Genomic DNA, 72,089 nt, shown 5'->3' on the forward strand with positions numbered 1-72,089 from the left:
TTCCGCTGCTATGTTCCTCTTTTATAAGTCTGCTGAGCCCCTCCATAGTGAGTAAAAAGAGTAAAGGGGAGAGAGGAAAACCTCGCCTGAGTGCTCTTTCGGAGTGCAAAAAGGGCGATGCCACCCCATTTACAAGGACACTAAAGGTGACATTAGTTATACAACACATAATCCATTTTACAAACTCATAAGGGAATCTTAAATGTGTTAGGAGCATTCTTATGTAGAGCCAACTTACTCTGTCAAATTCTTTTGATAGATCTACCTTTAGAATCATACATTTCATTTTCTTCATCTATGCAGGACTTCTTGTGTAGTCCCAATAGCCTCATGGATCTGTTGATCTTACAGGAATGCAAATTGTTCAGATGAAATATGGGTGGACAGGATTGGTCGAAGGCAGTTGGCTATGATTTTCGCTATGATTTTGTATATGCAGTTGCACAAGGAAATGGGGCGAAAGTCATCGAAAGTGGTAGGGTTTTCTAATTTAGGGATGAGTGCAATGAAGGTGGAGTTGAAGGCATCATACATCTTCCCATTGATCCGACAATATTCTATGAATTTTAGAAGATCTTCTCCAAGAGTGTCAAAGAAAGCCAAGTAGAATTCTACTGACCAGCCATCTGGTCCCGGGCTCTTGTCTCACTTGAACCATTTTAATGTGGCCTCAAGTTCCCCCAGTGTGACCTCCCTAATCAGGTCCAAAGCATCTTCCTGATCTTCGAATCTGGAGAATAGTTGTTCTATGTGCATGACTTCAGCTAGAGTAGCATTTGGGGTGCCTTATATATTTGCTTGAAGTGAGATGAGGCCATCGTTGTTAATTTTGGGAAGGTATTTACAGTGTGTCCCTGCTCATTTGTTAGCTGCCAGGTGGTGTTGATGGCTTTACCCCCATTTGCAAACTTGTGATAAAATTTCGTATTATCATCCCCTTCGGTTAACCAGATAGCTCTGCTTCTTAATCGCCAACTTTCTTCTCGATCTTTTAGAATTTTTCTTCTCCTGGATAGAAGCGCAGTAATCCTATCCTTATGCTCTTGAGAGGAGTAGATCCCTTCATGTTCATTTTCAGAAGCCACTATCTCTTCTTCTGTTGCTTTTAGGATTAAGTGTTCATGTACTCTCTTATTGTGTGCCCAGATTTTTGATATACTCTTTATTTCCCTCAGATTGTGTGCAAATCCTTCGACAATGTTCCCATTAGCAGCAAGGGGATGGGCCTTCCAGTATTCAGACACCAGTCGTGTGTATTCAGCATCTCGTAGCCAGGAGGAGTTGAATTTGAAGGCGGCTATTGGTTTATTCATTCCTCCTCTTATTTCAATGTATATCGGCCGGTGATTTGATAGGCTGCCAGATCCAACCCATTGTTGGTATCTTAGACCTAAATTCAGCAAACACTCCTTTATGAGGAAGTGATCAAGCCTTCTGGCAAGGCTGTCCGATCCAGTTCTGTTGTTCCTCTAGGTAGACTGAATTTTGGCTAAAGGGATATCAATAAAGTTGTGGTCCTCCAGGTTATTCTAAAAAATGCAGATAGAGGGTCCATTTGGGCATGTTGTCCCCAGGATTCCGCAAAACCAATGGAGAAATTTATATCCCCTCCCAGGATTATATTGTCCTATTGTAGAATATTAGAGTTTAGCAAACGATTCCAAAATTCTACTCGATTTTGTCAAGGTCCATATACATTAATGATCCTGATCTCAGTCCCATGTTCAAGTGAGTATATGTCTGCCCCCATGTGCCCAAATCTCCCCCAAATATTACAGGCTTTTACAGAGCGGGAATTAATACCCAGGGCCATTCCCCCTGATTGACCATTAATATCAAGATCTTGTATAATCCATCCAAGGAGCCATGATTTGAGCAAGTGGGTGACAACATTAGCAAGGCCAGAGTTTCTTGAAGGAAAAGGACATCGATCTGTTTAGAGTTCAAAAGTCTACGAAGGGCTAGTTTTTTCCCAGGGCTAGCTAACCCTCAACAATTGAAGGATATCATCTTCATGGGGGGGCATCTAGGGTGTTCAATGATCTAAGTGCCCATTTGATAGAGTGTTGTCTTCTTGTTGCTATCTCCTCCCCAGCCCGTAAAATAGCTTTAGACAAGGAGGAAGGTCGGCCTCAAGGCTGCTTCGGGTGGAGGGGAGGTGTCCAGTGCAATGCCCATGGCATTAGGGGCTTGTGAATGTACTCGGGATCAGAGGGGGTATCTGGGTGATGGGGGTTCGAGATCAAAGGCAGAGGGTTTAGCAAGGGCCTTCTCCGGAAAGGAAGGCGGGGTACTTGAGAGAGTGGGGGGAGGGGGATGAAGGGAGCATGTCAGGGTAATGGGAGACGATGAGAAGGAAGTGGAGGCCTGAGAATTAATCAAAGTAAAATCCAAACAATCAGATGAGGAAGAAATATGAACTGAGGAGGAGATAGAATCTAACATACTCGAGGACTGCGCAGCCCCAGCAGCCGCTCTTGCCTTGGTTAGAGGAGGAGAGGGGGGCCGGTATGGTTCTTTCCCTTGCTTCTTCACGACCTCTTTTGCAGGTGCTTTCCTTGCTGCAACTAGAACAATGTGGGTGTCAGCATCATTAGACGAGGGAGGATTCTCCTGGGCTTGAGGATCCTTAGAAGGTATGGATTTATCTTTCTCCCCTACTCGCGCCTTGCCGTTCAGAGGACAATCCTTAAATAGATGTCTTACCTTGTGGCATCTTCTGCAGCGGAAGGGTACCCCTTTGTAATCCAGGATCTACAGTCAGGAGAAGGTTTTCCATTGTAAGGTAATGTGCTCTCGTAGACCCCCTCTGGTGTCTAGGTGCACTAATATCCTCGCGTATGCCATTATACCTGTGGTTAGATATGAGTTGTTGTGCTCCAGGTATGTGCCTAAGGAGTTCCTGATGCACCGAAAGATGTCCTCGGACCAAAATTGTAGAGGAAGGCCTGGTAGACAGACCAGGATTGGCCCAACTCCTATCTATTCTAATTCCGGGTCAAAGAGGGGGTTCCATCTGCGTAGGAGGACTGGGGCTTGTTCAAAATGCTAGAACGAAGACATGACCCAATTCGTGTGCTCGACTCTAGCAAAATGTAGAGAGAACCAGCCTCTAACAAATGTTTGGACAAGGGGTAAATCGGTTAGGTGTTGTCCCCAAACCTCTGATGTCCATAGCTTCGATTGTGCCACTGTATAACTCCTTCCTCGAATCCTTCCAACCTGGACTCGGTCCGCTGTATCCATTGAGTCTCCCCACTGAATATCCTCTCCAAGTCGAATAATGACGTCCTCGGTCTTGGATTTGAAGCACTTGTATTTCTTGCTCGGACGATGACTTGCTTCTGTGGCGTCTTGCTAGCCGTTACTCAGGGTAGGGTTTGCTTGAGGGTGCTCAGGGGTTGGAGGCGGTTCGGAGGGGAAGGCTTCTGAGAGAGGAGGAATGTTGGTGTAGCTACTAGATAGGGGAGCGGATGAAGGAGGCGCTTGTGAAGGCTCTTGTTCAGAGTTCGAGAGGATATCGGGGAGAGGGTTACAGGAACCTACTGATGGGGGAGGAGGAGGATAACTCGAGGAAACGACCTCAAGATTAGGGTTAATGTAGCTGGTTGCAAAATTGAGTGAGGATGATGATGGGGGTGTGGTGGAGGTAGCCGACTAGGATGGGAGGGGCTTAGTTAAAGTCATTGTCGAATAGGAGGGCTCTGAGATCGAGGGTAGGGTAGTTATGGTGTCCAACAAGTCGCAGCAGTAGGGTAGCAGACCTTTCGAGGTCACATGTGGAGTCGCCCAAAAAGATACACCTTCCAAATGGGTCCTCCGAGTAGTCTACCATATCCAAATCCATAGGTGCTCCTGACGAAAACTCACTAGCTGCCTCCGAAAAATGAGAATAACTGTCGCAACGTACCAAGGGCAGATAGGGAAGGCAGGTGAAACCGAAGAACAGACTCACGGGGATAGGAAACAAAGCCGTTAACGAGGAGAATAGTGAAGGAAATCAACAACCAATACGGGAGCAGGTAGCCAGGTCAGGTTGACAGCATCAGGCGGGCTAAATCTGGCATGTCTACAGTAAAAAACCCTAACCCTTTTCGTGCAGGTTCCAAGATTTTGTTGCGACCTAAATGTCAAAAAGAAAAACAATTTAATTTAACGAAATTATAAATAATTTCAAAAAAATATTAAAAATTAATAAACATAAATAAAATTGATTGTTTTACGTTATTCTTATTCATCAAATTCCAAAATCACATGGGTTTAAATTTATGCGCTTATGAACTTTGCAGTCATATAAATTATTTTGAATGCGCTGGTTTTAAACCTGTGCGCTTATAGTCTTGTAAGCTCTTTATACTGATTTATAAATATAGAAAATAATCTGATTACAAAAACGATGTATTGTAACATACATAAAGCGGTTTTTCAATGCCATATATAATGACATATATATTTGAAAAACCAAAGAAGATAATAATTTTTAAAAATAATGAGAAACTAGTTAGTTATCATTATTTTTTTTAGAAAGAGTTATAGATGAATAATTTGTTTAAATACCATATATATTTGAAAAAAAAAAAAAAAAACATAATGAGAAACTAATGGGTTATCATTATTTTTTTAAAATAATTATAAATAAATAATTTATGCAATTAAATCCAAAAAATAATATCTAATATAGTCGAACTTTTGAACTCTTGTGAGAGAAAGACAACCGACAATGGTCACCAGACCATGACATTTGCTCAACGAGAAAAGTAGACATAAATTTATAAAACATTAGATATAATCTTTCTGGTGGTTCTCGTTCATGGCCATGCACATGGTTTTTTCTAGGGGATTTAAGCCAGCGAGGTTGTTGTTCTCAGTAGAACAAAAATACATAAAAATAGAGCAAAAATTGGTACGAAGCCGCTTTTCGGACGCAGGAGGGAAAGGCACTTTCACTCACAGATAAACTGACTGAACTAGAGTTCAAGACGCAATGGTGTGTATCGTATTATGCAGCGTCGTACCAAATAACAAGAAACAAGATTTCGGTACAAGGTTTGGATGTTTTTGGTTAATTTTATTTAAAATTGAGTAGGTTTTTTTTTTAATTATAAATTTGAAATATTAAGTGGTATTAAATAATGAGACATAAATGTTTTACAAATTTTTTAAAAGGGCTAAATTCCATTTATATGTTTAAAACTTTAAATAACTAAATTTTTTGTCACCACATAATAAAAAGGAATTAAAATTCTATCCCGTTTAAATATACTACAGCACACAGTTGTTAATAATATTAGCTTTGTGGACTTAAATAGCCTTGCACCGGCCTGGAATTTCAAATCTGTTAGGCCTGTCAAATCAAAATTGTAGGACTGTTATTTAGATAACTTTTTTTTTATTATATCATATGCAAAGTCTAGATAACAGCATTTGAGAAATTATGCTAAATAGAGCATATAACAGCATTTGAGAAATTATGCTAAATAGAGCATATAAAACTGATTCAATATAGTTTAGAGCACATAAAACTAATTCAATATAGTTTAGCGTTTACCAATTTCAAAACAAAACAATTATATTTTTAATAATAAAAAAATTAGGACCGGAAAATAATATTTTATATTGTAAAAGCTGAAGAGACAAACCATAAATAATTCATATATAAATATGATATTTACAATGAATACAGTGAAGGATATTTATCTTAAAATATCTTGACATGCAAGTTGCAACCACATGCAATCACACACTAAAAATCGTCTATCACTTAACTTACACTCAATAACTCAGTTAACTGACTCTCTTTATTTAGCCAACTCATCGAATAATCAACCATTAACTTTACATATTTACAAAACCACTAGAATTTGTGCCGGTTAACTTAAATCTCTGTATTTCACATCTACATTTCTTTTACTGGTCACCTTTTTGACTAATCTGCTCATGTCCCACAACAAGATCAGGTGGGAGGTGTCAAACGTCATCGTGATTCTTCTGCGCTGGTCAATTTTAATCATTTCCTGACAACTGGTGCAGACTAATTAAAAGCGCCGACTCCCAACCAAATCTGAGCCATGGATGAAGAAACGGGGAGGCGGTGCGCAGATCGCGTGAAGAAAAAGGGCGTGAGTGGGAACTGCATGCTACGGTGAGTGGGGTTTTAGATGAACTTTTCGTCCCCGTGACGAGGTGGGGTAAACTTTTCTGTCACATTTCCAAGTTTTCGAATCTATCTCGAAGGGTTTTGGGCCATTCTAAATTTATCCGAAGAGCCTAGAAAAATAAAGATAAATCCATTCAAATTTTGATTCTGATATGAACCTTAACCTTACCACCCACATTGATTTAAAAGTGAGATTCATCAAATTTCTGAAAAGTATAAAACTTATTGACAACATCGATTCAAAAACGACGTTGAAATCCCGATCTCTTTTTATCGATTAGGCGTCGAGACTAATGGATAAATTCTGTTATGATCAACTTTTATCATGACAGTCGACGAGTGATGCGATTGCTGTGTGGTGCAAGGTATTTTTATATTTTAAAAGTGGTGTAATTTTCTGGGAAGAAACACATATATTATATCATCATTATAATATTATTATATTATCGTAATAATATAGTTACGTCAATAGACAACAATATATCATATATATTTTGATTGGAATTGGGATGGAGAGATTATTAATGAACCATTCGGTACATAAGGTCATTTTTATATAGATTACAGATTTTAAGATATTTTTGGAATTTGACGGGTTATCAAAACATGTATTTGGATGAGATTAAGGTTTTTTAGCTTTTGATTCTGATTATTGCTCATCCTCTCATATCATTATATTCCAAAATATTTTTAAAATCTACAATTAAATTAAATTCCTAAATGAAAAACAATTAAATTAAATTCTGACACAAAAGACACCCTACCAGCCAGGACATGAATTAATCCATTCATACACAGACGTTCATTGCACTCGAAAGGGAAAGAACTTGAGCATCAATAACCGAGTTAGTAGAGTACCTACGCCTAACACAGACAAAGAAAACGTCCACCGACCTCCTCTTCCATTAAAGCAAATTCTCTGATTGACCCATATGGGCCATCGTTTCATTCCCCGATCTCTATATGTTTGGCAGAATGTGGAATACATATGATCTATACACCTCAACTCACTCTCCCTGCAACTCTAATCTGTGTGTGAAACTGACATCTGAGCATCAATAAAGGGGGCGGTGGAAAGGAATGGCTAAGAAATCATAGGGGACTTTCAGTGTGTCAATGCAGCAGGTATGGTATAGGACAAGAGAGAACCGCCTAAAAATCACTGAAACGTGTCAGCATGTAGTCACAGTTTCCCATAGGACGCAGTAACCAATACAGGCCTGGTCCTCATACAAAGTTCGATTAAAGGATTAGAGTTTACTTTAACCCGCGAGTAGCAATCCATACCTCACCACTCTATATTTGTTTTAAACAGAATTGCAATGCCATGCCGGTTTAACTTTGACCTCCAATAGCTTTAACATAATCATTAAGTAATGTACCATTTCCTTAATGCAACATAATTATTCAGTAGCTTTCCACATAAACATAACAGTTTTAGTAACTTTTCTAACATCAATGCGTGATGTTAAGTTGTAATGTGATTAAATTCAACATAGCTATGTGATGTTATGTTGTAATGTGATTAAATTTAAACATAGCTATGTGAATGTGATAAAGATAGGTTACAATACTCAATTATAGTTAATCACAATCAATATGTTTATTTATAGAAAGTTTGTTCATCCATGTTCAACTAAGTCAAATGAGATCAACATACTTCAATCATGATCAATACTTAATAGTCAGTTATAGTTAACCATAAAGAACTAAATTCAAACTTTGAAGACCATAGTTCTCCAAAATCTATCAAATTCAAACATAGTTACACATACTTAACCACAGGTAATGAAAGTAAAATATGGTCAAACATAGCTAACAAAAGTCAACTATGGTCAAACATAACCATATATGGTCAACCATATACATCCATGCATCCATGTCAAACCATGGTTTGACATGGTCATCTATGATCAATCATATTATATTGATTTCATTATTAATTATGTTGATATGGTCAACCATGGCCTTTATGGTCATTTCCGATCTACATGATCACGAGTTTCATATATATTTCATAATTAATTATATTGATATCTTAATTTACAAATCTACTCGTCTTTCCCATACAAGTTGATTGTCAACCAACACAATCAAATTAATTAAAAATGGTTAATATATGTGACATGGACACTATTTTCTACTTCTCAAAACTATTCACTAACAATATATTAACCATTTCCATTTTTATTAATATAATTATATTAATATATATAAATATAATTATTTTTAATCTTTAACTTCAAATTATTGGTTGATATTGAGTTTTATAAAAACAAAAGAAAAATACACAATTGAAGAGGGATTCTATTGTTTTTACATGTTAAATCCTCTCTAGTTGACACAAGAATCTTGCCACAATATACTAGAATATTAAATATATAGAAATATTATTAACTATATAAAAATATAAAGTTTAATTTAATTTCAACATAAACATTATTGAAAATTGGTTTTCAACATAAACATGTCTATGGGTTATGTCATGTTTATCTAGAGCTTCTATGGTTGTCCTCATCAACAGTGAGCCAACACAATTCTTCAAAATACAAAGGGAACTCAAACAAGGCTATGCCTTATCTCCCCTCCTTTTCATCCTTATCATGGATTCCATCAACAAAGGTATCAATTTCAAGTTCACGAAAGGAGCTATTTCGAGATGTGGGATCTCTAGAGGTTGCAATCTTACTCACCTCATGTTTGTGGATGATGTCCTGTGTGTCGGGGAGGCCAAAATTTCAGTGTGAGAATGCTTCTACATGATATTCGAAGATTTCGACGAGGCTTCAAGTCTATATATCAACAAAGATAACATAATTAATCACAAACAATGAGGAAGCACTATAAGTTCTTGAAATCACAACTCTCTTTGGGGTAAAAATATGTTCTATGTCCGAAGGCTTTAAATATCTAGGATGCCATTTAAAGCCATGTAAGTATGCCATTCTTGACTCGGATTGGCTCACCATAGCCAAAATCCTATGGTCTAGCTTTGGTGCAAGTAAAAATATCCATGTAATTGGTTTGAAGTCTATTTCCAGGGTCATTAAGCTTGGGGGATGGGGCATACTGACTCTCACAAATTTAATTTTTCTCTATTGGCATCAAATTAGAGGGGTATGTGGAAAAGCATTATGTTTGACAAATACATTCAATAGATAGGTCTGGAGGAGTGGATTGTTGCGAGGGTACCATTGACTACCATAACATCGATAATTTGGGGAAGCCTTAAACAAGCTATTCTATGGCTCTGCAGTAATCTACATTGGATGTTTGGCGATGGGCTGAAAATCAAAGTAGGGTTGGACGACATAAAAGGATTTACTAATTGTCATCTCCTACCAATTTCTATCATGAATATTCTCAATAGTCAAGAGATTCACACACTTGCTAGCCTTTGGGAGAAGTCTCGACCTACCTACACTGTTCATGCTTGGCCTTATACATGGAAGATTGGAATTCCAATGAATATGATGGAAGATTGGGAAGGTTAACGTGGCCAACTTTGCATTGCTGGCATATGCCTTTCCCAATGAGAGGATAAGCTTGTATGAGGCGGTCGTATAGGGAATGACAAGATTCGTGTCAAGGAAGTGTATGACCATATCACATCGGCCTCCCAATTACTGCCCTACTTGGATTGCACGTCTTAATTGTGGAAGTGGGAAGCCCCATTAAAGATTAAATGTTTCTTGTGGTTTGTCATCAACAACTGCATTTTGACGTGGGACAATTTGCATAGGAAAGGGTTTGTGGGACCAGACATATGCACTCTATGTAGGATAGACTCAGAGGATTGCATACGCCTATTTTTGCGATGTCCCTTTGCTGTCACAATATAGGAGGAGGTTTCTACACTCTTAGGAGTCCTTTACATGAGGGATTTTTCATCCATTCTAGATTGTATCTTCCAATGGAACCTTCGAGCAAAAGCCCATAGGATGGTGCCTCTTTATGTCCTATGGGGTATATGGAGAGCTAGAAATGCACTAATCCTTGAAGGAAAATAATTTCACATAAAGGTTGTTGCCCTAGGCATAGTGGCATATTTCCAAGAAGTTGGACATTGAGTTACCAAGGTCTCCCATCATTCCATCTCTCTCGCCGATCTCAATGGTGTTTTTCTTATCTGCTCTTTTGACGGGGCCTCCTCGAATGGGGGTTGTGGATGTGGAGTTTCTCTTCATTTGGACCCATCAATGCATTATCATTTTCTTTTGTTTGGTGGCAGGGGAGATAATTGTAGAGCTGAATTGATCGCATTATGGGGTGCCTTCCAGTGCTTGTCGTGGCTCGATTTTGACAATATATTGATCATCAAGAACTCTCCCATTATGATAAATTGGGTTAAAGGTTGGTGTACACTCAAGGTCCCCTCTCTTTGCAATTCGATGCAACAGATCTGAGATCTTGTGTCCATTTTCACAGAGGTTTCTTTCCAGCATGTCTATAGGGAACAGAAGGTGGAGGCATATGCTCTCACCAAACGAGGCCTTTCCTTCTATTCTAGCTTCATGTTTTTCAAAAAATTCTATGATGGTAGGAGCTATGGTATGGGATCTTTTGAGATTTAACCCCACATCTTGTAGCTAGTTTTTGGTTTTTCCCTGATAAGCTTCCAATTAATGTTATGTTTCTATGCAGATTTACCACTATATTTAGAGGTTTTCCCTCTTTTCTTATAGAGGGTTTTGATCGTAATGCCAATAGTTATAGCTCTTTATTTTTTATTTGTAGTAGTGTTTTCAACAATGATAAATTACACTCATATATTCATATATAATAGAAACAAAAACATGTAAAACATAATTTTTATCGAATGAAAATTTAATTTTTCCCGCCCTTTTTTTAATAATAGTATTGTAAATAATGATAAAATACAATCAGATATATTAATATGTAATAGAAACAAGAATTTGTAAATTTTCCTTTATTGAATACAAATTTAATATTTTCCAAAAAAAATAATAATTTAATTTAACTAGATTATAAATTATTTAATCCAAAATCAACTATTAAAGTTAACTTAAATCTCTGCATTTCAATTCTACATTTCTTTTACCTGTCACCTTTTTGACGAATCTGCTCAAGTCCCACAACACGATCAGGTGGGAGCTGTCAAAACATTCTCTGTCGTCGTGATTCTTCTGCGCCGGTCAATTTTAAGCATTTCCTGACAACTAGTGCAGACTAATTAAAAGTGCCGACTCCAACCAAGTCTGAGCCATGAATGAAGAAACGGGGAGGCGGTCCGCATATCGCGTGAAGTAAAAGGGCGTGAGTGGGAACTGCATGCTGCCGTGGGGTTTTAGATGAACTTTTGGTCCCATGACGAGGTGGGGTAAGCTTTTCTGTCACATTTCCAACTTTTCGAATCTATCTCGAAGGGTTTTGGCCCAGTCTAAATTTATCCGAAGAGCCTAGAAAAATAAAGATAAATCCATTTAGACTTTGACTCTCATATGAACCTTATCACCCACATTGATTTAAAAGTGACATTGAAAACATTGTTTCATAAACGACGTTGAAATCCCGAGACTCGCACGATTTATATAGATTGCATATTTTCTCACGTCGTTATATTTTAAAATATTTTTGAAATCTACAATTAAATTAAGTTCAGAGATAAAAGACAACATGCAAGCCCGTACATGAATTAATCCATTCATAAGCAGACGTTCATTGCATTTGAAAGGGAAAGAACCTGACCATCAATAACCGAGTTACAGTACCTACGCCTAACACAAACAAAGAAACCGTCGGCCGACCTTATCCTTCATTAAAGCAAATTCTCTGATGGACCCATATGGGCCATCGTCTTCATCCCCCGATCTCTATATGTTTCGCAGAATGTGGAATAAATATGATCCATACACCTCAACTCACTCTCCCTGCAACTCTAATCTGTGTGTGAAACTGACATCTGAACTGTCTTACAGAGCATCAATAAAGGCGACGGTGGAAAGGAATGGCTAAGAAATCATAGGGGACCTTCACTGTGTTAATGCAGCTGGTATGCTATAGGACAAGAGAGAAACACCAAAAAATCACTGAAACGTGTCAGCATCTAGTCACAGTTTCCTATAGGACGCAGCAAAACCAATACAGGCCTGGTCCTCCTACCAAGTTCGATTAGAGAATTAGAGTTTACTTTAACCCGAGAGTAGCAATCCATACCTCACCACTCTATATTTGTTTTAAACAGATATGCAATGCCACGGTCATGGTCTACCCTAAAATAAGTTCATTATCAATTTTGGTCAACCATAATAAATTATTAATAATTATAGTTAACTTTTTTCTATTGTAAGAAATCATAATCAATAATATTCAAATATGGTCATGGTTAATTACATTCATTCATAGATTTTTTCAAAGATATTTAACTATATGATCAACATCAATTATGGTCATGTTCATCAATGGCAATTGTATTCAAACCATGCTCATAGTCATTGTAAACCATACTTAATCAATATTAAGCATAGTCAACTATGTTCATGTTCACCCATTCTCATTCATATACACCCATGGTCAACCATACTCTACCCATGCTCACAATCATGGTCAACTACATTCAACAAAGATCTTGTTTGTGGCCATGGTCTCGATTAACTATTATCAACCATAGCCAACAATGGTCATAGGCATGGTCAACCATGGTCATGGTCATGTTCAAACATGCTCAACCAAAGTAAACTATAGTCAATAAAGGTCAATGAAAGTTCATCATGGTTAAATGTGGTTTACCATGTTCAACTGTAAATTTCCATGGTCAACAAAAAGTTGTCATGGTAAAACATGGTCAACCATATTCAACCATGGTTAATCACTATCAACATTGTCACCTATAATCGACATGTTCACCCATGGTCCACCATGGCCATCCTTATCTTAATTGCAGATTTCAGGGATATTCTAGAATCTAATAGACAAAAGCAAGGTCAATCAATTGACTTCACTCTTCTCCATCAAATTTTAGAATATAGGTTAAGTTAAGTTCTAACTATCCCCCATAGGTTATCAAAGTCGAATGAAGTAACAAACTTCATCCATGGCTAAAAATTAAAAGTCATCTTGGTCCACTAAATTTGCTAAAATCAAGTAAAGTCAAACATAATCAACCACAGCTAAAAAACTTCAACTATGGTCATACATAAGCATACATGGTCAACCATACTCAACCATGGCAACCTATAGTTTAACATGCTCAACCATACTCAACGATGTTCATGTTCAACCATGCTCATCCATATACAACCATGGTCAACCACAAACAATCATGGACAACCATGGTCATAGTCTACCATGCTCACAATTAGTCAACCGTGGTCATAGTCAACTAGATCAACCATGGTCTTGTTTCTAAGCATGTCAACCATGGTCTTGGTAACCTTAGTTAATCATGGTTGCAGGCATGGTTGCCATGGTCATGTCTTGTTTAAACATGCTCAACCATAGTCAACAAAGGTCAACCAAAGTTCATCATTCTCAAATGTGGTCTACCATATTCAACCATAGATCTCCATGGTCAATTAAAGGTTTCCATGGTAAAATATGGTCAAACAAAGGCTACCCTGGTAAACCGTGTTCAACCAAGTTAACTATAGCTGACCACAATCAACATGGTTATCTATAGTGAGCATATTCTCCCATATTCAACCAAAGTTAAATGAGGTCAACATACTTCAACCATGGCCAATAATTAACAGTGAATTACAATCAAACATAGTCAACTAAATTCAACCTTTGAAGATTGCAGTCCTCCAAAATCTATCAAAGTCAAACATAGTCACACATACTTAACCATAGCTAACAAAATTCAACTGTGGTCAAACATAATCATAGATAGTCAACCATACTCATCCATGGAAAATCATTGTTTAATGTGGTCATCCATGGTTAACCAAATCGTATATATTTCATTATTAGTTTAGTTGATATGGTGATGGTCAATTGTGGACAAAGTGGTGTTGAGAGCATGGTCAACCATGATTTTTGTGGTCAACTTTGATCCACATAGTTATGGTTGGTCAACCATGGTCATCCATTTCATATATTTTTCATAATTAATTATATTAATATCGTAATTCACAAATCTACTAATTGTCTCCATACATATTAATTGTTATCCCCACATATATTAATAATTAGTTGTCAGCTAGCACAAACACATAAAATAGTTGATTTATGAAAATTAACACTATTTTCCAACTTTTAAAATAAAAAAACTCAAAATATATTAACCACCTTTATTTATTAATGATTATAATAATACATATCCATATATATTACAAACAAATTTAAGAAACTAGTAAATTGATACTTGATTTCTCTAATAAATACTAAGAACTTATAAAAATATAAATACTTTTAAGTGAAATATTAAATCCACAATTGAGGAACAATGATATATTCGTTGAATATTAAATCCATAATTGAGGAGTGATGCTTTTTGATTTTGGACGGTAAACTCTTTCCAATTGAGTCGGGAAGGTATTGATTTCCCTACACTCTTTTTTAATATAAATAAAGTTTATTAATTAGAGTTGAGGGCGAGCACAATTGGGTGAGGTCTTATTGCTAAAGTTTTTTGTCATTGAAAAGTCATAGGTTCAATTATCTTTGATACTTTCATTGCTAAAGTTTCTTGTCATTGAAAAGTCACAGGTTCAATTGTCCTTGATACCTTTTAGGTAATGAGATTTGATCATCTTTTAATATAATTTTTATATGTGATAATTCAATTTAAAACCACATAAAAATAGTCATCGACCAAACAATTTACATTTTAAAAAATTAAAAAGTATTTTTTAATTTTCAAAATATTTAGTATAAAGTTTTTTTTTCAAAACTTTAATAAAATTCATAGAATTTGTGTGAAAATTTCAAAATTAATTGAAAGTCAAAGATTTTTTACCAAATTAAGACATGTATATAATTATATCAAATAAAAATCTAAAATTTAAAATATAAATAATTCGATTACGATAAAAAAAATCTCTAAAATTTAAAACATAAAACATAAGACAATCCAATTACATGACATAGTAATGTAACATATAAGAAAACAAGTTTTAAATGTGGTCGTAAATGTTTCTAAACACCACGAAACATTAGATGTAGGCTTCTTGGTGTTGATTGTTCATGGGCGTGTACATGGTTTCCTTCTGGGGAATTAAGTTAGATGAGATATCGGGTCGTTCTTGGTAGAATAAAAATGGACAAAAGAGAGCAACATTTTGAAAAGAATGGCACACTCATGAAAGTTGAAAACGCAAAGGTGGATCATAGGTTTCTATTGCATCGAGAGGCACACTACATTCTGATATATGTGAGATGTGTAGGCATTAGGTGTAATGTAAGAAACATAGTATGTCAACATTTTCTAAATGTTTACTCAATAAGCTAAATTTATATTTATTTATATGTTATTTCTATCAATTTTTTATTTAAAGGCTTGCTTAAATTATGGTGGGAAATAAATAATGGTAAATATGATATTTATATGAATATGAGTTATTTTGAAAGATTTTATTTTTGCACTAAAAATAAGTACACAAATATCTAAAAATCATACATGAATCTTAGAACCATATGGTATTATATTATGCAAAGGCTATAATGAGACCTTCAAGTTATGGTCCACTCAAATGTTTGAAAAATAGTTTTTTTAATAATATTGGAAAAAATATTTAATTTTCAAAATTAAACATTATAAGCTACATTGGTCAATGCTAAACTAATAATGGCCAGTGAGTAAATTGATTGCTAGAGTTCTTCCTTAACAAGGATTAACAATGATTTTGTAACTATATTTAAAGTTAATTAATAAACACATAAAAACTTAAGGCGTAGTCTAACTTATAGAGGAAATGAACTTTTTCAGTGGTTAATTTTAACCAAAATTTGGTAGAGACGAAATGATCTTTTTCACTTCTGGTTAATTTTAACCAAAATCCGGTAGAGATTTTTAAGAACTGGAGTTCAAGTTGTTTAATGTGTAAAATTTGATAACTTATAGACGAAATGACCTTTTTTCACTTCTGCTTAATTTTAACCAAAATCCCATAGAGATGAAATAACTTTTTTCACTTCTGGATAATTTTAACCAAAATCCGGTAGAGATTTTTAAGAACTTGAGTTTAAGTTGTTTAATGTGTAAAATTCGAGTGCCCCGGAAATGTATTATAAGAAACAAAAAAATCACATAACTCATTTCACAATCAAAGTATTTTATAAATATTTTTTAATTTAATTTTAGAACATTTTTTAATTGCTTCTCTAGCCCAAGATGGTAGAGATGATGTAATGTAATGTTTAACATTTTGACTAAATCAAATTACATTAAAAAACAAATTAAATTAAATTAAAAAAATTAAATTAAATAAAACCATTAATGTAATATAAAAAAAATAACCCTATAAAAATAAAATAATAATAATAATAAAAATAAAAATGGCCCATGGTATTCATGTGGAATATAACCTATTTAAAGGGGGAAATTAAACCAACCTAGATGCATCTCAGGGATCAAATCTCTTGATATGCAGTCATCTTTTAAAGTGAAAAATAGGGAGTTGAGGGATCAAATCTCTTGATATGCAGTCATCTTTTAGAGTGAAAAATCGGGAGTTAAGAAGGATCTATGCTGGTATTATATAAATTTCATATCTCTATATATAAAAGTATTCTCATTTTCCATTTTATTAAAACTTATTTAATCTTTATGGAATATCCACAAAATATTTTTAGTAGTAGTGACGGTAAAGGGTTTAGATAAATCTCAAAAGTATAACATTTTAAAAAAGTTTGCACCTCAAGAAATTTGATCCCCTGGGCTCTGGTTGATCCAGAGTTGTGATGGATCTAGGCTCATAATGTAGTTTTATTATGTTAATAGGTATGTTTATTTTGCAATAAAGTTTTTATAATTATAATTTAATTATAAATAATTATTAGATGGATAGCGGGAATTTAACCTCGGCAAAATATTATAGAATCTTATTAATAGTAGTCATATAAATTAAAAGTTAAGATTTATCTTCAAAGTAGTTATGTATTTTCTTTAATTAAAAAATGTCATAGCATGTGGTATTATTAAGTCATGATATTGATCCACAATATAATGTTATAACAAATGTTGTTTATAGATTAAGAATCTCAATAATAAAATGAATCAAAGTGTTCCATCTTTTATATATATAACTAACTCATATATTAATTATTTTTATAATTAGTAATAAAAAATAATAATGATTTTTTAAAATTATGGCAATTTAAAATATATCATAGATTTTAATATTGATTGTTTAATTTATATGGCTGCTTTAATTAATTAAAAAAAATAATTCTTTATATTATTTTTCATTAATTTTACTTAAAATTTAATAGAAAATTCAGAAATTATAAATTCAAGTTAAATAATTTACAGTGAACCATAAAACGTAAATGTGCGAAGAAGAACTGGTAATCGGCCGTGAGTGGAAGCTGGATGCATTTCCTACCAATGTTTTAGATGAACTTTCCCTTCCCTCGACAATGTGGGATAAACTTTTCTGTCACATTTTCCAACTTTTAAATCTACGTCCAATGGCTTTGGCGCATTTTAAATTTATCTGAAGAGTTTGGAAAAATAAAAATAACTCCACTTAAACTCGTACTATGATAAGAACCTTGTCACCGCGACATTCATCAAATTTCCCGAAGTATAACCTTATCGGCAACCATGATTCAAAAACGACGTTAAAATCCCGATCTCTTTCTATGGATTAGACTAGACGTCGAGACTCGCACGATTTATCCCTCACATGGGTCAATGGATAATCTCTGTTATGATCAACTAGTATTATGACAGTCGACGATTGATGCCACTGGCCAGAATATTGAACTGAGTGGTGTCTAGCCATCTTTCTTTATGTTGATCCTACGTTTTAGAATAATTTTAGAATGTAATGGACAGAGCGAGATTAATTGTTTTTTTTCGCTTTATTTTCATTTATCAAATTCCAAATTATTTTTAAAATCTGCCATTGAATTAATGGCCTAGATTTATAAGGTTAATATTAAGATTTACCATGTAAATTTTAAGGTATAATGTTTATTTTAAAGTTTATAATATTTATTTTAGGGTTTATATTCATTGGTTTTATAATATTAATTTATTAAGTTTGATATTATTTTGATAGGTTTATAATCTTTTAGGTTTGTTACTCCCTAGTGTTTATGATATCAATCTTTTAGATTTAGTAATCTAAAGATTTAATCTAAATCTCTTGATTTATAATACGAATTCCTCGGGTTTATTAATCTGTTGGGTTTAGAATATACTATTTTGATTTTTCAATATTAATCTCTTAGGTGTTTAATATTAATTCTTTTCATTTATTAATCCTTGGGTTTATAATTTAGAATATTAATATTCTATAATTTGTAATATTAGGACTTATAATATTAATCACATGGGTTTATAATATTAATTCCAGAGGTTTATAATATTAATCTGATTTATAATTTGTAATATTATGACTACTAATAGTAATGCCATGGGTTTATAATATTAATCCATAGGGTTTTAATATAAATCCCTTGGGTTTACCAATCCCTTGGTTTATAATATTAATGTGTTGGATTTATATACTAGTAATTAGGTGGGTTCATTAATCCATTGGGTTTATGATATTAATCCCTTGGGTTTTTAATGCCTAAGCTTTATAATATTAATCCCCTCGATTTATAATATTAATCCCTTCCGTTTTTAATCCCTATGGTTTATAGTATTAATCTCTTGGGTTTCTGTTAATAATCCTCAAAGTTTATAATATTAATCGCTTAAATTTATAATATTAATCTCTTAGGTTTTTAATATTAATCTCTTGGGTTTTCAATTTGTTTGGTTTTTATTATGAATAATCCATTAGATTTATAATATTCATCCCTTGAATTTATAGTATCAATCCATTTAATTTATAGTATTTATTTCTTTTACTAACCATAATTATAATTATTATTAATTGTTATTAATTATTAATAATTAAACTTTTAATATTTAATATTTAATTAATCATTATAGTATGAATCCATTTAGTTTATAATATTTATCACAATAATAATTAATTATTAACCATTATACTTATTATTACTTAATAAATATTATTAATTATAAATAATTTATATTTAATAATTTTTACTTGATAATAATTATTAATTACTCATCATTTCTTATTATTATTACTTATTAATTAATTATTATTAGTTAATAATAATTTATAACAGTTAATGATTATTTTAATTATTAATTATTAATATTTTAATTATTAATTTTTTATATTTATATTTATATTATTTATTAATTAGGTAATTGATAGTGTTAAATAATAATAATAATAATATTCATGTTAATATATATAAATAGTAGATTTTTCCACAACCGAGTTACTATGTGGCAGTAATTTTATTTTATTTTATTTGGAGTATTGAATCTGACTGTGGAGTACATCTATCTTCACAAAAGGACATTGAAGGGGAGGAAATGCGCTATTTCAACAATTTATATCATTCCAGGAAACATGTCCCTTTCAACAAGCAAATGGATATATGTGATCTCTTCCCCACATTAACTGGAGTGGAGGAAAACCTTCAAATGGAATGCCCTATCACCAAGGACGAAGTCCTACTTGTACTAAAAGAACTAGCTAGAGGAAAAAGTCATGGTCTAGATGGATGGACCATGTATCTTTTCCTACATTTCTAGGACATAATGATTGATGAGCTCACTCAGATGGTCGAAGAGTCCATATGCCTTGGATTTGTCTCCGATGCATCAAATGCCACTTTTATCTCCCTCATTCCAAAGGTTTCTAAACCTGCCTCTTTTTTAGATTTCTGACTAATATCCTTGTGCAATACCATTTATAAATTGATTTCGAAAACCATAGCAAATCGTCTAAAACCCTTCTTGTCCAAACACATATATGCTGAACAATTTGGTTTCTTAGAACATCGACATATTCATGATGTAGTTTTTATTGCACAGGAATGTACACACTCCATCAAGACTGGCCATCTGGATGCTTATCTCATGAAGATTGATCTATCTAAAGCTTTTGACAGCATGGATTGGGAATTATTATGGATGATTCTGCAGAAAATTGGTCTTGGAAACATAATGATAAAATGGATCAAATAATGTATAAAGTAAACCTCTTTTTCCATTATGGTTAACGATATCCCCACAGATTTCTTTTCTGCCTCCAGAGGACTTCAATAGGGTTGCGCTATGTCACTGCTTATGTTTCTTATTATCATCAATGGCCTCAAAAAAAAATTCTTAGATGCTCAATCTGGTGGTATCTTAACAAGTTGTTGGATTGAAAATTTGTTCCCCCTATCCCATCTAATTTTTGTCAATGATCTACTGGCGATTGGAAAGTCTAATTCCGCAGAATGGCAAGCGATCTTTGATATCATACATGATTTTGGACTTTCCTCGGGTCTCTTCATAAACCACCATAACTCTATTATGATCTTAAATGAGCCTGAGGTGGCATGCATTTTGGAGATTGCGAACACCTTTGATGTAGAGATCACTCAATTGGATGGGGGCTTTAAATATCTAGGGTTCTTTCTGAAGTCGAATGGTTACAAAAATAAGGATTAGGTTTGACTATTAAATAAAATTGATAAGCAGCTTAATCAATGGATACATAAATGGATAACTCTGGGAGGATGCCTTATTCTCATAAAATTAGTTCTCCACAACATTCCAATTTTCTGGATGCATATTTATAAAATTCCAATGGGTGTAGTTTGCAAAATCAACTCCATGGTATCACGATTTCTGTGGGTTGGGATACAAAAGACCACAAATTCCATCTTGTGAGTTTGGAGATGCTCAATCTACCTGTCATTCTCAGTGGCTGGGGCCTAAAAGATATGGCTCCTAAATTGTTTTTGGAGGGATGTTTATAGTAATGGTATTTGGCATCGTATCATCAGGGAAAAATATCTACAGAACATGGACCTTATTTGCTGGATGTGTGTTGGTGCTCTAGATTCCCCAAACATCTAACAATCATGGTGCAGTCTCCTTATGAATAAGCATTGGTTTTTGGGGACTATCAGATGGGATGTTGGTTTGGGATCTATTCCTCAGATTGGTTTGGATTCGCTCTCAAGTATGACTAGCCCACATTTCTATGTCTTTCTCTCATTAATTTTCTGCATAATCAGGGTATTTTTGTGATCAAATATATTGTAGACTTTTCTCTTTCTTTTGCTTTCTATACTCATTGGAAAGATTCAATAGAGCTTGAGATGCCGGATCATCTGATTCTGGAACGGAAATCTTATATATCCAATCTTAAACTCTCTAGGATAAACCTCTTTCCAAAATAAGACATATTAATATGGTTTGGAGGTACTCAGAAAGGAAAGGTTATTGTTAAGGAGGCATATCATTTAATCTTCTAGCCCTGTAGACAGGTTCAGGCTTTCTCTTGGTTGGCTCACGCATGGAAATGGAATTTCCCTCTTAAAATTAAATACTTTTCCTATCTGGTGGTTCATAACTGGATTGTCACTTGGGAAATCTTATGTAAAGGGGGTTTTCAGGGCCCGGGTAGATGTGGACATTGTCTATCAAATGGAGAGGACATCAACCATATTTTATCCACTGCCATTTTGCCACATCGTTTTGGACTTCGGTGCTACACCTGCTAGTCTCTCCTAAAAATTGGGATTGCTCTGACATTGTCTCTTGCCTTGGTAGGTGGATAAGGGGTCATAAACCCCATCGGTCTTTGGTATTATTCATCATCTAGGATATATATATATATATATTTTAACTGAAACGGGTATTTTTATTTATAGAGATGGATGGCCGAAGCCAGATCAAGCATTACAATTCACTGTTTCAAACAATACAATTCTTTGCTTTTACAAGAACGCCTTGCCCATTTAGGGAATAGTTGCCATATTCGGTGCTCTTGCATTTATGCTGATCATGCTCTTTTCTAGAGTACATCCTGTGTTTGCCAGTCTGTCTGCTTCTGTGTTTAATTCTCTGAGGATATGGAAGATTTGAGCTGAGGAGAAGTCCTTCAGGAATCTGTTCACTCTTGTAAGCTGTTTGTTTAGTGCTGGATCCTTGAGCCCTTTCTTGTTTATTAGAGATTTTATCAGCAATTCTAAGTCTCCAAAGACTAAGATTTCCCTTGGGTTTCCTTTTCTGGCCAGTTGACAAGCTTTTAAAAGACTGAGAACTTCGGCCTGATTGTTGGTTTTAAGCCCAAGTCCCCAGCTGAAGTCCTCTTTTCTCCCATTCGGGAAGTAAATAACCCCCCGTGCTCCTGACCTACCTGGATTGCCTTTCGAGGCTCCGTCAAAGAAGATAGTGCATTTTCCTTATGATTTCCACCGCTTCTGGAAACTATCCAAGGTGTCTCGAATCTGCCAATTTTCCTTATGATTTGGGTGAATGATTGCTGAAGGTCTCGGCATGGGGGAGAAGCCATCCAGCCATGCCCTTTCTTCATTTCGAAGGGAGCTATCTTTGACAATGGAGTGTCTCAGAGTTTCTAATAGAAGTTTCTTGGCCTGCTCCGCTGCATTATCTGCAGTCATTTCTTTTTGGTTGAAGACAATTTCGTTCCGGGCAAGCCACAACTTCCAGCAAACATATTTTGGAGCTGCAATCCACACCTTATGCCAAAGAGATTTGTCAGCGATGTTGGAGGGGTATCGAGCTTTCCAAGACGAGAACATGTCTGTGATCGAACAATGTGCTGGGGGTCTCACATTCAGACCTGTCAAGAAGCTAGTCCAGGCCTTCTGTGCATACTCACAATCGATGAACATGTGGACTGAGGTTTCCAATGCATTTTTGCAGAACACACATCGATGAGGACCAGCTATGTTTCTTCTGCACAGATTATCTCCAGTCAGGATTTTGTTGTGGAACAAAGTCCAAAAGAAGAAATTGATCTTGGGGATGCTGAAGTTTTCCCAGATCTGATTCCACACTGTTTCCGGGTGCGGAGAGTCCTTTTTGCCTTGCATCTGTAAGTATCCTTGTCTGGCTGTGTACACCCCTGTTTTTCCCCATCCCCATGAGTCTTCCTCGTCCTTATGCACAGGTGTAAAGTCTGTAATTGCATCTGTGAGAGTATTTAACTGATTTTTTAAATGCGCTGGAATGTTAGGCAATGTCCAGCACTGCCAATTGCCTTTGTTATCCCACTCTGCTATATCCTCGATTTTCCGGATTCCTTTTGAACTTAACCAAGCTCTTAAATCTACAATTTCATTAATAGCTGAAAGTGGAGGGTGACCCATGATTCGATCTCTCCACAGCAATATATTTTTGTCGTTCCCTGGAATTTTATACAAATGAGTTCTAAAGAAATCGATCCCTTTACAGCAGAGCCTCCAAGCCTGCGTTCCTCTAGGAGAAAGCGCTGGATTGAAGGAGGTGATCGACTGATTTTTGAGATACTTGAGTTTTAAGAGCTGGCTGACAGGATGCGTAGGCTCGGTTAATAGCTGCCACAGAAGTTTACAGCCCAAGGCTAGATTTGCTTGCTGGGGGTCACGAATTTGGAGTCCGCCTTCGGCAATGGGACGCTTCACTGTTTCCCAATTAATTAGATGAAATCGATTGCTGTTTCCCTTCCCACCGTTCCACAGAAAATTCCGCATTAGACAGGAGATTTGATCTGCGATTTGTCTTGGAGCCATCAGCAGAGAGGCTTGGAATGTAGGCAAAGCTGAAAGCACAGATCGAATAAGAGTGAGCTTGCCGCCTGTGGTGAGCCAAACGCCACCCCACGCTGCAATCTTTTTTTTGAACTTTGAAATCACCTCCTCCCACAAGTGATTGCGGTTGGATCCCATCGTCAAAGGGAGACCGAGATACTTTATTTTGTCCCACGCTGCATAACCTTTGAACCCCAATTCGCTGGCAATCCTTTCAATTGTTTGTTGATCTGTATTCCATCCATAAACAACACTTTTCCTCTCACTGATTAACGCTCCGGAGATGCTGCAATACTTTTGGAGAATGGTCTTGAAGGAGTTAGCAATTCTCATGGAAGCACCCCCGAGCAGGAGTGAATCATCAGCAAAGAGCGCGTGATTCACTGGGGCTATGCCTTGCACAATTCTTATCCCAGGTATGGAACCAATTTGTTTCTCCTGTGTCAGCTTTCTGCTTAGTGAATCAGCCATCAGAATGTAGAGAAAAGGAGAAAGAGGGCAGCCCTGCCTCAGTCCCCTGGTGGCTAAAAAGAACTCTGCTGGTCTACCATTCACCATTGGGGCGATCCAGATGTTTTCAATGCAAGCTTTGATGAGGTTTATGAATTCCTGATTGAATCCAAAGGCTGCAAGAACCCTGAACAGGAAAGAACGATTAACTCTATCAAAAGCATTACACATATCCAATTTGATAATCATACCTTGTTCTTTCCGTGTTTGACTGAAGTGGAGGACTTCTTAGATTTGAATGACATTGTCCAGGATTTGTCTGCCTTTCACAAATCCTCCTTGGGCCGGAGAGATGAGCTTTTGGAGAAGGGGCTTAATTCTGTTAGCCAGTAGTTTGGCCACGATCTTGTAGGATGAATTGCAGAGTGAGATCGGCCTGTATCTATCAAAGGAGCCTGGATTTGTTTCCTTGGGGATTAAAGCGAGGAAGGTGGAGTTTATTCCTCCACCCACTTTTGCCTTCCTCGAGATTCCTCTTATCATTCTGAAGAGATCAGATTTGATTATCTCCCAACAAATTCTATAAAAATGAACTGAGAATCCGTCTGGTCCTGGAGCTTTGTCTGGTTCCATGGACCAGACTATATTAGTTATCTCTTCTTCCGTGACTGGGCTCATCAGAGAATCATTATCTTCCATGCTGACTAGTTTTGGAATGGTTGTGAGAAACGCTACTGCATCCTCCTCATTCCCATTTCTTTCCACACTAAGGAGGTTCTGAAAGTGGTTTACAGCAGTTTCTTTGATTTGAGAAAATCCTTTATACACCTGACCGCTAGTGTTGGTAATTTCTGCTATATGATTACGTGAGAGGCGAGCCCTGCACTGTCTATGGAAGTATGTGGTATTTCTGTCCCCAGATTTAAGCCACAGACTTCGAGACTTTAAGCGCCAATGTTCTTCTTCATTTCTAAAAGAACAGTATGCATTCCTTTGGGCAGATTTTTCATTGGCTAAGTCTGTGGGAGAGGGATCTTTCTCCTCCATTTCGAATTGTATTCCTTCCAACTGAAGAACTGCCTCCTTCCTCTGCCTAGTGGGGGTTTGCATGGATTTCTTTATCCAATCTTTAAGAGCTTTTTTTGTGTTTTTCATTTTTTGTTCCCACACAAAGCTTGGGGATCCGAATACATCTATCCTCCATGCTGTTTGGACTGTTTCAAAGAACCCTTCTTTACCTGCCCAGAGAGGACTGAAACGAAATGGGAGGGGGCCTAGATCTTCTTCTTCTTTTAGGCATAAAAGGATTGGCTTATGGTCCGATGTGAGCTTTGGGAGAATCTTGGAAAAAACTATTCTGTTGTCCATCATTAAAGAGCTGCTGATGAGAAATCTATCCAGCCTAGCAGAGATTTGATTTTCTCCAGTTCTATTGTTAGTCCAGGTGTATTTTCCTTTCACGGGTTTGAAGTCAACTAAGTCCCACTGCAGTATCAGATTTCCCACTGTATTGATGAAAGGATCCCTAGAGTAAATCCCTCCTCTTTTTTCTTTGGGATCTAGAATTATATTCAGATCACCGCCTATGACTATATTTGTGGGGTTGATCTGCTCTATATAATCCAAGAGTGTCCTCCAGCACTCTCTCTTTTCTTCATAATGAACAGGGACGTACAAGTTAAACAGAGCAAGGGGGAGGTTGCTTGCAGTGTGGCGTAGTTCTGTGAAGATCCAATGTTGGGTCTCAGAGAATCGTTCTAATGAGAAGGAGTTTTTTGACCAAAATGTGCCTATTCCTCTGGCCGAGCCCCTTGCATTGACAGCCTTTCCTGAATTGTATTTCCATTTCATAATGCTAGTGTTTAGAAGGGTTTCCCCTTCTATTTTGGTCTCTTGGAGCATAAGGATGTCCGCGGTTTCCATCTTCAATAAGTCTTTGATAGCCTCTGCCTTATTGGGATTACCCAGTCCCCTACAGTTCCAAGAGACCAACTGCATCATTTACCACTTGATGGGGTGGGGCCTCCTCCCTTGGGCGCCCTTGGTCTTGTATTTCTCTCGATGGTCATTTCAATGGTAGTTTGACTGCCTAGGGTTTTCTGCCGTTCTGATTCTTCTTCCCTAGTTTCCTTGTTTGTTCTTCTTCCCACTTTTTTTGATGGCCTTTCAAAGGTTTCCTCATCAGATGAGCCCGTGTTTTCCTGGTTCTTCTTCTTTTGTTTTATGATGTCAGCATAAGAAGGAGAAGAAGTATTGCTAGAGTTCGGATTTGGGATGTTACCTGGCTCTTGATTGTCTGCATTATTCATCTGTGGTAGATCTTCCTGCTCGGCCTCTGGAGGATCTGACGGTGGTGTAAGAGATTCGAAGGGGTTTTTGTCTCCTGCAATGCTGTTAGCTTCCCTGCTTCCACTGTTTTGATTACTTGCGTCTTCTTGCCCTGTTTTGTTCCCTGTCTCTTTTGCTTTGTTTTTGTTGTTCTGCCTGCTGCTTGCTGTTCTCTTTGCTTGCTTCCACTGCTCGCCTTTTTCTTTCTCTGCTATTTCCTCATTTTTTTTTTACAATATCTTGCAAAATGCCCATATTCATGGCAATGTCGACATTTAAAGGGCAGTTGTTCGTAATCTAGCTCTTGAATGTGCGACCAGTCTGCCACCGAAAGTTTGATGGCTTCAGGGAGCCCGACCTCCAGATCAACTTCCACACAGATGCATGCGCAGGAGAATTGATCCTTCCTCGGGGCCTGATCAATATACCTGCCTAGGGCATTGCCAATGGATTGCAGCGAGCTCTGACTCCAACAGTGGAGAGGGAGGTGCAGGAGGCGCACCCAAACAGGAACGGCTGTGGGCACATCTTGAGCAAGGTCAAAATCTGGAGACCATTTGTTCAAATATAACCCTTGAGGGCCCATGAAATAAGGCCCGCTTCTGAAGATCAAGCTTCGGTCTTCCCTGCTGTCAAACACGAAGACGAAGAACCCTTTGCCTACGAAATGGCTTTTTATTCCTTCCTTAACCAGTGGGATCCAGTTTCGTTTGACCCAATCATCTACTGCCTTCGGGGATGGCCATAGCCCTGTGAACTGGCCGATGAGGCCCCTTTCGGCAAGGTTTAGCGCTGTTCTACAAGCATCATCTACCGGTAGAGACACCGTAGGGATGTTGTCCAACTTTTTAACGAACTTTTGTTGTGAGACCGAGGTCGGCCGCTTATCAGCTGTAGCAACAAGGGATCGGAATGCATCTAGATCTGAAGGCGGAAGGGATTCACCTCCATTCGTCATGGTTGGGGATTGAGGGGCTGGGGTCAAAGCAGGGACCCCATACACCAACTCAGATCAACCCCTAGAGCTATTGAAACACAGGTGCAAAATCTAACATGAGAGCTAGAACCTCACCAATCCAGAACGCCCCGCACACCAAAGGCCTCTCCGGCAACGCAGAGCTCCACGCCCAGATTAGGCAGGGCAGAGCCGAGCCCAAGAGATGCAGAGTGAGCGCGAAAATTTTCAAGCAGATTAATTGAATCTTAACACTGCACATCATCTCATACTGACAAATTTGAGTACTCAGGTCTCAACACATTTGATTCTAAAGACCAGAGAAAATTTGTGGTCGAATGGACATGTATATCATCTAGGATATTTGGAGGTCAAGGAATGCCCATATTTTTTATTAAGTGAAACCGTACATCTGTTGGACCAACTACAAAATCATATCATATTACTTGGAATTTTCCTCAACCTTGTCTTCTTCTCCTAAATGTCCTCCTCCTCCTCATGATATTTGGTCAGCTTTCCCCATCGATTTTTTTTATGGTGCCTCGTCTTTTGGCCTTTGTGGATGTGGCATGGCCATTCACTTAGGGCCAACACACTCCTACAGATTTCATTGGCACTGTCGTTTTGGGTCCAACACTCATGTTGAGTTATTGGCTCTCTGGGGGTCCTTCATTGTGCTACCTAGCTTGGTCTCAGGGAGATCAATGTTTTTGGAGACTCCAAGTCCGTTATTGATTGGGTAAATGTGAGAGGCTCACTAAACTCCGCTACTCTTGAGCCATGGAAACTTAGAATTAGGGCCTTGATCTCTGAATGCCACAACTTTTCCATCTCCCACATCTATCAGATTCAAAACAACAAATCAGATCGACTCTCAAAGGTTGGCTGCCCTTCGGCAACTGAATGGATCTCTTTCTAGTCTTTTGACAATGGTATCCTTCTGGGGGATGGACATATACCAATATAAAGATATGTCAACTTCTTGACAATCTCTGTATGTTTGGCTCTCTATTTTACAAAGCTTTTGGTCTGTTTGATTGTTGGATGACTTTTTTATCTTTGCTTGCAGGCTCCATGTTTCACAATTTTGTATGGCATTTTGAAGTGAACTCATAGCAGGGGCAGTTTTTTCTTTCTTGTTTTGCACAAAGTTTCAGCCCAGGGATTAGACAAATTCAATAGAAATATTCTGTTTGAAAAAATATATAAATAATTAATAATAAATGTGGTTCATATATGCCTATTGGCATTTATCAACCATGTTTATTAGTATGGTTGTGCTAAGACAAGAGCGAAATTAATTGTTTTGCCTCACTTTATTTTCATTCATCAAATTCCAAAATATTCTTAAGATCTGCAATTAAATTAAATAAAAAAAAAAACTTAATCCATTCATACATATATTCATTGCACAGCACGAAAGAACTTTTACGTAGAAACCTGAGTAGAGTACCTACGCCTCACAGAGACACAGAACCCTTCGGCCTACCTTATCTTTCATTAAAGCAAATTCTCTGACTCTATATATTTGGTAGAATGTGGAAATAAATATGATCCATACACCTCAACTCACTCTCCCTGTGTGAAATTGGCATCTGAGCTGCCTTACGGAGCAACAATAAAAGCGGCGGTGAAAAGAAATGGCTAAAAATTCAGCGGGAACCTTCACTGTGTCAATGCAGCATGTATGCTACCGGACGAGAAAATCGCAGAAAATCACCGAAGCTTGTCAACATTTAGCCACAGTTTCCCAGCGGAGTAGCAATCCATACCTCACCACTCTATATCTGTTTTAAACAGAAATGCAATGCCATGCCGTTTTAACTTGACCTCCTCTAGCGTTAACATGATCAATGAGCAACGTACCATTTTCTCATAAGTTAACTCGTATGAATATGACATTGCCAACATTATCATTCGGGAACATTTCACATAAACATAATAGTTAAGTAAATATTCTATTTTATATAATTATAAAGAACATTACTATTTAATGTTATTAAATTCAACGTATCTTTACGTAGCTGTGTAAAGTTGATGCCCAAACATTATAACGGGATGAAAATTTCTTTATGTCATATGCTATTGAATATATTTCAATACATTTCAACATCATGATGTGATGAATATAAAATAATGTCACATATGATGAGTAAAAGTAATGGGCACTATACAATAATTTAAATTATGGTGGAATGACATAGTATAACAAAAATGACATATAAACAACCACATAAATAATCATAGTCAATTAAGTCCACATAAAACTATAGTCATTTAAAACAATTATGGTTTATATAAGTTAACTAATATAAACAATGATTTATGAAATAATTACTAAGGAACATCATATTTTAACAAAACTCAATTCAATATAGTCAATCAAGGTTGAACAGTGGGTAAGGACAACTATGGTAACTAATAATCAACCATGTACATGGTCAACCATCATCATGCTCATGGTCGTGATTAATCATAGTCAATTACGGTGAGATATAGTCAACTATGCTCATGGTCAACAATTCAGAATGCAACAAATCAACACTAGTCAACCATGATGAAAATTACATTGTGACTCTAACATGGTTATACATAATCAACACACTAAACTATAGGTAGCTCAATATAGTCAATAAAGGTTAAATTAAAGTCAAAGACAACCTTGATTAATCATAATCAACCATGGTCATGGTCATGGTCAACCATGGACATATTTGTCTTCAACCATAGTTATCAATAGTCAAATACAATCAATCATGGTCTTGGTCTACCATAATTAAACAAGGTCATGGTTAACCATAATCATGGTCAACCTTGGTCAAACATAGTCAACTATTAATGACCATGGTCAATTCTTTTCTACAGTAAGAAACCATGTTCAACCATATTCAACTATGGTCATGGTCTTGGTCAACTATTATCAACCATACTCAACAATGATCATAGGCATGGTTAACCATGGTCATGGTCATGTTCAAACATGATCAACTATAGTCAACTAAAGTAAACTATAGTCAATAAAGGTCAACAAAAGTTCTCCATGGTCAAATGTGGTCTACCATGTTCATCTATAAATTTCCATGGTTAACAAAAGGTTGTCATGGTAAAACATAGTCAACCATATTCAACCATGGCTAAATACAATCAACATGGTTACCTATAGTCAACATGTTCACCCATGTTCCACCATACCCATCCTTATCTTGATTGCAAATTTTGAGAATATTCTAAAATCTAACAGACAAGAGCAAGGTCAAACATTAACTTCACTCATGTTTATCAAATTCTAGAATATTCCAAAAAATTACAATCGAGTTAAGTTCTGTTATCAACCATAGTTTATTAAAGTCAAATGAGTCCAACAAACTTCTTTCATGGCTATAATTAATAGTCAACCATAGTCAAACATGGTCAACCAAATTTAACCTTTTACTAACGTGATTTTCCAAAATCTAGTAAAGTCAAACATAATCAACCATGGCTAACAAAATTCAACTATGGTCATAAATAAGCATACATGGTCAACCATACTCAACCATGGTAAACTGCAGTTTAACATGGTCAACCATACTCAACCATGGTCATGTTCAACCATGCTCATCCATATTCTACATGGTCAACCACAAATTATCATGGAAAACCACGGTCATAGTCATAATCAACCATGGTCATGGTTAACCAGGTCAACCATAATCAACCATGGCGTTGCATTAGAGGAATTTTAAGGTAAACAATAAGTCTCAAACAAAAAATGTACTAACAAAATTAACTTTAAAAGAACCAATAGGATTTAAGGTGATGATATCATCCCTAGGGGAAAATATTTTGGATGGAAAAGAGGAAAACTATTTTTTTTAATTGTATTTCCAACTTATCTACTTATAGATTTACTCAAATTTCAAATGTATACACTCGTTGGATGTGAAATTAAATTCCACACCTAATGAGTACACACTCGACATACTTCTGAGTAGACCCACATAATATATATATATATTTGAAAATATATGAAAAAAGTGTGTTGAAAATACATGAACACATATATTTTTTTTAATGTATTTTCATTTTTTCTTGATGTGGGTCTACTCAAAAGTATGCTGAGTGGGTACTCATTGGATGGGGAATTTAATTTTGCACCTAACCAATGTTTACACATGACATTTGATCAAACCTATAAGAAGATATACCTAAAATACAACAAAAAAATTAGTTTTCGTTCTTCTTTTAAAAAACTTTATAACTCTTATTTTATTATTTTCCTTAGGTGGCCCTTTTTAGACCTAAATTCCCCTAGTGTTTATAGACATGTCAACCATAGTCTTGGTCAACATTGGTCAACCATGGTCGCGGGCATGGTTGCGCATGGCCATCATGTTTAAACATGCTCAACCACATTTAACAAAAGTCAACCAAAGTTCATCATTCTTAAATGTGGTCTACCATGTTCAACCATACATGGTCAACATAGTCAACCATGGTTAACCACAATCGACATGGTTATCGATAGTGACCATGTTCATCCATGGTCAACCATAGTTAAATGAGGTCAACATATTTCAACCATGACCAATAATTAATAATCAATTACAATCAAAATAGGCAACTAAATTCAACCTTTGAAGACTCTAGTTCTACAAAATCTATCAAAGTCAAACATGGCGACACATACTTAACCATAGCTAACAAAAGTCAAGTATGGTCGAACATAACCATACTTAGTCAACCATAATCATCCATGGAAAATCATTGTTTAATGTGGTCATCCATGGTTAACCAAATAATATATATTTCATTATTGGTTATGTTGATATGGTCATGGTCAATTGTGGACAAAGTGATGTTGAGAACATGGTCAAACTTGGTCTATATACTCATGGTGGGTTAACCATGGTCATCCATTTTATATAAATTTCATAATTAATTATATTGATATTTTAGTTCACAAATCTACTAATCCCCACATATTAGTTGTTGGTTATCAACTAACACAAACACATTAATAAAAATAGTTAACTCTATAGTCTTTATTGTGACCAATCTCAAACTATTTTCTTCTATTATTCTTACTGTCACCCTTATTAGTTTTGTCATCTTTTCATATTGAGTATATGAAAAGGACATTTGAAATCATAAACCATTTAAGTCTTTAGCTCGAGTTGTTGTAGTAAAAATCATACCTTATCTCACTTGCTCTCCAATATTAATATGTTGAATTACTATAACACAAAAATCAATGTAGATTGCCAATAAATTTTTCATGCTTACACTGGAATCAATGCACATTTTTAATCCAATCACTTTAAAATTAATGTAACATCATACATCCAATTACATCAAATCAGAAATCAACGTCTATACTGAAATCAATGCATTTAATGCAAACAATAAAATAAGATTAGAAAATAACTTCTACACTGAAATCAATGCATCTAATGCAAACAATCAAATAAGATTAGAAATCAACATTTACACTCAAATCAATGCATCTAGTGAAAGTAATCAAATAGGATTAGAAACCAACATCTACACTAAAATCAATGCATTTAGTGCAAGCAATCAAATAGGATTAGAAATCACCATCTACACTGAAATCAATGCATTTAGTGAAATAAATCAAATAGGATTAGAAATAATTTACATTGAAATCAATGCATCTAGTGCAAGCAATCAAATATAATTAGAAATTAACATCTACATTGAAATCAATGCATCTAGTGCAAGCAATAAAATAGGATTAGAAATCACCATCTACACTAAAATTTATGCAGTTAGTGCAAGCAATAAAAAATGATTAGAAATAATCTACATTGAAATCAATGCATCTAGTGCAAGAAATCAAATATCATTAGAAATCAACATCTACACTAAAATCAATGCATCTAGTGCAAGCAATCAAATAGGATTAGAAATTGCCATCTACACTAAAATCAATGCATCTAGTGCAAGAAATCTTCTTCCCTCTCTCCCCCTCCATCTATATCTATATCTCCCTCCATCTCTCCTTCTTTGTCTCTCTATCTCAACCCCCCCAAACACACACGCTCTCTCACTCCATATTTATCAATCTCTCTATCCCTCCCTCTCTCCATCTCTCTCTTCTTCCCTCTCTTCACCTTCCATCAATATCTCTATCTCCCTTTGTCTCTCTATATCACCCCCAAAACATACACTCTCTTTCTCCAATCTATCTATCTATCCCTCCCTCCTCCTCTCCCTCTCTCTCTATCTCTCTACCCCTTCTCTCCCTCTCCCATGCTTCTCTCTCTTTCCTCTTGATGCCCTATCTCCCTCTCTCTCCATCTTCCCTATCACTCCCTATCTCTCTATCCACCTTTCTCTCTCTATGTATTTCTTCTTACCTCCCTCTCTCCCCCCCTCCAACTTCATCTCTCTTTCCCTCCCTCTCTCCACTCTCTCACATCCTCTCTCCTTTTCTCTTCCACCTATCTCTCTCTCTTTACCCTCCAACTCTATTACTATATCCCTCCCTCTCTCCTTCTCTCTCCTTTTATCCCCCCTTCTCTCCATCTCTCCTTCTTTGTTTATTTATCTAACCCCCAAACATACACACACTCTCTCCATCTCTCCCTTGTCACTCCCTCTCTCTCTCTCCACTTCTCACTCTATGTATTCCGTCTTCCCTCCCTCTTTCCCCCCTCCAACTCCATCTTTATCCCTCCCTCTCTGCTCCTCTCTCGCTCCCTCTCTCCTCCTCTCTCTTGTCCTTCTTCTCTCTCCCTTTCTCTCCTACCTCCCTCTCTCTTCCCCCATCACTCTCTCTCTCTCTCTTTTCCCTCCAATCCTCTCTCTTCCCCCATCACTCTCCTTCTCTCTCTCAAGTCCTCTCTCTCATCCTTCCTCTCTCCCCCTTTCTCTCCTACCTCCCTATCTCTTCCCCCATCACTCTCTCTCTCTCCTTTCCCTCCAATCCTCTTTCTCTCTCTTTCTCTTTTCCCTCCAATCCTCTCTCTTCCCCCATCACACACACTCTCTCTCTTTCCCCATCACACACACACACTGTCTCTCTCTCTCCAACTAAGTTACTTTATCCCTCCCTCTCTCCTTCTCTCTCCTTCTCTCCCCCCTTCTCTCCTTCTCTGTCTCTTTATCTCACCCCTAAACATACACACTCTCTCTCCATCTCTCCCTTGTCACTCCCTCTCTCTCTCCACTTCTTACTCTCTATGTATTTATTCTTCCCTCCCCCTCTCCCTCTCCAACTCCATCTCTCTATCCCTCCCTCTCTCCTCCTCTCTCTCAAGTCCTCTCTCTCGTCCTTCCTCTCTCTCCCTTTCTCCTACCTCCCTCTCTCTTCCCCCATATCTCTCTCTCTCTCTCTCTCTCTCTCTCTACCCTCTAATCCTCTCATTATCTCCCTCCCTCTCTCCTTCTCTCTCTCCCCTCTCCATCTTTGTGTCTCCCTCTCCCTCTCTTACCCTTCTCTACCTCTCTCACTCCTCTCCCTCTCTCTCTTCATTCCTCCTCTCCCCTCTCCTTTAGTTTATCTCCATCTCTCCCTTGTGACTCCCCCTATCTCTCCACCTCTATCACTCTATGTCTTTGTTCTTCCCTCCCATATATATCTAGAGTTAATATATATCATGATATATTAATATATATTATAATATAACAAATTTAATGTTGTATTAATCTAAAGTTAATAATAATAATAATAGGGTTAATAATTTTTTTGCATGGTACTAATAATAATTTGGCCCATAGGCTTCACCTAAATAAAACCTCTTTTTTTTAGTGTTCATAAACTTAGGTGGATTATGGAGTAAATATAAAAAGAGATTTATTTATATTTTTATTTATCTACCATACATCTTTTATTTATCATGGTATTTGGTCCATAGGCTTGGTATATAATTAGATGTTGATTTCTAATCCTATTTGATATATTTGTATTTATTTACCATACATCTTTATACCTCTTTTATATTTATTTATTTACCATATGTCTTTTATAAATATGGTATTTGGACCATTGTATTTAACTCATGGTATTAAAATGGTATTTGACCCATAAGCCTCACCTAAATAATTTATTTTTTGAGTTTTCTTTAAATATAAAGAGGTTTATGGAGTAAATATAAAAAAGGGTTATATTTATTTACCATACCTCTAGTTTATTTATATTTATATTTATTTACCATACCTCGGAGTAAGTATAAAAATAAGTTTTATTTATTTACCATACTTATAGTTTATTTATATTTTTATTTATTTACCATATCTCTTTTTTGACTCTTACTAAACTTCTTTATATTTTAAATTTATATTGTGTTTATACATAATAATAATTAGATTGATTTTTAAATAGGACTGACATTAGATTAAAAATGTTAAATGGTAAACATTAAGATTTTCATTCTTTGTGTTGAATTAACCTTTTCCCTTTGATTTAAGAAATGACATTGACTTCAGTAAAGAGTAAAATTGTTTAAAATTTTACTTAATTTGGAATTTTAATGTGGTAATTTTTTTGTCAAAGGTAAATTTATGATCCATTCAAATTCACATATATGATAAAGAAACTATTAAAAGCACGAAATAATTTACCGTCCATTCAAACACATAGTTATATTTTGATGATTAATCTTAGCCCATTAATAAGATTAAAAAGTTATATATAATTTAAGAAAATAAAAAAATTATATATAATTTAAGATTGGCCAACATTAACTAATATTATTTTTATTATTTTTTAAGGAATTAACATATTTAGACATCTAAATTATACTAGATTATAAAATGTGCTTCTTGACGCAATAATATTTAATATTACATAAATATTAGACACAAATGTAAATTGATATTAAACCATATGGAGACAAACTTTACATGCATCCTAACTGGTTTTCTCTAATAAATATAAAAAACATGTAGAAATATAATAAATCCACAAAAAACTTGTAGAAATATAATAAATCCACAATTGAGGAGGAATGATATCGGGAAAATCCGTATAAATGTTTATATGTTGAATATTAAATCCACAATTGAGGGGTGTTTTTGTTTTTTGCATGGTAAATTCTCGAGGGATGCTTTTGTTTTTGCATGGTAAATCCTCTCTAATTGGGTTGGGGAAGGCGCTGATCTTGCTACACGCTCCTTAAATATTAAATATATAAAATATAATGGATTGTAAATTTGTTATTAACGAATATCAATAAAATTTAATGTTAACAAATTATAAATAAGATTCGTTGGTTCACTCTTTTAACATTCGTGGTCTAAGTCACATTTATTGTTGAAAATCTGCACAAATACTAAGATCACTTTACATATTTTTCTGTTTTTTAATTATGATAAACATAAATATTCATCTAATATATTCAAAGTTTGATCCAGAATAATATTTATAGTTCTATTACTTTATGACTAGCCTAGATTCATTTTAATTATGGATCTATCAAGTGCCTAGAGATCAAATCTCTCGAGGTGAAAACCTCTTTTTTGAGTGCGAAATTTAAGGAAAGGTTTGCACCTCGAGAGATTTGATCCCCCTCGGTGCTTGATAGATATGAAATTAAGATGGATCTAGGCTGGTTTTAGTCATATGCCGCCAAGAAAAATATATCGAAGATATGATTAATTTTACCAATAATATGTAAATGCATCTAATATTAATATAATCATTTTAAATATGCTAAATATTTATGAGATTATTTTAATTTTAATTTTTCTTAGTTACCTTACTTTGTTGAGATAATAAATATTGTTAATAATTTTAATGATGAAAAATGATGAAATAAAAATTTTGAATCCAAAGTGACAATGTAATAGTGTTGAATGATAAAAAAATGCAAATAATAAGAATGTAGTCAATTGCAAATAGTTTTTATTGTGACCAATCTCAAACTATTTTCTTCTAGTATCTTTATTGTCACCCTTATTAGTTTTGTCATCTTTTCTTATTGAGTATATGAAAAGGACATTTGAAATCGTAAACCATTTAAGTCTTTAGCTCGAGTTGTTGTAGTAAAAATCATACATTATCTTTCTTTCTCTCCAATATTAATATGTTGAATTACTATAACACAAAAATCAATGGACATTGCCAATAAATTTTTGTGCTTACACTGAAATCAATGCACATTTTTAATCCAATCACTTTAAAATTAATGTAACATCATACATCCAATTACATCACATCGAAAATCAACATCTACACTGAAGTCAATGCATTTAATGCAAACAATCAAATGAGATTAGAAAACAACTTCTACATTGAAATCAATGCATCTAATGCAAACAATCAAATAAGATTAGAAATCAACATCTACACTCAAATCAATGCATCTAGTGCAAGTAAGCAAATAGGATTAGAAACCAACATCTACACTGAAATCAATGCATTTAGTGCAAGCAATCAAATAGGATTAGAAATCACCATCTACACTGAAATCAATGCATTTAGTGAAAGAAATCAAATAGGATTAGAAATCATTTACATTGAAATCAATGCATCTAGTGCAAGCAATCAAATATAATTAGAAATCAACATCTACATTGAAATCAATGCATCTAGTGCAAGCAATAAAATAGGATTAGAAATCACCATCTACACTAAAATCTATGCATTTAGTGCAAGCAATCAAATAGGATTAGAAATCATCTACATTGAAATCAATGCATCTAGTGCAAGAAATCAAATATCATTAGAAATCAACATCTACACTAAAATCAATGCATCTAGTGCAAGCAATCAAATAGGATTAGAAATCGCCATCTACACTAAAATCAATGCATCAAGTGAAAGAAATCTTATTCCCTCTCTCCCTCCATCTATATCTAGATCTCCCTCCATGTATCCTTCTTTTTATTTCTATATCACCCCCCCAAACACACATGCTCTCTCACTCCATATTATAAATCTTTCTATCCCTCCCTCTCTCCATCTCTCTCTTCTTCCCTCTCTTCACCTTCCATCAATATCTCTATCTCCCTTTGTCTCTCTATATCACCCCCAAAACATACACTCTCTTTCTCCAATCTATCTATCTATCCCTCCCTCCTCCTCTCCCTCTCTCTCTATCTCTCTTCCCCTTCTCTCCCTCTCCCTCGCTTCTCTCTCTTTCCTCCTGATGTCCTCTCTCCCTCTCTCTCTCTCTCTCCACCTTTCTCTGTCTATGTATTTTTTCTTACCTCCCTCTCTCTCCCCCTCCAACTTCGTCTCTCTTTCCCTCCCTCTTTCCACTCTCTCACATCCTCTCTCTTTCTTCTTCTCTCTCCTTTTCTCTCCCACCTCTCTCTCTCTCTCTCCACTTCTCACTCTCTATGTATTTCGTCTTCCCTCCCTCTTTCCCCCTCCAACTCCATCTCTCTATCCCTCCCTCTATGCTCGTCTCTCGCTCCCTCTCTCCGACTCTCTATCGTCCTTCTTCTCACTCCCCCATCACTCTCTCTCTCTTCCCCCATCACCCTCCTTCTCTCTCTCAAGTCCTCTCTCTCATCCTTCCTCTCTCTCCCTTTCTCTCCTACCTCCCTCTCTCTTCCCCCATCTCTCTCTCTCTCCAATCCTCTTTCTCTCTCTTTCTCTTTACCCTCCAATCCTCTCTCTTCCCCTATCCTTCTCTCTCTCTCTCTCTCCAATCCTCTTTCTCTCTCTTTCTTTTTGCCCTCCAATCCTCTCTCTTCCCCTATCATTCTCTCTCTCTCTCTCTCTCTCTCAAACTATGTTACTTTATCCCTCCCTCTCTCCTTCTCTCTCATTCTCTCCCCCCTTCTCTCCTTCTCTCCTTCATTATATCATTATCTTACCCCTAAACATACACACTCTCTCCATCTCTCCCTTGTCACTCCCTCTCTCTCCCACTTCTTACTCTCTATGTCTTTATTCTTCCTTCTCCCTCTCCCCCTCCAATTCCATCTCTCTATCCCTCCCTCTCCTCCTCACTCTCGTCCTTCCTCTCTCTCCCTTTCTCTCCTACCTCCCTCTCTCTTCCCCCATATATATATATATATATCTGCCCTCCAATCCTCTCATTATCTCCCTCCCTTTCTCCTTCTCTCTCTCCCCTCTCCATCTTTGTGTCTCTCTCTCGCTTTCTTACCCTTATCTACCTCTCTCTCTCCTCTCCCTCTCTCTTCATTCCTCCTCTCCCCTCTCCTTTAGTTTATATCCATCTCTACCTTGTGACTCCCCCTATCTCTCCACCTCTGTCACTCTATGTCTTTGTTCTTCCCTCCCATATATATCTAGAGTTAATATATAACATGATATATTAATATATATTATAATATAACAAATTTAATGTTGTAGTTGTTGGACACCTAATCCTAAATGGGTTAGTGTGGAAGCCGAATAGACCAAAGCAGTCCAAGAGACCTTGGGATCTGAAACCCAAGAGTCACATAATGTACTATAAATGTAAATCTCTTGTTAATAAAATTGTATTGCATGTTTTATCTTTCATATTGTCTTTGCTGTCCATGTGTGTTTAACATGGTATCAGAGCAGGCGTATTCCTGCCCTGTATAATTAATTTGAGCCATTTTTTTATGGCCTTTCTGTGCAGTGTATTTCTGCCATATTCCTTTATACAGACCTGTGCCTTGTCTGCCATATACCATTTATAAAACCTGCGCCTTGCTCTTCTGTTGCGCTGTCATCCTGACCTGATTTGAAACGTTTGCACTGTCCTTGTACCTGCGCTCTGGGCCTGACACGGTATCTCTGCGCTTGTCAGCTATGCGTTTTATATATTCTCCCATGCAAAAATGCAAAAACGCTTCTAGCAGTGATTCTATGAACTGATACCACTCATACTGTGTTGTTGTTACCGTTTGTGTTGCAAGGCTCTCATATACTGTTATTATATATATAGTGCGTCCTAGCCATTTTGCGCTCCTTTCTGTGGGCATTCTGATGACCTCCCAATGCCTGAGAACTTTAGAACTTTGTTGAGCAATAGCAGCAAGGAAACATACGGGCATTAGAGCCCTCACCAGTGCTTGTGTTCTCGGTAATAATCGTGGAAGCAGAAGCCTCTGTGTCCGACAAAATTAAATTGCGGTCCTTGGAATTTTGGTCGTTTTCAAATTGAAGCCCCTGGTTATGACCTTCATAAGCTCCTTCCTCTTTTGCATTCATTTCTCCTCCCATGAACTTTACAGGCCTCTGTAGCTTAAGGTGTTCATGGCTGAAATTACTGCATGGTTGCCTCAAATCCACTCCAAGTAGTCTGGGCTGCTGCTGCTGCTTCTCCATGCAGCCCTTGTCGACCCGGGAACTCGCGAATTCGCTGACCATTTCTGTATATCTGTGGATTTTGCTTATATCGAATATATTCCAGTCCAGCCTTCTGTCTGTCCTATGGATCGTCAATTCAAAGAACTCTTCTGATCTAGATCATGCATGAACAGAGAATCATAATCTTACCAGCAATCCAGACATTATTATAACTCTGAGTTTTACGGGCCTGTCGACTCTCTGACCGTTTGTAAATGGCGGATTAAATGCAGTTACCGTCCATTCACGCAATCTATGAGGTGGGCGTATGTATATCAGCATCTTAGCGTGTGGAGGCGTATCAATCTATGGAGCATGTTTCTGTTTCGTTGAATAAGATAAGGACCAGCGTACAACGCAAATACTGATATACGTGTGGAGTCTCGCCCTGAAGTCTTGCCCGATCGGAAGATGAGCGGTCAATCACTCGGCCGTCGTGGTTTCAGAAGGTGAAGCGATTGAATTGCAGTGTGGATTTTGTGAACGTGCACTCTTAGAATTGTTGACTCAAGGTCTAAAACAACATCAAAGGCTCATTGCGGTACTCAACTCCACTCCATATGGCTGGCACATTGCGGTACTCAACTCCACTGATACTGTTTTTTCTCATTAAGATGGACTTAACATACTCCTTGTAGTATCCTTTAATGGTGGGATCAGAGAAAAAGGAATCATTTGAAGACCCCACATTTATACCAGCCGCTTGTGCCCATTCTACATATTGAACCTTGCCACCATAGGCATTGAGATTATTAACAAGGCTGAAAATCAACCTAAGTCCATTCCGTCTAGCTTCCACGATAACAAAATCTAATGCCCGGAAAACCCTCTCATCGAAAATTCCAGGTAACTGTTGAAGAGCATTGTATCCTCCATCATTAAAGGCCCATGTTCGAACCACGGTGAGACCCATTTCCGCACCTCTCCTAAGTATTTTCTTCACTCTGTGCCTGTTGAAATAGTCCACGCTTTGGTCTATTAACCAGTACGAATTCCACCCATTAACATACAATTCGTTGCCATCCACCACAAAGTGAGATCCATTCCTCTCCATTATTGTCATGTCCTTGATAGGGATCTGATCAGTGTGGGGAACGAGCCATTTGATCAGTTTGTATTGCTTATTTGGTTCGGTGCAATTACAATCAACATCGTTGCTTCGTTCTTCCTATTTCGACCTCAGTGGTATGTGCATTAATTAAGTCATGGGATCAAAATGTTAAAATCCATTGATTGCAGTACATGGCTTATGTGTGTCCTGGTAGTATATGTGTTGGACAGAATCCCATTAAAAGGTATGGTAACATCATAGTGGAATGTTCTTTTGCTGGAAGTTGATGGAGCGTTGGTTAGTTGGTTAGAATACCAATTAGACTCAAGCCCAAATTGAAAGCGGTGTTTAACATACTTCCACATCGCGTCTCTTTTAATGGAATAAACCCTACATTCGATGTATTGATGATGCACAATCTATCTTGCGTGATATGTTGAAGAAGAAATGCTCAGCTGGTTATCAGCGCCACCAAAAGAAACCTTATCAACTGTTCACATTCCATTCGTGGGTTTTGAATAGCAAGGGTGACTGTGTGTTGATTTGGCATCTGTTCACTGAGATTGAAGTTCTGCCCACGAAAGGGCAAGTTTCATTCTGTTTCAAGGGAAAAGTTCTTTTCCCTTCTAGTGGCCGACTTTAGTCTAAGAAATAGGTTGAGTTTTCCATCACAGTGAGTTGTGCTCTTCCTGTAAGTTGCTGGTGTGAACAAAATGCAAACATAAAATCATTCTGGAAGATTGTGCGAGTTGTAGTTGGGGAGAGGGTAAGGGCATAAAGAATGATCTAGCCCCAAGGCTACAAACTTGTATTTTCTGTGGTTGTTTCAGTTGAGCAGCATATCACTGTACCTGTGCTTGAAATCTTAATCAGTATAGACTATTGGAAGTGATGTTTGGTGATGTACCTATGCTATAGAGGGTCTCAAACTTCCTCATCTCATTGGATGTGTGGCTGTGAATATATTGAAGACACTCCATATTTATTTCTCTGTCTTGGAGCTGAATACGTTGCATATATTATCACTGTGGTGTTTTCTCTGTAATGATGGAGCTTCTTTGATGTTATAACACTTATCTACAGCCACTGTTCTTCCTAACATTTGCTGGTATATTCTACTTCAGATCTCTGTTATTATTAGAGTTGATATATCAGAGGTATATGTAATCCATTCCTGTAGTTGAAGTTCGAATTTCAAAGAAGGAAGAAGTCATCTAGTTGTGCATCCATACAAAGCGTATCTTGGTATACCTGAGCATTTTAAGGGTGAAACATATCTATTGTATCTGTGTTGGAAGGACTTTGAGCCTCTCATTCTTGCTGGACACAAATCTGTTAGTGATTGGCTAAATTCTTAGCTGGAATTAGTTGAGTGCCTTTTGAATACCTTCGGTGAAGTTTTTTACATCATTGGGGTCATTTCCAATAAAAAAGAGGTTGAGATTCTTGGGTTTATTATTGAAGGAAGAGGTCGAGCTACCCTTGTGTATATTCGTGGAGTTTGAGCCGTGTCTACACTGCTGGTATTCGCGAATTTTTTATTCTTTTTGCATTCCTGAGCTTCCAGAAGGGATATAGAGGCAAGTTCTATAAAGTTTGAAGGAATCAGCTACGTAACTCAATTTAAAAAGTCTAGTCAGATGTGAAATTTCTACAGAATTTAAAGAACAGAATCTCTGAAAGTCTGGTATTGGACAATGTATTTTTCAAACTGATATTCTTAATTTTTGAAATCTTCAATAGCTGGGGTTTGTCTAGACTTGCTATAGTCTCCACTAGGATTGTTGAGTGTTCATTTCTTTGTTGAGACAATGGCTAGATTTGATGATGTATTAGAGTTACTGAATACACTAATACACTCCACTATTGGTGGGAAGGTAAATGTTAGCAAAGACACTCTTTGTGACATTCAGACCTGCCTGCATGATGCACAAGAAAAGATTGATTTTTTGCAACTAGAATCTCAGTTCCAGCAAGATGAGCTTCAACAGATTTGTCATTCCAAATTGTTTTCTGCTCAAAACAATATGTTGTTCAAGGTTAAACCAGCAAGTGGTGAAATTAGTAAGATTGAGGTTGAATCAGATCCAGAATCCAATAAAGCAGCAGTTGTATATGCAGATGCAGAAACTCAGTCTGCACTTCCCAAGCCCATCATCAAACCTTGGGAACAGCTTGTCCACAACAAGCACAGAACTGGTCTTGGATATGACAAGGACTTGTCCTTTCATATTCCAGACTATGCCAAGCCCATTCAGTTTCAGAGTGCCGGATTCATTCATGACAGTTCACCTGCTCCACATGACAGTTCAGCTTCAGCTGTTCCAGACTCTGCCCCTCTTCCACAGCAACAACAACAACAACAACAGATCGTGAAATGCCAACACTGTGACTGAGTTGGCCATTTGAAAGATCACTGTTTTGATCTTCATCCATGTAAGCACTGTCATAAAACCAGCCATTCTTCACACAGATGCTTCAAAAACAAACGTCCTGCAAGAACAAAGATTCATCTTGGATGGATCGCTTCTTGGCAATGGACATCAACAGCCAAGAAGATATTCCAAACACATGTCAGAACTTGTTCCAGAATATTGAACAGTCTTGCAGTCGAGTTTTCTCCATCATCTCACCTTGTATCTGACAGGGGGGGAAATGATGGTCATCTACAAGCGTCAAAGCCACATCAAGCGAGCCTGAGCCACAACCTGCCACACCAGTTTCAGAGTTGTAGCCAGAGACAAAGATGCCTGAACATGCCTTCAGTTGGCAATCTGGGACACTTCCTCTAGCAGAAGACTTCAGCTTCTTGCCAGTTTTGGAAGAGTTCCAGGAACACAAGTGAGAACACTTCCTCTAGCAGAAGACTCCAGCTTCTTGCCAGTTTTGAAAGAGTTCCAGGAATTGCATTAAGCATTCCAGAGTTGTTGGTTATCCTTAAACCATCACAGGTTGAGACTTCCCTTTTCAGGTTGAAGTTTTACCTTTTATGCGGGGTGAGACCTCCCTTTTATGGTTGAAGGTTTCCCTCTTTAAAACAATAGGATCACTTCCTCTAGCAGAAAACTTCAGTTTCTTGCTAGTTTTGGAAGAGTTCCGGGAACTGCACTAAGCGTTCCAGTGTTGGTGGTCATCCTTAAACCACTGCCCTTTATACCAACATTTCATAGAGCACATTCAGCCTAGTGCTGCCATGCATTTTTTGCACATTTTGTATTACAGCTCTCTTCTTGGACTCATACATAACCCTTCGGATTAAGGGGGGGAATGTTGGACACCTAATCCTAAATGGGTTAGTGTGGAAGCCGAATAGACCAAAGCAGTCCAAGAGACCTTGGGATCTGAAACCCAAGAGTCACATAATGTACTATAAATGTAAATCTCTTGTTAATAAAATTGTATTGCATGTTTTATCTTTCATATTGTCTTTGCTGTCCATGTGTGTTTAACAGTAGTAATATAAAGTTATTAAATTTAATAATATTAATATTATAATATATTAATATGAATATTAGATTTAATAATAATAATAATAATAATAGGGTTAATTTTTTTTTTGCATGGTACTAATATTGATTTGGCCCATAGGCTTCACCTAAATAAAACCTATTTTTTTAGTGTTCATAGACATATGTGGACTGTGGAGTAAGTATAAAAATAGGTTAATTTATATTTTTATTTATTTACCATACTTCTTTTATTTATCATGTATTTGGCCCATAGACTTGATATATAATTAGATGTTGATTTCTAATCCTATTTGATATATTTTTATTTATTTACCATACCTCTTTATACCTCTTTTATATTTATTTATTTACCATATGTTTTTATAAATATGGTATTTGGAACATTGTATTTGACCCATAGGCCTCACTTTTTTTTTTTGAGTTTTCTTTAAATATAAATAGGTTTACGGAGTAAATATAAAAAGAGGTTGTATTTACCATACTTATTGTTTATTTATATTTTTATTTATTTACCATAGCTCTGGAGTAAGTATGAAAAGATGTTTTATTTATTTACCATATTTCTACTTTATTTATATTTTTATTTATTTACCATGTCTCTTTTTTGAGTGTTACTAAACCTCTTTATATTTTAAATTTATATTGTGTTTATACATAATAATAATTAGATTGATTTTTAAATATGACCGACATTAGATTAAAAATGTTAAATGGTAAACATTGCATGTTAAATGTTTACGTGAGATCTTCCATGCAAAAAGAAATATTAAAAGATTTTGGAGTAAGATTTTCGATTCTTTGCGTTGAATTAACATTTTCCCTTTGATTTAAGAAATGATATTGACTTTAGTAAAGAGTAAAATTGTTTAAAATTTTACTTAATTTGGAATTTTAATGTGGTATTTTTTTTTGTTAAAGGTAAATTTATGATCCATTCAAATTCACATATATGATAAGGAAACTATAAAAGGCATGAAATAATTTACCATCCATTCAAACACAGTTATATTTTGATAATTAATCTTAGTCCATTAATAAGATTAAAAAATTACATATAATTTAAGATTTGCCAACATTAGCTAAAATTATTTTTATTATTGTTTGAGGATGAGACATACTTACACATCCATGTCATACTGGGCTGTAGAATGTGCTCGTCTAAACAAACATAATTCTAGTTAATATATTCAAAGTTCAACACTAAGATTGAATTTATGGGCTTATGAGTTTTACACACATAAATTATATCGAGGTCATAGTGTGCGGGCTGTAGAATGTGCTCAGCCCAACAAACATAATTCTAGTTAATATATTCAAAGTTCAACTTTGAGATTGAATTTATGCGTGTAACATCCCCCGCCAATGTAAATATTTGTTTTTACTACAACAAAACAAATTATTACTTTTCTTTAAACTATAAGTTGTTTTTAAATTAAGTTATGAAAAGAAATTTTGCAGTTATTAGTAAATTATGTTTCTTTTGATTAATTAGTTAAAAGAAGCAGTTACATGTTCCAAGAAAGAAAACTAAACCTTGGAAAGTATTTGAAAGGAAATAGATCAAGAGGATGGGGGTATCTGAGGTCAACAAGAGGAAAACTATGTTGAGAGGTCAGATAGTTGCGATAGCTACCTCTGGTTAAGACTAGATAGCTGGATATACACTTGGTATCAAGGAGAGAAAGAATTCCCTGGTCAGGATAGCACGAGGGGAGATTTACTGGCATAGTAAATCTCACGGTAGGGAGAAAAACAAAGTGCAGGTATTCCCTGGTCAGGGATAGCACGAGGGGAGATTTACTGGCATAGTAAATCTCATGGTAGGGAGAAAAACAATTGCAGTTATTAGTAAATTATGTTTCTTTTGATTAATTAGTTAAAAGAAGCAGTTACATGTTCCAAGAAAGAAAACTAAACCTTGGAAAGTATTTGAAAGGAAATAGATCAAGAGGATGGGGGTATTTGAGGTCAACAAGAGGAAAACTATGTTGAGAGGTCAGATAGTTGCGATAGCTACCTCTGGTTAAGACTAGATAGCTGGATATACACTTGGTATCTGGTTAAGACTAGATAGCTGGATATACACTTGGTCTCGAAGGAGAGAAAGAATTCCCTGGTCAGGGATAGCACGAGGGGAGATTTACTGGCATAGTAAATCTCACGGTAGGGAGAAAAACAAAGTGCAGGTATTCCCTGGTCAGGGATAGCACGAGGGGAGATTTACTGGCATAGTTAAATCTCACGGTAGGGAGAAAAACAAAGTGCAGGTCTATGTATAGACCAAATTTACTGGCATAGTAAATCTCACGGTAGGGAGAAAAACAAAGTGCAGGTCTATGTATAGACCAAATTTGGAAGCAACGAACTCACATAAGTTATAATTTGTTGGGAACTTCATAATCAGATAAGTGATATTCTCTAGTTAAAGCTTAAAATTACATAGATAAATAAGTTTGGAAGCAACGAACTAAGTTATAATCTGTTGGGAACTTCATAATCAGATAAGTGATATTCTCTGGTTAAAGCCTAAAATTACATAGATAAATAAGTCTTATTATGAGTTGTTAATTGATTTAGAGTTATTAAATGAATTAATTATCTGGTCTGTTGATCCTAGAAATTATATCAGTAGGGTATCTTCTAACAGAAGGAAATAATTCTTTTCAAAGCTTTCTAAATAGTAATTACATGAATAAGAAACAGAAACCACTTTCACTACTCAGAATGAAAATTACGATAAATATAAAGGAAAACAACGAATATAAATCCATGAAAGTAAAGCTAGTAACAGAACAAGTTCAGTAGTGAATACAGTCAAATGCATACAAAATCATGTATTATAAATGGATAAGTTCAGTTGAAAGGATTTACAAAAGATTTCATTCCATAGGAATTTTAAGATTAAAAGACTGGTAAAACAAATGACCAAAAGGAAGTAAAGTCTCTTCTTTAAAACAGAAAGAACCCTTACAGGGTTTAGTAATTTTGTTTGTACAATCGAAAACAGGTAAACATCAGAATTCCTCTGAATAGTTATTTACATTAAAATAGGTATCTCGGTCACAAACCCTAGTTGTTTACACAATTCCAGCAGAATCTGGATCTAAGTTAGACAGAAAGAAAATAGGATATCACAGGTATTACGAAAATGTCCAACACTCCCCGAGGGATTCCATGCAGACTACTTACTTTTCAAAAGGTTAAAGCTTTAGCATTCAAACTCTATGCAGAATGAGAAATTGTAAATATGAAATTAAGAAAATCTGAACTATCACTAGACTCGGCATGGAATACTATGAAGTGCTTTTTCCTTTACCTAGACCAAAGGTCATTCCAACCTTTGCCATATTAAAATCAGAGACTTCTCAAAAGGAAACTAAGAAAGACCTCAACATTTTTCAAATACATAACTTATTGCCATAAATTGAAACCCTACTGTAAACCTATAGAAATATATCAACAAGCTATTATGAATCAAAGTCTCGACAAAGGAAAAAGAGATTGAATTTAAAAAAAAGTGGAACCATACATTCTTATAGTTTTCAAATAATCATACGAAATAGCGGTATGAGAAATAGAGCCGGAGTTACAAATTATGGTCGAAGCCATTTAAAACTTATATAGTTATGGAACCAATAGTATAGTAGGATTAAGGCTTCCATAAGCTGAGAAAGGAAAAATTCCTAAACATAACATCATAACTCTAAGTAAAGCCCAACCCTCTGGCCACATAACCTTGCTAAAGAAATCAATATAGGAATTAAATACCTGGCGCCTAGTGGGTTCTTCCTCCTGGAAGACGAAGCCGCTAAGAGGGTTTCATCCTCAGGACCATGTGGAGGCTGCGGCACCTGAAAGAGCTTCCATAGAACACAACAATTAACCAGGGATTAGATGATAATCCTTCATACGAAACTGTAACAAAAAAATGATAGGTGCAAAAGCTGATAAAAACTCACCATTGAATAGCAGCATGAAAACCCTGTCACAATAGTTGAACTCCAGGACTCCCAAGCATCTAAGGCAGTTGGCAAACAAGCTCGGATACAACCCAGAAGTCGGGCAACGGAGCTGGTGGACAAGCAGGTCCCTACATCAGGCGAAGCAACCAAATGAACCAGGTCCCAAGTCACTAGACCGGAGCAGAGCCGAAGTCCATCGGGGTTCCAGAGAAACACAATGCCAAATAGGGACAAAACCACCGGGAGGTAAAGGTTAAAACCCTCGAGTACTGTATGATCAACTGAGTTGACAAGGGCTATCGATGAGGGAGACAAATCCCAAGGAAGGTGTTGCAAGTGGTCCGCTCGGTGTATGACGATACGCCAACTAGGCCAGGGCAACTAGGGCCATTAATAGGACATAAACAGATGGCGAGCTCTTAAGAACTGAAATCAATTGTATTAAATGCCAATTACAACCAGTACCAAATTTATTAAATATGAAACGATTGCTATTCATAAGTTAAATGATATCGCGTGTGTATAATCCCGCCTTGGGTTATGAGACCGATGCAAAATAGATACTAAGGCTTAAACTGTCATTTTATATCCACGCTTTATAATGGTTGTCTTTAGTTTTATAAAATTTAAAACTAGGCTATTAATATGTCAAGATTTGATTAAAGTCAACACTATGGTAGTATAGTAAAACAAAGAAAAATATACTTTCTTATATATATATATATATATATATATATATATATATATATATATATATATATGGGTTACATATGGTATGAGAGTGGTTCAAGTCTCCAAAACTAAGACCTTTGGAGTAAGAAATAACAATCTCGGTGCTGTGCACGTAGGAGGCAGCAAAAGTCAGTATGAGGTGAGCTGAGAATCCACTACACGGTTTCGTATTGGGAATAAGACCAACACCATTTCAGGAAGGTAATCCTGAGGTCTGGGTGCAGCGGGGGGGTGAGTCACAAAATACTGGAATATGGACATCTGGATGACTATACAAGAATTGAAAGGTGAAATGGCCCGACTCCGAGCAGACAACGAAAGATTGATGCAGGAACAAGAAAAGATTGAAAAGCCTATCGGATAGATAGAATCATCGACCCCTAGTTCCTAGCCCTGAGCACGGCCATAGAATTGGGGAACAAGAATTCTAAACTGAAAATGTGGAAATGGGGGGAGGTGAAGAAAACCAAGAAGAAGAATTAGGTAATGTGTCCGATCATAAGACTCAGAAAAAGCAGAAAATTGAACTCCAAGGAGAGTTTCGGAAAATCAAGCCTCCTCTCTTTGATGGTGAGCAAGAAGAGGCAGTGGAAGCATGGCTAATTAACATGAATAAGTATTTCTAGCTGTACGAGTATGATTACAATTTGAAGGCCCATCTGGCCATTTTCCAGCTTCAAGGGAAAGCCACGTTATGGTGGGAGGAGGTAAAAACTGTCCAAGGGGTCAATGAGCAAAATATAACATGGGAGAAATTCCAGAATTTTTTTAAAGAAAAATATCTAACCGAAAGGTTTATGATGAGAAAGCAAAAGAATTCCATGATCTCTGCCTAGGCCAAATGACCATGGATGAGTTTATAACAAAATTTACATCATTATTGCGGTACGTTCCTTATATTTGTGAAGAAAAGGCCAAAGTACAATGGTTTATCAGCAATCTTCCATTGTTCATGAAGGAATGACTGGAATTCGACAACCCAAAAACCATGGACAAAGTCATTTAGAAAGCATGGATCTGCTATCAGCAAAATAAACCAAAGGGTGACTCAAGAAAAAAGTGGGCTGATAAAAAGGGAAATAAATTTATTCCCAGCCACAAGGGGAATAAGGGCATCAACAACAAAGGCTCATATAAAGGACAAAATAATTGAAATGTGAATAAACCCAAACTTAAAGTACCAAGTGAAACTAGGACAAATGAACAGGCTGGGAGAAATGAAGGTGAATTTATTAACATACCACCTGTACAGTGTTGGGGATGTAGAGGCCCGCATTACATCAAAAACTGTCCCCATAGCAATGGAGCAGATCAGATCTCTCAAATTCAAGAGGCATCTACAGTGGGAGAAGTGGCTAGGAGCATTCCTAAAATTAATGCAACATTGGAAGATCATGAGGCAGAATTTCAGCCTACCATGATTAAATTTGAAGGTATTATTTTTGACCAAACCTGTTCTATTTTAATAGATCTCGGGGCCACTTTAAGTTACATTAGCCCCAGGATAGTGGAACGATGTAAACTAAAAGCTGTCAAATCTAAAAACCCATGGTTAGTACAGCTAGCCACAGGAGCAAAAAGGAGAGTTTTGTCTAAAGTGAGCAATTGCCCTTTCAAATTAGCTATTCAACATATTATAGTTGATCTGAATGTGTTACCCCTGGGGTCATACGACATTCTTATAGGCATGGACTGACTAGAGAAACACTGTTCCCTCATAAATTGTAAGACAAAAACTGTTAGTTTCCGTGATGAGGTAGGGGAGAGACGGGAAATTCAAGGTGTACAGAAACCTCTACAATTAAGGCCTATAACAGCCTCCCAATGAACCAAATGCATCAGAAAAGGTTGTCAAGTTTATGCCATACAAGTAGGGTACGCTGACTCTAAATATAAATCTGTATCACTAGAAAATATACCTGTGATACAAAATTTTCCAGATGTATTTCCCAAAGAAATACCTGGCCTACCCCCAAAAAGGGGCATAGATTTTACCATTGAGCTAATTCCAGGAGCTGCCCCAGTTTCTCGAGCACCTTATCGAATGAGCATACCAGAGCTAACAGAGTTAAAGATGCAACTCCAAGAGTTGCTTGATAAGAAGTATATCCGTCCCAGTGTGTCCCCTTGGGGAGCTCTAGTGTTATTTGTTAAAAAGAAAGATCGAACCCTGAGGATGTGCATGGATTATCGCTAACTAAATAAGTTGACCATTAAAAAAAAATGCCCCCTTCCCTGTATAGACTAGTTATTTGACCAAGTAAAAGGTGCAACCATTTTTTTGAAGATTGATCTTCGTTCTGGTTATCATCAGATCAGGATAAAGGAGGAAGATATTGCAAAAACTGCATTAAGGATGCGTTATGGACATTATGAGTTCGTGGTTTTACCGTTTGGGCTAACTAACACCCCAAACACCTTCATGTGTCTCATGAACAACATATTCAATTAGTTCTTAGATAAATTTATATTAATCTTCATTGATGACATACTGATCTACTCTCGGAACATGGAGGAGCATAAGGAGCATCTCCGTATCGTTCTACAAATCCTAAGAGAACACCAACTGTACGCCAAGTACAGTAAATGTGATTTCTTTAAGGAGCAAATCCAATACTTGGGACACGTCATCACCAAGGACGGAATTGCGGTAGATCCAGAAAAGATAAGAGCCATTATGGAGTGGCCGGTGCCAAAGGATGTAGCCGATATAAGATCATTTATGGGCCTAGCTAGTTACTATCAAAGATTTGTGGAGGGTTTCAAATGGACCCCTGAATGTCAAAGGAGCTTTGATCAGCTCAAACATCTTCTTACCACCACACTTATTCTGAGCATTGCTGATCCCAACAAGGAATATGTGGTTTGTATGGATGCTAGTAAGGAAGGCGTGGGTGGCGTACTAATGCAAGAAGGTAGAGTGGTGGCCTATGAATCTAGAAAACTTAAAGAATATGAACAAAAGTATTCAACATATGATTTGGAACTGACAGCAGTCATTCATGCCTTAAAAATGTGGTGACATTACCTATTAGGTAAGAAATTTATGTTAATGACTGACCACCATAGTCTGATTAATTACTTCAAATAGCCAACTTTAAATGCCAGGCAAGCTCGTTGGGCAGATTTCCTGAGTGAATTCGATTTCGAAATCAAACATTTAAAAGGAAAGGAAAACCGGGTGGCAGATGCTTTAAGTCAGAAGGTAAATTGTTTATATGAAATTTCTTTTAGTGAATCACAGACTACTATCTTTTGGGAAGATTCTTGGATTTAACATATAAACATTTATGGTAGCAAGCGAAAATTTCAAACAACCATGAACAACAAATGGGTTATGAAATAAATTCAGAAAATTTGTTGATTTATAGGAAAAGGATATATGTGCCTAATTAGCAACATCTTAAAAATTTAATTTTAGATGAATACCATAAAATTCCTTATGTAGGCTATCATGGATACCAGAAAATGGTTTCTGCCCTGCGGAAGGAATTTTTCTGGCCTGGTATGAAGAAGGAGGTGGCATAGTACTTGGCTAAATGCCTGGAGTGCTAGCAAGTGAAAGCTGAGCACCAACATCCAGCAGGATTACTTCACCCTCTTCTTATCCCAGAATGGAAATGGGAAACAATATCCATTGATCTCATTACTGGGCTTCCTAAATCAAGAAATAAAAATGACTCCATCATGGTGGTGGTGGACAAATTGAGAAAATCTGCTTATTTTATACCTGTTCAATCAACTTACAATAGTCCAAATTGCTAATAATTTTATGCAAAACATTTTTAAACTGCACGGAATCCCTAAGATGATCATTTCCGACCGAGATGTAAAGTTTACATCAGCCTTCTGGAAATCCCTCTTTGAGGGATTGGGCACACAACTGCACTTTAGTACTGCATACCATCCACAAATGGATGGGCAAACTGAGCGAGTAAATCAAGTTATTGAAGACATGCTGCGAGTTTATGTAATGCAGCAACCCACTAAATGGGAAGATTATCTACACTTGGTGGAGTTTGCCTATAACAATGGGTACCATGCATCCTTACAAATGAGTCCCTTTGAGGTATTATACGGGCGCAAGTGTAGGACACCTTTGAGTTGGAGTGGACCGGAGGATAAGTTGTTGCTAGGACCAGACATGTTAGAGGAGATGGAGGAAATGGTGAAAAAGGTAAGAATCAATTTAAAGGCTACTCAGGACCGGCAAAATAATTTTTCCGATCGGAAGAGGAGCTTCCGGGAATTCCAAGTAGGGGATCATGTCTACATTCGAGTTCGAGCCAAGAAAAGCACCCTGCAATGGACCGGGTGTGCTAAATTAGCACCCCGATTTTGCGAACCTTTTCAAATCCTAGCTCGAATCGGACTAGTGGCTTACCAACTTGCCTTACCCAGTCACATTCGTGTACACAATGTCTTCCATGTCTCTCTACTTAAGAAATATGTTTATGACGCTAATCACGTAATCAAATGGCAAGACATTCAGGTAATATATATATATATATATATATATATATATATATATATATATATAGATATATAGATATATATATGGTTTCTCTTTAAGGATGTATTAAACAAACTGGTTAAAGACTTAATGCTTTTTGTTGCTATGTTCAGGTCGAATCGGAAGGCGAGTTCTTGGTCGAACCTTTGGTTATACTAGATCGGAGAGAAGTAATGCTGCGGAAATGAGTTATCACCCAGGTTAAAGTGTAGTGGCAGCACTATGGGCCGGAAGAGGCCACTTGGGAAGATGAGCAGGTTATGAAAGAAAACTTTCTGGGGTTATTTGCAGAAGGAGAACATCAGGACGATGTTCCATTTTAGGGGGGAAGATGTAACATCCCCCGTTAATGTAAATATTTGTTTTTATTGCAACCAAACAAACTATTACTTTTCTTTAAATTATAAATTGTTCTTAAATTAAGTTATGAAAAGGAATTTTGTAGTTATTAGTAAATGATGTTTCTTTTGATTAATTAGTTAAAAGAAGCAGTTACCTGTTCCAAGAAAGAAAACTAAATCTTGGAAAGTATTTGAAAGGAAAGAGATCAAGAGGATGGCGGTATCTAAGATCAGCAAGAGGAAAGATGCGCTGAGAGGTCAGACAATTGTGATAACTACCTCTGGTTAAGACCAAATAGCTGGATATACACTTGGTCTCGAAGGAGAGAAAGAATTCACTGGTTTAGGGATAGCATGGGGGGAGATTTACTGGCATAGTAAATCTCACGGTAGGGAGGAAAACAAAGTGCAGGTCTACGTATAGACCAACTATGGAAGTAGCGAAATTCAATATAAGTTATAATCTGTTGGGAACTTCATAATCCAATAAGTGATGTTCTCTGGTTAAAGCTTAAAATTACGTAGATAAATAAGTCTTATTCTGAGTTGTTAATTGATTTAAAGTTATTAAATGAATTAATTATCTGGTTTGTTGATCCTAGAAATTATATAAGTAGGGTATCTTCTAATAGAAGGAAAGAATTCTTTTCAAAGCTTTCTAAATAGTAATTACATGAACAAGAAACAGAAACCACTTTCACTACTCAGAATGAAAATTACAGTAAATATCAAGGAAAACAATGAATATAAATCCATGAAAGGAAAGCTAGTAACATGACAAGTTTAGTAGTGAATACAATCAAATGCATACAGAATCATGTATTATATACAGATAAGTTCAGTTGAAAGGATTTACAAAAGATTTCATTCCATGGGAATTTTAAGATTAAAAGATTGGTAAAACAAATGACCAAAAGGAAGTCAAGTCTCTTCTTTAAAATAGAAAGAACCCTTATAGGGTTTAGTAATTTTGCTTGTACAATCGAAAACAGGCAAACACCAGAATTCCTCTGAATAGCTATTTACATTAAAATAGGTATCTCGGTCGTAAACCCTAGCTGTTTACACAATTCCAGCAGATTCTGGATCTAAGTTAGACGGAAAGAAAATAGGATAGCACAGGTATTACGAAATTGTCTGACACTCCCCGAGGGATTCCATGCGGACTAATTACTTTTCACAAGATTAAAGCTTTAGCATTCAAACTCTATGCAGAACGAGAAATTGTAAATATGAAATTAAGAAAATCTGAACTATCGCCAGACTCGGCATGGAATGCTATGAAGCGCTTTTGCCTTTACCTAGACCAAAGATCATTCCAACCTTTGCCATATTAAAATCAGAGACTTCTCAAAAGGAAACTAAGAAAGATCTCGACATTTTTCGAATACATAGCTTATTACGATAAATTCAAACCCTACTGTAAACCTGTAGAAATATATCAACAAGCTATCATGAATCAAAGTCTCGATAGAGGAAAAGGAAAAAGAGATTGAATTTAAAAAAAAGTGGAACCATACATTCTTATAGTTTTCAAATAACCATGCGAAATAGCGGTCTGAGAAATAGAGCCAGAGTTACAAACTATGGCAGAAGCCATTTAAAACTTATATAGTTATGGAACCAATAGTACAGTAGGATTAAGGCTTCCATAAGCCGAGAAAGGAAAACTTCCTAAACATAACATCAGAACTCTAAGTAAAGCCCGGCCCTCTGGCCACAAAACCTTGCTAAAGAAATGACTCTAGGAATTAAATACCCAGTGCCTGGTGGGTTCTTCCTCCTGGAAGACGAAGCTGGTAAGAGGGTTTTATCCTCGGCATCATCTGGAGGCTGTGACACCTGAAAGAGCTTCCACAAAACACAACAAATAACGAGGGATTAGGTGATAATCCTTCATAAGAAACTATAAAAAAGAAATGATAGGCGCAAAAGCTGATAAAAACTCACTATTGAATAGCAGCATGAAAACCCTATCATAGCAGTTGAACTCCAGGACTCCCAAGCGTCTAAGGCAGTTGGAAAACAAGCTCGGATACATCCTAGAACTTAGGCAACATAGCTGGTGGACAAGCAGCTCCCTACATCGGGCGAAGCAACCAAATGAACCAGGTACCAAGTCACTAGACCGGAGTAGAGTCGAAGTCCATCGAGGTTCCAGAGAAACACAATGCCGAACAGGGACAAAATCACCGGGGGGTAAAGGTCAAAACCCTCGAGTACCATATGATCAACCGAGTTGACAAGGGTCATCGATGAGGGACACAGATCCCAAGGAAGGTGCTGCAAGTGGTCCGCTCGGTGTATGACAGTATGCCACCTAGGCCAGGACAGCTAGGGCCATTAATAGGACATAAATAGATGGTGGGTTCTTAAGAACCGAAATCAATTATATTAAATGCCAATTACAGCTAGTACCAAATTTATTAAATATGAAACTTATTAAATATGAAATGATTGCTATTCATAAATTAAATGATATCGTGTGTGTATAATCCCGCATGGGGTTATGAGACCAATGCAAAATAAATACTAAGGCTTAAAGTGTCATTTTATAACCAGGTTTTATAATGGTTGTTTTTAGTTTTATAAAATTTGAAACTAGACTATTAATATGTGAAGATTTGATTATAAAAATATATATATTTTTTTATATATAATTTTTTAAATGAGTTACAATGCGCTTATGATTTTTAAGCACATAATTGGTGATATTCAGTTATGGTGTAATTATTTAAAATGTTTTTTAAATGTATAAATAATTTAATTATTGATTTTTTTAACAAATTTAAATGGTGTATATTTTTGATTTAAATTTATGATTATATATATATATATATAAACTCCAAAACCTAAAATAAAAAATAATCCAATTTCAGGCGCGTAGTGTTATAAAATGGAAAGAGCTAACCAGCCATCCCCAGGGTATTTAATGCCCGGGGATATGCACGTCGCTTAGCCCGATAACAGGCGAAAGCCAAAATATTAATTAATGCCGAAACTTGGCTTTGGCGTGTTATCGCGTTAAGCGACGTGCATATCCCCGGGCATTAAATACCTTGAAGATGGCTGGTTAGCTCTTTCCGTTATAAAATATGAGAAAACAGCGTTTAAATGTGGCCGGAAGTGTCTGAAAACGCCACGAACCATTAAATTTAATCTTCCTGTTGATCGTTCATGGCCGTACACATGGGTTCCTTGTGGGGATTAAGCCAGATAGGATATGGAGTCGTTCTCAGTGAAACAAAAATGGACAAAAGAGAGCAAAATTTGGAAAAGAACAGTACGAAGCCGCTCTTCGGACGGAGGGGAAGGCAACATAGTTACGGAATTCGAATATGAAATTGAATTCGATTAGATAGATGAAAAAATTTGATGTAGAATTCAATATGAAATATGGAAAAATTTTAGAAAATATATCTTATAAAAATTAACATATTATTATTTTTTTCAAAATTTTATAAAATTGAAATGAATTTTTGATTTTATTTATATTTAATATTTATTTTTTCTTTTTATTTAAAAATATCTAAAACCATAGAAGATAAAATGAATCAAACTTATTAGTATCACCAATTAGGAAAATATGTAACTAAAATCTAATAATATGAATAACAAAAACTCAAAGATGAAGTCCAATATAAAGAATGAGATATTAGATATTAAAAGTAAGCTTCAAGTAATTTCATATTCAAATTTATTCAACATATATTCAAATTTATTAAACAATAAAAGTGTGTAGATTAATCTTTATAGTTGATAAAAAAAATTAAACCCCTTAATTAAATTAACTGTAATTTGGATAATCACTATCATCCAATAAAATTATAAGAACTAAGTAAATAAATTTTAAACTTTTACAATTTATTAAATATAAAATCTAACCACCTCTATTATTTTTTAATACCAAAAATACATATTCCTAATAAGAAACTTGTTATTTTTATAATTGTAATTTTTTAAATATAAAATATCTCTAATTTTTAAAATATAAATTATTATTTTTTTTCAAATTTTCTAATATAGAAATTTTTTGATAAACCAAAAATTATAAAGCAAGACTTTAAAACTGGGGAATGTCCTAATAGCTCTATGAATATTTCCATGTATATATTCTAAATTTTCTAATATAGATTTTTTTTTTGGTGAATGTCCTAGCGGAATGAATGTTTCCATGTATATATTCTATACTCGGCGTTTGATCAGCCGAGCACCGTTGAGCAGAATCACATCGGATGGTTCGTAGTCCAGCTGGATAAATAATCAGAGCTGGAGAAGACTGGAACTGTGATAAATAGTGTGAGAGTTGAAAAACTTTTATTTAGTGGGTTGTAATAATAATAATTAAAATTGGTAAGTGTATTTATTTTGAAATATGGTTTTTAAAATTTTAATTTAATTATTAATAATTATTTAATGAATTGCAAGAATTTAATTTTTATAAAATATTTTAATAGTAAAAAATATAAGAAAGATTGAAATTTATTTTAAAAATAGTTATCTTTTTTTTTTCTTTTTAATTAAACTAATTAATAAAAAAAATCATATGATTATGGTTTCTCATTATATAGCCTTAAACTATAAATCTTATCTACATATTAAGAATATTTATAGTAAAATGGGATGAATCTGCTTGTTTTTTTTTGTTTTTTGTTTTTTTTAATCTCAAATACTATTTTTTTAATAATAATAACAATATAATTATAATTTAGTTTAGTTTTTTTTTAATTTGAAATATATATTGAATAAATGTTTTGATGTTTATAAAATTTTATCAACCACTTAATTTATATAATTATACTAATTAATCTAAAACTTTTATTTGTTTAATATTATTTTTCTTTAATTTTACTTAAAATTTAATAAAAAAATTCTTAAAATTATATTTTTCTTTAATTCATTAAAATATTGTTCTAGTTTCTCAATTAAGGATATCCGTGTTAAGGATGTCTTTGGCCTTTCTTCCTGCAAAGGTTTCAACATAGGCTCATGTTTTATGGGCAGTTCAACATATTTATCTACAAGCTTTGTATTCCCAACTCTAGGGAACGCGAGAACTCCAAAAAATAATAGTCTTCAAAGCTCCTGGAACTTTCCCACTTGTCCCGAGCAGTTCCGTGTAACAGAAATTTTAAGTTTTATTAGCCAACTAAATTTCTAATGATTGAGATTTATGAGATTTATAAGAGCTTGCCATTATGTTTTTGCCAATTATACTAACATTTTTTCTAAATTTATTTGAATAAAAAAATCCATAAAAAAAAAATTGATTATGATATGAAAAACATTTCTGAAAATATAAACTTCATCCACAACATACGCAAATCACCTGAACTAATCCATTCATACGCAGATGTTCGTTGCACTCGACCGGGAGAGAACTTGGGCATCAAAAATATTACCTACGCCTGACACAGACACAGAACCCGTCCGCCGACGTTATCTTCCATTAAAGCAAATTCTCTGACTGACCCATATGCGCCATCGCCTTCATGGCCCGAACGCTATATGTTTGGCAGAATGTGGAAATAAATATGATCCATACACCTCAACTCACTCTCCCTACAACTCTACTCTGTGTGTGAAACTGGCATCTGAGCTGCCTTACAGAGCATCAATAAAGGCGGCGGTGGAAATGAATGGCTCAAAAATCACAGGCAACCTTCACTGTTTCAATGCAGCAGGTATGCTACAGGACAAGACAGGATCGCAGAAAATCACTGAAGCCTGTCAACATCTGGCCACAGTTTCCCATAGGACGCAGCGACCAATACAGGCCTGGTCCTCACACCAAGTTCCATTACAGTTTAGCTTAACCAGGGCATAACAATCCACACCTTACCCCTCTATATCTGTTTTAAACAAAAATGCAATGCCATGCCGTTTTAACTGACATCTATCTAACCAACTTAAGTAATGCATTTCACCATAATCACGTTTAATATCATGTTAATATGGCCTCAAATTCAATATTTTGACATGCCAACCCGGGCCTATGGTATGGGTTGATGTGGATCCCTCTCATATTCTACTACGAGTACGTTATAATGGCCCTTCGTAGTCATTCTCTAATAGTTATTGTCTTCTCATCATTTTTTAGGGTTATAATGTACCCATCGTAGTGAGAATCTCCTAGAGTTAATGTCTATATATCATTTTTCCAACTTTAGAATGTGAGGGTCACACCATAACTTTAGATATATGGTTATGATTTAGGTTTATGGCCTAGAATGTGTAGATTAAAAGTTAAAATTTTCAAACATAACATCAATCTAATTCATAACATAGAATTGTGTTCTTTTACCTTTTTATAGATTATCTATTTTATTTATTAAAATGGAAATCATATTGATTCTAATAACTATTACATTATACCAATTGGTTAGTGTTTTTTTGTTGGTGAGTGTTTTTGATTTGTGTGTCCATGATCCGATCAGTGGTGGCATGTTCCATGCAGTCCATGTTTAGCTCTGTTGGTGTGAGCTATTTTACAATGTCTGATGTGTTCAATAATGGTGGAAAGTATGGTCGAAGGTGGTCCACATTGAACATTGGGTGCAGGCCAAGGAATGGGGGAATGTTGAGCTCAAGAGCATTGTCTCCCACAACCTTCGTGATGGTGTAAGGCCCATATCAGAGTGGTCTGAGCTTCCAATAGGCTCCGGTAAGACGTTATTTATGCAAATGCAACCAAACTTTGTCACCCACCTGAAACTTGTGGCCCTCGATGTTGATCATGTCATTGTTTGTACTTGGCATTGGACTTATCCAAGATGTCATGCATCTGCTGGAAGATTTGTTTGACGCGCTTAATAAATCGTGTTGTTTTATCAACCTCATAATATACATCTGTGGATTCTGTTTGTGTAGTTACATAAGGCATGGCAACATCAATCATACACAATGGTTGAAAACCCCAAACCCACTTGAAAATGATTGCGTCCAATCGAGCTATGGAGAGCTCTGTTATAACTGTGTTGTATATAAGGTTCTCATCCCAGGTTCATGGAGGCTTAGAGTTGTACATGCGTAGTATGTGCACTATCATCTTATTGATGACCTATGTGTAGTATGTGCACTATCATCTTGTTGATGACCTATGTCTGGCCATCAGTCTAGTGATATAATGCAGTCGACTTGGTGAGCTTAATGTCCAATAATGTCCAAAGGCTCAACCAAAATGTGCTCAGGAACTTGTTAGCCTAATATGATATAATGGTCTGCATGATTCCAAAATGTAGCCATACTCATTCAAAGAAGAGTTTGACAGTGTCCTCTGCTATGATATTCTTCTTGTAAGCCACCAATATAGCCATCTTAGAAAATATATCCACGACCACAAATACACAGTCATTACCATGCTTGGTTGAAGGGAGGCTTGACAGATAATCTATGATATGGATTCCTAGGGCTAGCTGGGAGTAGACAAAGAAGTGTATAGACCTTGCTTCTTGATGGTTGGCTTGGCAATGGCATAGGAAGTGCAGGATCTGATATATTTTCCAACATCCTATTGGATTTTTGGCCAATAAAAATACTTCTGTAGTATGATCACATTTTTCTCCACATCAAAGTGTCTTGCAACTCGACTATAGTGTGCCTCCCAAATAAACTTGGCACACTTGCTTGAAGGAACACAAAGGTGACCTAGGTAGCATAATAATGCATCATGGAGTGGAAATCTGGAACTTCATTTCCATCCACTAGCATCTGGTATGTGGTGGAAAACACTGGATCATTTTTATACAATTGTGGCCATCCAGAGGTCTCGTGACCACAAGAGTTGAGAACAATAGTCAGTGCCGCAACTGGGGGCCGACTGAGAAAATATGAAACATGATTGGTGCTAACCTTCTTATATTTAATGTTCAAGTGGAACTTTTGCAGATATGTAGACCACTTTTGATGACGATCTTTCTGCAACTTCCCTTGCGTTTGGATAAACTGAAGAGGTCGGTGATCTGTGTGGATGACTATCTCCTTCCTTAGAAAGTAATATTTCCATTTTTGATACGCCTGCATAATGAAATACATCTCTTTATCATAGGTGGGGTATTTCTAAATTGTATCAGAAAGTGTCTCACTATGATAGGCCACTAGATGGCCCTATTGAGTGAGAACTACACTAATAGCATAGTTGGAGGCATTTGTCTCAATTTCAAATGGTTGTTGCAGGTATGGCAATGTGAGTACAGATGTAGAGTAGAGGCAGTGTGTTAGCTCAATGAATGCCTTATGTTGGGACTCGACCCAGAATAACTTTGTTTTTTCCCCACCCTTGGTAACCTGACTTAGAGGCCAAGTGATATGAGAGAATCCCAACATGAGCCTTCGATAAAAATTGGCAAGGCTCAAAAAGATGCGAAGCTCTGTTAGAGTGGTCAGGGATGACCAATCCCGAATGACTTGGATCGTAGCCAAATCCACATGTATTCCTTGCTCATCAATGATGTAGCCTAGATATTGGACCTAGCTTATGCCAAATGTGCATTTCTCCATGTTGGCACATACTTTGTGCTGGCACAGGGTTTGAAGGACCTATTGAATGTGTTGTAGGTGCTCTTACCAACTCTTGCTGAAGATGAGGATATCGTTTAGATATAGAACTATGAACGAGTTGGTGAAGGGCTGCAAGACGTCATCCATCAACCTCATAAAAGTTGTAGGGGAATTTTTCAACCTGAAAGTCATGACCAACCACTCAAAATGGCCCTCCTTGGATTTAGAGGCAGTCTTCCATACATATGTGGATTTTATTGGCACCTAGTAATAGCCAAACTTCAAATCGATCTTTGTGAAATACTTGGCCCCTTTGAGCCAGTCAAGAAGGTCATCAGCCCGTGGGATTGGATACATGTTCCTGATAATGATTTTGTTTAGTTCCTGATAATCAATGCAAAGTCTCCAGGTTGCATCTTTCTTCTGTACAAGTACAATTGTGCTCCCCACAAGGTGAGGAACTTGGTTGGATGTGCCCTTTTTGCAACCACTCCTAGATCTATCACTTGATTTCTTCATTTTCCATAATGGAGTGGTGGTATATTGGCCCATTAGGTAGAGGTGCTCCAAGAGAGTCAGATCTATCAAATGCCAGAACTGACAGTGCCAAGGTACCCCTATGGGTGAGGAGAATATGTCCCTGCATTCTTCCACGACCTTATCCACCCACTTTTGCTGCATGGGGAAACCCTTCCTAGGGGCCATGGATGTGGCCACTATCTTCCCCTTGTTTTGAGAGCGAATTAGAAAGAAATTTTTTTCTCAGTTTAGGCGATGATCTTACTGCATTTGTTAACAAATATCAAATAGATGGTAGTAGGTGGGGCTACTCCGGTATCCTTATAACTTATTGTAAAAAGTAATAATAACAGTGTGGGGCCTTGACTCATACACAACATGACGCTTCCACAAGTATGGTTGGCCTAATAACACAAACTTCAAGAGGAGTAACCACACAGTACCTCATCCGTGAAGGGCTTGATGTTGTAGGGAAGGCACCATTATTGGCTGACGTAGAGATATCGTCCTTGGTGAGGCCACCAAATGGTGTACGTCTACAGGTGTGGTGTGGTTAGTAGGCTCCCACTGTTGAAATGAGGTTCTTTTGGCTCCCGCTGTCGACAATGAATTGTAGCGGAGAACCCTTCACCCACATCTATGAGTGGAAGAGACACTCCCCTTCCTTTGGATTATCAGGCTCAATATTTTGGACCTTGGTGGTGGCAACGGTGGCACTATATTTTGTGTTAATAATCTTCTTTCCCTTGTCGTTCCCTTTGTTGGGTCTTGGTCGTTGAGAATTAGAACATGGATCGGAATCTGAAGCTTTCAGCTCGGCCACCAATGACTGCTTGGCGCAACACTCATTTGTGTTGTGAGTGGGGCTCTTATGGAAATCACACCACTTTCTATTTCCTTCTTCATCTTTGTGGTTCCATTCTTTGCTTGCAACTTCGATGGGTTTTCCTGGTTCACTCCACCTTGACTTTGTCCTTTGTTTTGTGGTTTGGGAGCGCTCTTGCCCTGCTTCTGATTCAAAGATCCAAATTCGCGCTTCTTTTGTTTAATTTTTTGTTCAGTCTTGGAAACATATTGGTCTACTGTACCAAGCGAGTAGATGTCCACGAACTCCATTTCTTCCTAAATTTATTTTTGCAGAAAACCATGGTACTTGAGAACTAGATGTCGCTCAGAGTCTTTGATACCCAACTTTGTGCGTAGAGTATGAAAAATATTTGTGAGCTCATGCACATCTTGGTCCCTTTGTTGTCATAGTGTGGTCCACTATATGTACTTGTCCTCATATCTCCCCACAGGGTAATATTGTTCCTTGAAAACATCTCGGAAAGAGTTCCAAGAGGGGGCGGTTGTAAATAGAGAGGGTTCCTCGACCCTTTTCTCACAGTAAGTTTCTCACTAGTCCTTGACATGGGGGAAACCTTAAGTAGTGAAATACTAATATTCTCGATATTGGAGGAACTATGGAGTGAAAAATAACCTTCCAATAGATCCAACCATTTATCTACAACATATGCATCTACTTGACCTTCGAATATAGGGATATCAAATTTCATTTGTACCTTGAAGGGGGTGGCGCCCTTGAAGTGATTGTTGGATGAAGACGTGTCTCCTGTGGGCATCTGCTGAAGAATTCGAGAAAACTTTTCCATCATCTTGTTCCTTTTCCGATTGAGGGCTTCTTCGAGAAACAATTAGATAGGATCTCATGCTCCCTATATTTCTTTTCTTCTACCATGGGAGGTCATCGGTGTCAGTGGTGACAGTCTTGTAGAGGCTCAAACATTTCAAGTCCCAAATCCTTATACCCCGACCTCGTTGGGGACATGCACAAAAAAACAAAGAAATGGAAAACTTCTTTGATACCACTAATCCATATTTATGAAGAAATAAAATGGAATATAGATATAAACATAAACACAGAGATATAGCGAAAACAAAACTTTAATTCATTAATAACAAAGTGCTGAAAACTGTTTACATGCAGAATGGAAATAAACTAGCTCAAGCGATGGTAGCTTATCTCTGAGAAGATATGTGGCAACTACATGCCCTCTGAACTGTGTTATAATGAGGCGCAAAGGCCTACTTATTATTGAGAAACAATGGAAAACCCTAAACATCCAAAAACCTAACCCTAGGAGATGAAACACCAAAAGTATGTGAGTCCCATTGGGGTAAACTGGTACATCAAATACTCGGGGTCGTAACTTTGGGATATGATCTTCATTTGATGCATACGATACCTCATTAGAAATATATATCCGAGGACTAAAGCTTTTGACTGCAAGACCCTAATAGTTCTTACATTCACCTATTTTCCAAAAAACATTGTTTAGGGCCTCAAAACGACTCTAGAAGTTTAGAACCTGAAATACTACCAAAATTAGTAAATTGTGCTACAATTAAGGAAACTAAAAGAAACAATGGTGGGTGTCTAAGTGGAATAGGTAGGTGGCCACCAATATCCACCTGGATCATAAACCTACATGGTATCATAGGACTCATGGCAACAATTGTCGATGTTCCTAGTTAAACACTATCACACAAGCAACATGCATAATAATTGTGTTTTCAAGCAAAAAATGGAAATGAATTGTAGGGATATAAATAAAGATATTTTTTTTTACTTAACCTAGAATGGTTCAAGAAACTATCTACATATGACCAATTTCCCACTCAATAATAGGCTTCCATTGTAGATGCCACTTCTATGCCATGCTATGAGCCCATATAGGTGAAAGAATCTAATTGTAGGCTTACATATCACTCAATTTGATCCAATCGCTCTCATGTATCAACCAATATACTCAATACAAAATAATATAGACATCTCATTCAACCATTAAATACCCACGGAACTCAATCCACTTCACTACATAACTCAAGGAAGATCTTCCCCTTGTTTGCTCAATAGTCCCTCAATGAGTGTTTCCTCTGAATACTTCTCATTGCATGTAGAAAGAGTCCAATATGTTGAAATATTTTTCGGAGTAACTAGGAAGAATAAAACTTGGCTCTCAAGTAATGAAAGAGAAGAAATAGCCATTAGATGAAGGTTTTATACTTTCCTAAACTCAATTCTCATCTATAACATCTCTATCTCTCCCTAAAGTATGAAAATTCCTCTTTCAAAATGCTATTGTTGATCATTTTTAGATTTTACTCATGAGAAAAATAAGAGAATGTGCCATGAGAAAATAAGAGAATAAACATGAGAATGAGAATGAGGGAATGATTTCCAATAGGCTAGAAGAATGAATTTCTTTTATATTTCCCCATAATGATTATATGTTTCCCATGCTTCCATAACTACACAAGGTAGGCTCCTCACCAACCAATACATATATTCATGATTGGTGTTATAATTCAATGGAGGTGGATGGACTCATTTAAGGAAAATGATGAAAAATATATGAGATATCAGGTTGACACTTTATTATAAAAGATTACATTTCCATCCTCTTTTTCTCTTCTCGTTCGATGGTATTACACCCCAACTAATGGTATTTACATCCATCTTTGACCAATTCATATATTATATTCAAACATTGATATTTATATAACTTTGAGCTCACTGTCATAAGCCTACAAAATAGTCCACAGAAGTATATTGTAGTGTCTACATGCCCATCCATTTACTTGATCCAAAATGGATCTACATAAGTACCATAATAATCAATTAATGTTGTAGACCAAGGGAGATTATAATTTGGGACATCTAGGAGAAGTTGTTGACTTCTATCAAATTTTGGGTCTTCAACTCTTAGTGAACTATTGGAGCTATAAACAACATTTTGTGACTTGTGATGGTTGAAGGTTGTATTATTGTTTCCATATCTAGGATAGAAGTTGTTATTTTCATTGAGATACTTCTGCCACCATAATTTTCCCCACATTTTCAAGTGGTGACCATGGTAGCTCACCATAATTTGAATATTGGAGGTTAATAACAAATGGATATTTGTTATAGACTTTTATAAACATGATGGAGTCTCCAAAAGATGTTTGAAACTCTAAACCTAACTCAAGTTATAGCCATATAATGTTGGAAATATGATTATACTGAGAGGGAGGGTGAATCAGTATAATGGAAAATCTTAACCAATCAAAACTCACCAATGCACATATTATATCAATCATATCAACAACATAGAAAATACCAGATGTATATATATATATATATATAAGAAACATATTTTATTATTTTATTATCTTGTAGGAACCAACCTATTGTTACATTGATTTACTAGCACCAACCAGAAGGAGACACGAGTCCCTTCAGAAATACAAGAACCAACCTAAGATGCTTTACTGACACTAACTAGCAGGAAACATTGGTCCCTTGAGAAATGCAAGCACCAACTTGAGTTATCTGTTAGATCCTTTTTCATAACATTTTCAAACTTAGATCAACAAGTGTTATTGTCTATACAACTTTCTTGATTTCTTATTCAATTTGTCTCTCCTCAAGTTATCCTCTGCTTATACATCTCAATCCCTCATATTTATCTTCAACTCTATCTTATTTACAGTCCTCATATGTTGCTCCTTGATTCTACACTTATATTTTCTGGTATCTTTCGTGATCACACGTCTTCCACAGAATTCATTTCTTAGGCTTATTCTACTCTAAGTCACACAAATCTTATTTTCACTTCCCTGCCTTTTTCACTATTTGTGCAACCAAGGCAGACATATGTGTTGGGTTGTGTTATATTCTTTCCACGACTACCCCACATTGTGTCGGGGGGTCACAAACTCACAGGGGTAGCTGCCCCCCGCACGGGGTTCAGGGCAGCGTCTTGGGAATTTTTTTTTGGACCCTATATTAGGTGGGCGGACCTACTTATGGTTTTGTGCATGGATTTCACACATGTTTCTAGGCATGATGGTTTTCTGTCCATGGTATTTTGTAGATCCGGTCAAGGGTACTATGTTTATGTTCTAATCTAGTGTTAATGGATTGGGGTTTATGGATGTTTCGGCATGTATATATATATATATATATATATATATATATATTGTAACATTGAAATGAACATAATGAAAAATCCATCTGGTAGTCCCGATTTTGGGATCCAGGGGAAAATCTCTGTGTATATTAGTTTTATGTTTTGTGCTCTCTCCATTGTTTATTTTTTGTTTTTAGAATTCGTATGCAGGTAATTTCTATATAGGGTTAAAACATACAATATGATCGCTGAATATGCTATAAAAACACCACCATATCAACTAATACACCTCTTCAAATTGCTTTCTCTAGCTTATTTATACTCAACTATATCAACAAACTCATGGCAGGGCCAACACACAATCCAAAAAACTAGATTATTATTTTCATTTTCACTGCTATAAATCCAGTTTGGATGACTCATATGTTTCTTATTTTTCATAGCATCTTGGCTCCTTGAGAGCTTAAGTTTATGTCCATGAAACCTTGCAACATGACCATGTTCCAATAAATCTAAATCCGGGGCTTATCCATCTTAGGGGTTTATCATCATCCCTTATGGCCAAGTGTTAGGATTGAGTGCTTAAGCCCCAAGGGTGCTTAGGCCTTGACTTGTGTAATTTTCCAAGTTTTAAAAAATGACTAAATTCTAAAACACACCAACTAATCGAATTAAAATTGAAGGCAAATAAATTTTACTACGGAGCCCCGCCCTCGCCCCCACGACTATCCAAACTTTAACAAGGGGGGGGGGGGGGGGGTGGTCCTCCTTTTATCCTTATATGAAATTAAACATCCACCACCTTTTTGGAACATGCCAAGTCATCCCTTGCACCAATCAAATCTGATGACAAAGACGTCACTTCAGGGCTACTCGAATTTCTAAACTTTAACAAGGGGGGAAGGGGTTCACTCTTTTGTCTTATTGATTTATTTTTGTACAACATGGCGCTTCCACCTAGTGCCATATAATCACTTTTTCATATCATCACTAAGCCACTTGTCATGCCAAATCACCTCTACGTCACTACCACATGTCACTTCCACTAGCTTCCACATCATAACTTTACCACTTGGTGCCACCTATACTGTCACTTCATGCTACCACGTGTTTGTCTAGTTTGCATGCCATGTCAGTGTTCTGAGTTTCTTCAGCCTTGATTCTGTTTGTTGTGGCTACTTTTCTATCTCTGGTACCATTTTTTACATCATGTGGCCAAGTTGAGACAAAACAAATTTAATCCTCCCATGGTATTTCAGCCCCCCCTTCAGTGGTTTTGGGTTTTTGGGTAGGGGGCCCACAATAGATATTAGTCATTGATATTTAATGAGTGATATTATATTACCTCTGACTATTGTGTGGGGGGGGTGTTCTACACTTGTTTCTCCGTCGTTATATTACACATTCCATAAATCGTGTTGGGTGTGTGTTATATTCTTTTCATGACTAATTACACATGTTGGGGGGGTGGAAGTCCCCCTTGTTCGTTGTGCCAAGAGAAGCCCCCCCTATTGGGGGGTTCAGGGGGGTGGTATCCCCCCTACACGGGGTCTAGGGCAATACCCCTTGAATATTTTTTTTGACCCTATATTAGGTGGGTGGACATACCTATGGTTTTGCACATGGTTTTGGGCTTGATGGTTTTCTGCCCATGGTATTTTGTAGATATGGTCAAAGGAATTACGGTTATGTTATAATACAAGGTTAATGGATTGGGATTTATGAATGCTTCTACATGTATATATATGTATTGTAACATTGAAAGGAAAATAATGAAAAATAAATCTAGTAGTCTCGGTTTTAGGATCCAAGGGAAAATCTCTGTGTATATTTGTTTTATGTTTTATTTTCTCGCCATTGTTTATTTTCTGTTTTTATAATTTGTATGCATGTAAACAGGGTTAAAACCTACATTTGGTATTAGAGTTGTTTTAGATTCAAGGGGACACCTTTGCTGCTGAGGGGTTTTGCTCAGGCTTGTGCTAGACCATGTTCAGTGGGAGATTTGTGGGATCGTTTCTTGCAGTGAAAGAAGATGGTGAGTAGTGGAAAGATAGAGATCAAGAAATTTAATGGTCAAAGTTTTGAGTTGTGGATGCTCAACATGGAGGATCTGCTGGTGGATAAAGATTAGTGGATCATTGTAGATTTTGTTTACTAAACCAACAACAATGTTAGCAGAAGATTGGGCGAAGTTAGATTGGAAGGTAAAGAGCACAATACGATTGTGTATCTTAGATTTAGTATTGTTGAATGTATCCGGGGAAGCTACAGTGAAGGATTTTTGGGTCAAGTTAGGGACTTTGTACTAATCTAAGTTTTTGGTGAACAAATTGTTCCTGCAGAAAAAAATTGTATAACTTGAGGATGAAGGATGGAGACTCAGTGACAGAGCATATGAACGCCTTTAATACTATGGTAAGCCATTTTTTATCTATTGATATTAAACTTTCAGATGAATATGAAGATAAGTGCACCAATTTGTTGTGTTTTCTACTAGATTCATGGGGTAGTCTGGTTGTTGCAATAGGTAGAAATACAACTACCTTGAAGTTTGATGAAATAGCCCCATCCTTGCTGTTGGAGGAGATGAGATGCAAAAATATGGAGAGCCAGAATGGAGATGCCTTATCTATACGAGGAAAATCCCATAATAGAAATAAAAGTAAGTCCTTGAGTGGGAGATCTAAATCTCCAGGAAAACCTATAAAGGTGTGTTGGAAATGCGGAAAGGAAGGGCACTTTAAAAAGGACTGTATATATAAAGCTCCTAAGAAAGGAAAGATATCTGATGATGCTCCTTCTGCAGAGGTGAAAAGAACCTGAGATGAAGGTGGGGATGTGTACTTGGCTTCTTCTTCAAGTACACGTGTAGATCATGAGGCATGGTTTATTGACTTAGGTGCATCCCTTCACTTCACTCCCCATAGGGAGTGGTTCTACGAGTATGATAAATATGATGGTGGTGATGTCTTCTTAGGGGATGATATGAAGGCTAGAATCATTGGACATGAAAAAGTCAAGCTGAAGTTGCAATGTGGAAGGATTAGAAAACTTGTGGGTGTTATGCATATTCCTGCATTGGCCAGAAATATGATTTATGTATGCAAGATGGATGATGTAGGTGTAAAAACAATGTTAGAGAAAGATACTTTCAAGATGA

The 72,089-nt window shown here is 36.4% G+C and overlaps 1 protein-coding gene and 1 pseudogene across 1 annotated transcript; both read right to left on the reverse strand.

The window, feature by feature from the left end:
- Positions 1-22,561: 22,561 nt before the first annotated feature.
- Positions 22,562-24,592, reverse strand: LOC149202873 (uncharacterized). Its single transcript, XM_089401715.1, has one exon. It carries the CDS (start codon positions 24,590-24,592, stop codon positions 22,562-22,564), a length of 2,031 nt encoding a protein of 676 aa, XP_089257841.1.
- Positions 24,593-41,398: 16,806 nt separating this feature from the next.
- Positions 41,399-41,938, reverse strand: LOC149202874 (mannan endo-1,4-beta-mannosidase 2 pseudogene; annotated as a pseudogene).
- Positions 41,939-72,089: the final 30,151 nt, after the last annotated feature.

Source organism: Pinus tabuliformis, chromosome 2_1 (assembly GCF_031772625.1).
Source record: "Pinus tabuliformis cultivar Carrire ecotype Pingquan chromosome 2_1, CPIR1, whole genome shotgun sequence".
NCBI lineage: Eukaryota > Viridiplantae > Streptophyta > Pinopsida > Pinales > Pinaceae > Pinus > Pinus tabuliformis.

What these genes read in the sequence shown, in the direction of transcription:
- LOC149202873 (XM_089401715.1), bottom strand. Translation starts at nt 24,592, where the DNA reads ATGTGTAATGCTTTTGATAGAGTTAATCGTTCTTTCCTGTTCAGGGTT.